The sequence below is a fragment of the Diadema antillarum genome, unplaced genomic scaffold, assembly GCF_040938485.1.
Source record: "Diadema antillarum isolate AM-2024a unplaced genomic scaffold, OU_Dant_1.0 seq00000175_RagTag, whole genome shotgun sequence".
NCBI lineage: Eukaryota > Metazoa > Echinodermata > Echinoidea > Diadematoida > Diadematidae > Diadema > Diadema antillarum.
This window is the reverse complement of record NW_027271243.1, coordinates 166,068-238,156: the sequence shown is the minus strand read 5'-3', so window position 1 is coordinate 238,156 and position 72,089 is coordinate 166,068. Positions and strand designations below refer to the sequence as shown.

General features: G+C 38.7%; 1 protein-coding gene across 1 annotated transcript; it reads right to left on the bottom strand.

The window, feature by feature from the left end:
• Positions 1–40,226: 40,226 nt before the first annotated feature.
• Positions 40,227–71,038, bottom strand: LOC139728349 (uncharacterized). Its single transcript, XM_071639294.1, has 19 exons — positions 70,830–71,038; positions 66,815–66,974; positions 65,415–65,548; positions 64,337–64,532; positions 63,523–63,635; positions 62,280–62,310; positions 61,799–61,835; positions 60,460–60,633; positions 58,995–59,101; positions 58,385–58,475; positions 56,720–57,011; positions 55,764–55,811; positions 50,368–50,660; positions 49,117–49,249; positions 48,437–48,485; positions 46,795–46,969; positions 45,340–45,567; positions 44,062–44,144; positions 40,227–43,556 (listed from the first exon to the last, which is right to left on the bottom strand). The coding sequence occupies exons 2-19, from the start codon at positions 66,944–66,946 to the stop codon at positions 40,629–40,631; spliced, it is 5,244 nt and encodes a 1,747-aa protein (XP_071495395.1). The 5' UTR covers positions 66,947–66,974; positions 70,830–71,038; the 3' UTR covers positions 40,227–40,628.
• Positions 71,039–72,089: the final 1,051 nt, after the last annotated feature.

Below are 72,089 nucleotides of genomic sequence, written 5' to 3'. Positions count from 1 at the left end.
TCAGAATCTCGGCTTGAATGCAAATTAAGTTTTTGCCGCCCAAGGCAGAGAGTTGTGGCCAGGGCATGAATATTCATCAGAGACTGTTCTGATTACACAAGTAGGATCTTACAGTAGCTACTTGTGACATTAAAACAGAGGATATCAGATTTGTTAGACACTATAAAATAAAAATGTAGTAAGGTTTGCAGTGTTTCAGCACTGCAAACGGTTTTGATATAATCTATTCCAGCGATGGAGTTATTTTCTTGCAAAGAAACTTCTGTAGGATGTGAGAAATAGGATGTGAGGCAACCGCATAAAGAATTATAAACATATATTCTCTGCGTTTTGCGACTTTCATCTTCAGATATACCATTATATTTCGTAAGAGTATACATGTATCTTATATATATATATATATATATATATATATATATATATATATATATATATATATATACACCCACACACAATATTGTCTTCTGAGAAAGAAATGCGAGCTTCTTAATGGTTTGGAGCTATAGGAAAATAATGAAGAACAAGGGTCATCGCCTTGTCAATGCGAATAGGAGTTATCGGAATGATACCCGCAAACGTCAAGTAAATATTTGATGAATGCTTCGCGCTCTCTCGCCAGTCTCTCGTTACCGTGATCATCCAGGGACCGGATGTGCCCCCGCAGCATTTTTGCTCCGGCGACCAGGAGGCTAAGCCGGATGGGAAGGCGAGATGACGTAGAAAGTCTCATTTTGACGTCACAATGAATTGTCGAGAAACCCAGCAACCGTTGCTTGCCCTTCTGAGCTTGTTTATCCCGCTCTCCCTCCTTCTCTTTCATTCCGTTTCTTTCTCTCTCTCTCTCTCTCTCTCTCTCTCTCTCTATGTCTCCCTATCTCTTTTTCCCTTTCTATATAATATGTCTGTCGCTCGCTATCTCTCTCCCTCTCTTTCTATCTATCTACTTATCTCTCTCTCTTTCTATCTATCTACTTATCTCTCTCTCTCTTTCTATCTATCTACTTATCTTTCTCTCTCTTTCTATCTATCTAATTCTCTCTCTCTCTCTCTCTCTCTGTTCTCAATCATGTACATGGCACCGCACAGTGCGCTCATCAATATCGATGATATGCAATTAGAGATACAATAAAAATCGTTTCCCGCGGTATACAATATAATGGCTGATGACGCCAGAAGCGTAATTATATGACTTATCCATACGCCGTCGAAAGGCCATGTTCGGTTGTGTAACCCTGGCCTAGGACTTTTGATGGGTGTCTACTTTCATTGACTGTCATGAACAGATAATCGATTTCTTCTTAACTCAAGAGAGAGAGAGAGATAAAGAGTCGTGGTAGACAGACAGTAAATGAGGAAGAGACTTTAAGAGAGGACAAAGAGATAAAATGGTTCATTGCTGGTAATCAACCCAAGAGGAGTAATGTGTAAACGAGGTACATTAGGGTGTTAACACTCTCCGTGCCACATTAATTTTTTGTCCGTAGGTATGTACGTAAAATTGGTGTTTATTTGACTCATTGGCGCAGAAAGAGTTAAGAGTGGGGGAGGGGGGAGGGGGGAGGGGGGGGGGGGGGGCTAAAGAAAGGGGGTCGTGAGAGGAGGCCACGGGAAATGTAGTAACATTACCACGATGCCTTGGGATATGAATGTTGGGAGACGGAGGAAATCAAATGTGAAACGGACACTGTTGCCAAGCCCTTCGACGAAAATAAAGTCGATTGAATTACTACTGAACGTCATCCCGTATATATACACACGAGATGTTGACAGAGAGAGAGAGAGAGAGAGAGAGAGAGAGAGAGAGAGATGGGATGAAAGGGAGAGAAGATGCAATGCGTAGATATGCTAGGAATATCAAAAGATAAATTAGAAAGACTTAGGTAAAGACCTACACTGGAAAACAGTAAAATCAAACCGCCAATTCAAAATGTGCACGACTCATCAATATTGCATTAATGTTTACTACTCGTACTGGGGTGTTTGAGATATACAAACTGGAGAGTAAAATAGATGGAAGAGAGAGAGAGAAAGGATCGAAGAGAGGGAGAGAGAAGAAGGGGGCAATAGAGATCAGAATGATTACCTTCAATGTTGGGGTAGTGATGTTGACAATCAAGTTTTTAAGAGTTTGCCAGGAACAGCTCCAAGATTATGCTTGGCCCGGAAAAAAAAAGACAGTTAGTAGTTCTTGATTATCAATGAAAAGTTCTTCTGGCCAGAAATCGGAGTAATATTACTTGGTTTATGAATTAAATCCAATTTCTTTGACGATTTTATGACGATGATAAAATGAATTTAGTCATTCCATGACATTTCAACACACTGTTCTAGTTTCGCAACTCATAAAAATTACCTGTGCACGATAAACTCTGCCCTTGTAATCCTGTTACAGATAGAGACAACAACCATGTGGCACATTTGCTTTCGCTGACTTCAACCCGCAGTGTACACCAAGGTGGCTGTAACCAAGCGAAACATGTAGCCATAATATCACAAACCCTTACTTTGTTTTGGTAGCCAATCGTCGTATCCACTGAATTAAAGGCATTATTTACCATTTGCAAATAAAACAAAAACCCAGCTTAGTGCTTCAAAATATGTCCCAAACGTGACTCAGGGATAGAAACAACCAGCTTACAAATGTTAATCAATGTAATCAATGTTGAGTGTTGTGCAATATACAAAATCTGAACAATAGTTATAATATAATTGTTTTTAGACTAAAACCGTCTACAGTTATGGTTTAGTGAGAAAATCTCCTTACATTTTAGGCTTTATTGCAAAACCTTTACATGGAAGGATGTATTTGTGATACAACTGACCTAGTTATGCATCGAAGGTGATAACAGAAACATTATTTTTTTCTATCACTGCTCCCAATGGTACACAGCACCTTTAATAATTTCTTTTACCGATTTGCCGACATGTCTCGACACTCAAATATAACTGACAAGATTTTATTCACTTTTTTTTGATAAGAAATAATATATCCAATCCAAAAAGTACTTAGTGTATCACTCTGGACCTCTCTTCATTTTAAAGATGTATTGCTGCCCCAGAGTGGACTGGCTAAAGATTTAAGTTAAGTGCTTGACCACATAAAGGCTTATCGCACTTATGTATATGACTGTATTGAGAGATATTCAAGATACCTGACCTGCAATATTCAGCATTCATGCCATCTAGACAAGAACTCGTACACAATTTAAAGATTGGCTTCGATTCGGTGCCTGACCACATTAATGTTTAACGCACTTATGTATCTATGTTGACAAATATTCTTCATACCTGACGACCACTTCGTACAATATTCAATATCCATGACATCAAGACAAGTGCTCATACACAACTCAAAAAACTGCATTCCTTGTTTCGTAAATCGAACTACGTTAACTTATTTGTCTAAAGATGTGTTTGTACACCTTTACACTTTGTACTGAGGGGATATTTTATGTCGAGATGGGCTGATTTCAAGATAAATTATGGAAAAGTAGCAAAGATTAGATCGTTCTACGAGACGTTCGTATTAGATCATAATTATGTAAGTGAAACGAGAACACGGATCTCTTCATGTATTTGTCATTCAAGTTAATGAACGGGAGTTAGAAGATCAGTATGGTCATCATTAGTGGTTGTATGAATATTGCATACATACCTTTGTGCCATCGTTGCACATTATTTTGCACACACAAACACAGACGCACACACACACACACACACACACACAATGATAGCACAGATAGCACTGTATTTTAGGTACGATTTAAACCTACCTCTATATTATTCATAATATACTAAGTTGAATTATTAACAGAAAAATACCAGAAGTCAAATTAAACTGTATAAACTGAATTAAAGAACAAGCCCAAGATACGTCACCTTTTATTCGCACACAGTTTCTAAAGACCTTGTGCAACACTAAATGTCAAATTAGATTGACAATCCACTGCATAATGAAGCAGTAAGAGTGGGGAAATAGATCATTCGGCCTCTCGTGTGGTGCTTTGATCGAAAGAAAAAAATGCTTAGTTTTAGGCAAGACATGTGACAGTATAAATGTCAAGAAGGAGAATTCCTTCAGTCAATTACTGGTATGTATACTTCCTCAATTGTCATAAAATCATTTTTCATTGGGTTCATGTATTGACGTCATCTCTTACCTTACCAAAGCCACAAGTCTATTTACTATTGTTTCTTTCAATTCGTACCTGTCACCAAAGTGAAGGTAGAGTGATTGGCATTATTCATTGAGGAGGTATATAGGACCAACGCAATTTTGAGTCTTTTGCCATCTCAGTCGAGATGATATGTGTCCTTTCAATCATGTTAATTAAACTGGCAGCTCACTGGAGTGTACTTCAGATAGGAATATGGCTATTTCAGCGTGATGAATTGCTATCAGCTGCCGTTAATTTCGGCGCAGCATAAGCGCTCCTCAATTCAATTTCGCTCACCGAGCAAAGATGTTTATTTACAAAGGTTTGCGGATCTGTCATGGTGAGAATCATTTCACTTCCAACACCGCCTTTCGCTGGGTCTGCGTGACGTCACACCATGAGGGGTATAGACATGAAATAGTAACAGGCGAACCTGTCAGTGCGGGTTGCGTCACTAAACGCGCCACGCGCCTGTGTAACGATGATCGACTTACTATTGCGATCGATACCGTTTTGGGAGCTCTAATTCAATAAGTCGGAGTAGACGATAGCTTTTGTCAACATCTTGCAATGACGACGGTTTACGTATTTGGAATGAAGAGTGAAGCATTGAGGCAACTGGGATCCCTAATTTAATTAACTCCCGTCACAGGAATATATTTTCACTTTACTTCTTGTTTTTGTTTTTTTCTTTGTGTACGTGGCGGGGGGGGGGGCGAGGTTCGACTTGGATGTTCTCGCAACAAATTGAGATCCACTTCAATTGCAGCGCTTTTTTTGAAATCGTAAACTTCTTTGCCTTATTTATATAAACTTGCTTCTATCGGCATGGAAGCGATGTCAAAAGAACTTTTTAGCGACATCATCAAACCCACATTTTCTGGGTGCTCATGTGTGCATGTGGGGGGGGGGGGTGTTGAGAAAGAGATATTTACGCACTTGTGCATTCTAACCTAGCTATTGTTCCTACTCCAAATTAATCAATATTCTACCGCAATTTTTTTGCATGGATCACGGTATTTTGAAGCATTTCAGTTACTCTAAACTTTCACTAAAATCAAACCCCTTAAAAGCTTTTAACAAGGTCTATCACTATGAAATTGAATGATGACATATTTACTTTAGTTATCATTGTTCCTTCATACATTAATTATGGATAAGCAGACAATGACGTCACCATGAAAGCAGTAGCTGCTAGATATCATTATCTGAAAAAGCAAATACGAAAAAAGAAAATGCATATCACTCTCAAATCAGCCATTCTACATATTGCATGTAATTAATACTGACATGGAAATCACACTATTACCAACAATGGGACGATAAGAAGACCTCACACACTTACCCCTTTAAAGAGGAAATCCAGTCCAAATGTAAGTTAGTCTGATGAAAAAGAGTAAAATTTTACGAGTTCAGCGGTAAAAATTTGACTGAAATTGGATGAAAAATAAGGAAGTTATGACATTTTGAGGTTTTGCTAATTTGTGCCAACAGTTCTTGTACAGTGGATATGAATATGCATATGAGTGAGCTAACCATGCAATACCCTCACAATGTTTTCCATTGATCGTGTACAAAAAATGACGAAAATTCAAGGTTTTTGTCGTTGAAGTCTGAAACATGACGTTATTCCTGGTTGTATAACGTCAGAATTGTGATCAGTTAGATATACGAGGATTTGAGCCTCGGGCATAATTGCGTTTGTATGAAAAACTGGAAATTCCACAATTTTATGTACAAACTATTATCATGATTATGGTAAGTTGTGAGGGAATGACATGCTCACTTGCAATTTGCGTATTGACTGTTCAGGAACTGTTTCCCCCCAAAAAATAGCGAAACTTCAAAATGTCATAACTTCCTTATTTTTCATCCAATTTCAATCAAATTTATGCCGCTGAACTCGTAATATTTTACTCTTTCTTATCAGACTAACTTGTATTTGGACTGGATTTCCCCTTCAAATAGAAAGTATCTATTTATTCAACGTTCATGTTAGTCATTTCCACCAAAGGATAACATACGATATACGAAAAAAAAAATCCTGAAAAATATATCTAAGAAGTAATGGCCAACAATCATGTCTTTACTATACATCTCAGAGAATGATGTAGTCAAGAAGGATACAGGCCTTTCGTATTTTAATTTCACGCGCAGGGATGATATTAACAGATCAATGGAAAGCAACACTGAAACATTACAGAAGACGATGACCATTACATGAAAGAGTATTCAAGAAGCAAGACAAATTTCCTTTATTCTTAATTCTTAAAGTTATCGGGTGAAGAGATGAGGCTCAAATCTGATTATTTGTAAAACATGAAAGACTGGTAGTACATACAGGATATTCTATAAAAGAAGAATTTTTATTCTACCTCGCATCTTGAAATAGTTCATTCATACTATAGTTATCACTAGGCCTATAGAGATTTCTATTTTGCCTGCATGACGTTGTATATACTTCTAGAGTTGTTATTGAAGCTATTACCGAGAAATAGAGGTACGTTATATATTGACGAAAGCATGGTTGTGCCATCGACATACTCATTAACAGCATAATACTTAGCAGATTTGTATTCTGTAACAAATAAAAAGATATAGATACGTAAGGGACTTTGAATTGGTAAAAATTCTAATCGCACGCTGCTGACGGATATGCGTACGATACAGATTGTGTTTCGAACAATATTATATGATTATAATTTATACAATTACCTTCAAGAACTTCCTTCAACATTACCGTTGTTTGGCGAGTAGGCTTAATTGTTTGGGTTATGATTAGGGCATCAGATTTCAAAGAACACGATGATACAATTAAGTCCGCTCGCTATGGCCACTGACTTAATCTAAAGCCCTTCGCACACTATATGACTTTCGGTCACACGACTGACTTTTCATCCAAAATAATCACAACAGTCTCGAAATGAACACGCTTGTTTATTTCAGATCCAAAGTCGGTCAGTCGTGCGACCTACAGTCGTATAGTATGCGGTGGCTTTAAGTTGCTAGATTCATGGGACTATTAACACAAACAAAATCTCACGGGACTACACAGCAACTGCAGTTACATGCAGCCAAGAAGCCAAACCAACGGGTCATCAAATATAATTCAGAAATATAGAGTGCTTGGATCTACTGGTGTAGTTAAACACTTCATCCGTCATCAATATCTAGAACTGGGTTGAGCATTCCAAAGCAATCCAAATGGGTGAAATTATATACAAAAAAAAAACACCAACATTCAAATCATACACAGTAGGGATTGCCTTTCCGTATTTCACCATAGTCCCACGCACTCATAGAGATGCTGTCATTCTTAATGAGAGCATCTTTGAGCATGGTTTATGCGTGTGGATGTTATATGGTCAATCACTTTGTCAAAACTGTGGATCGATGAATGGATAGGCGTTATCATTAAGAATCTACTATTAAACTGTAACTATATTGACCATTATAATGTGTGACCTTGTAAATGGGTCAACCCAGCCAATCTTGAGTTTTTCATGTTTTTCTAACAGAGTAAGACTTCTTCTTCATTATGACAAAGTTTGGGATCATAAAAAAAATAGAAATGTTTTAGTCGTTTTTTGCAAACACTCTTTGAAAGAATCGTTGATTAGGTGTGTCTTATATGAGTCCCCTTTTCATTTCTTAAAAACCCTGTCAATACTGTTCACTTTCAAGTCTAATAACTTTAGAAAGGATAATGCTAATGCTTTGAAAGTTGGCATTTATCACCTACTGAATGTGTTAATAAAGCATGCTTAATTTCAGCTGAAGCTGATGATCCCTTTACTGTTGTTGCTCCGGTAGTTTACTATATGTTTTTGTTCCGTTCATCTCACAGCTAGCACGGCTTGGTAAAAGCTTAAAGACCCTGTACTTGACAGCATGTTCAGAGCCTCTTTTCTCAGTTCACACTTTCCAGAGTGTGTGCTTTCTTTCAAATATTAGGTTAGGTTAGGTTAGGTAAGTCCATTTGCATCGAGTTATACATCATATTAAAGCTTATAATCTTCTCTTTCAGTATCTGTTCTTAACTTAAAATCCATGTCTGGCGACTTTTTGTTGGTTTTGTAATGCAGCTTCATATATAATGTTTTACTTTTACATCATCATTCATGCAATTGTGGCTCCATTTAAATACCGTCCAATCTTGGATCCATGCGATTTGCTCCATTTGCTAGCACGCCGAGAACCCCGCGGCACACTACGTACGTATAAAACGCTTGCTTTTGCAGTGTGCATGCGTGCAATCAAGATTGACGGACAACGTTTCTCAATTCATAGAACATGAAATGATAACGACCTATTTTTACGTGTTTACAGTTAATTAATTTTTTTTTTTCGTGCAATGGACAGAATATTTCATAAGGTGGCAAATGAAATTATTGATTATATTCAACTCGGCTGGGCTGAGTTGAATGGATCATTTTTCATATTTCGTCTCATGAAATAGTCTGTCCATATTGCACTCATAATGAATTGTCATTATTTTTAATATGCCAGCCCGCCACATTAGCAATTAGTAGTAGTAGTAGTAGTAGTAGTAGTAGAAGTAATAGTAGTCATGGCCGTCGCCACGTTTTTTAAAGTGGGGGGGGGGGGGCAACTTCCGGGTTTCATGAGCTAACACCCCCCCCCCCCCCCCCCCGCCGGCCCTAGTAGTAGTAGTAGTAGTAGTAGTAGTAGTAGTAGTAGTAGTAGTAGTAGTAGTAGTAGTAGTAGTATAGAAGTAACAATAGTAGTATCAGGGAGGTCCACATCCCTGGTAGTATAGTAGTAGTACATAATTATGTAGTAGCATAGTAGTAGTTGTAGATGTGTCATTGGCGAATGTAAACGACTTCCGTGTAAAATTGTTGAAGGAAAAAGCGGCATCGAGCCTGTGAGAACTCATGTGCACCCATCTGAATAACACGCACTTGGCATTTGAATTGCTCTAGAAAGAAAAAAAAAACAACAACAAACATAGAATGTGTGCGCGCCATCCGGAGAAAAGCGCCGTCGGGATACCAAATACCCAGCCGCCTTCTCAAGAGCCCCTCGAAACATATCGGTTTCGGTTTGTAAAAATAGCAGGGACTAAAAGAGACGGAGTATATAGGAGTTTTAGGTCATCATTCTCTCAGTCTAGCTGGTGTATGATAAGCTCTTTGGAGCTTCACTTTTATCAGTTTGGTTTTCTTTTTCCCCTGATTGAGCATTTGCCAAGAATATTGTGACATGTTCCTTGCTCCATGCTTGATGACGTTCATACCATCAAAGGAAGTATTCGATCGTCCAGGTAATCGTCACCTGATAACGCGCCCTTCACCTCTGTAGCTATGCATTTGTTAATATCTATCCATCTACTGCTCTATTATTTCTAGATCCTTTCCATGGATCTGTCCCTTTCGCCAAATTCTTTCACTTTTGATTTTTGTCAAATACCATAATGATTATTTCATTGTCGTTTTCCCATTCTTCCCAATCAATAGGCTTTCACGGTATACTCCTTTTTTTTTGTATTTATAAGGCCCCTCATTCCACTTATCTACAAATTTTATTTAAAACGACATAAAAGCTGAGGGGCTTAGGAACTAGATTCCTTATATAGGACTATTGTTAAGAAACTATCAATGTTCTCGTCAGAGTATAGACTTCGGTGCTATTCATATAGGAACGCAACAAAGCGTGGCGTTCACCATTCCAGCCTGCAACAATGTCATGCATGCCATCCACCTTCCTTCTGCACACTCCTCTGTCTTTAGTGTATATTCCTCCGTCGCTGAGAGAGTCATCCACTGGCCGGGGCGATGCCGATCTATTGGTGGGATACCACCCGACCAAAGTCAATATTAGTGATATTTGAGCCCAGCAGTGTCCGGGTGAGCGCTGCCAGAGTGGTTCGGGTTACGCTCTCAGACGGAGTCATCTCGGACCATGGGCGACGGAGAATTGGGTAGGGTGGTTTTTTTTTCTGTATTCTTGTTGTGTTTTTTATTTTTTTTCTTTAAGATTTTTTTTTTTAAAATTATGACCACTTTGCGACATCCAACGAAAGGAGTCACAACCGTGGACGCCCATCTTGTAAAGACAAATTTGCTATTGCGAACGCCCTGCTCCTTTTCACAAATACAGATTTTGAAGTCGGAAAGGCGTTAACCTTCATGTGCTTTTTAAAAGAGTCCGCATCATGACGTTTCTTTGTAGATTGTGCCCGCGAAAAAAATTTATTTCTAAATTGATTGAAATCAATAAAAAATAATATGATTCATGGTGTATTGATGACAGTTTTTTGTCTGTGTGTGTGTGTGTTTTATTTCTAGGGGATGCAGATGAAACCTGCAGAATTATCCTGTGATACTTAATAAGAAATAAATGAATTGTTATGAATATGTATATATGTTAATTAGTGCATCGTGGTCGGTCCACGTTGAGCAGAGGAGGTTTCGAGGCTTTTTCGGACTGACGCTCGATCGAGGGGAGGAACAAAGTTCAGTTGAACAAGAAAGTTTTGTGGTGATCCGTTTGGTGTCACTGATGATATGTGTGACGTGTTGGTGAGTTGCCACCATCCTTTCCTCTCCTCTATAACAATTAGGTGCTTGTCCGGGAACTGAACGCGGGACCTCTCGCACCCCAAGGGAGAATCATTACACTAATGAACATGAATAAATAAAATACATAAATAAAAAGATTGCAAACAAACAGGAGTTTGTCGCTAAAGTCACGATAACGTAAAGGAAAGAGAAAGATGGAATGCATAACCGGAACAGGGATCTCATCGTTATAATTTTGTATACTGATTTGTTGAATTATCTCTGCATTCCAAATTTTACAAAGAACTTTTGTAAAGAAATATATATACTTTATTCAATTGTTCTTGCCTTTTTTTCCCCTAAATTTCCAATCCATTGAGGCTTTTATATCAATCCTACCGTCTAACTTACTCGTCACCTTCGGAACAAACAGTCGGGAAATGTTTTCCCTGATTGGTTCCCTAATTAACATTGATTACCCTTCTCCCTCGAGACACGTTCTCCGATAACAACCCCCTGGTATCTCAAACAATCTTTTCCGTCTGCGGGACGTGACATCGACACACGTAGCTCATAGCTGCAAACCTCCAGGGCGGGGCAAACGTCATTGATCAACTTCTCCAAAATAGACCTCCTCAATGGTTTCCTTTATCTGCAATGGCTCGGAGGTCCGGCGTATCACATCTCTGTGTGTGCTGGCGCGAGTGCATGATTGGGTTTTGTATGTTACTATATATGTGACTGTATGTGCGCGTCCCGTGTTACTTATTTTGGCTTGATATTTCATGCCACTTTAGACCCCCCCCCCCCCCCCCGCCAACAGCCTCTACTTCATCAGAGAGAACTCCAAACATCAACCTTACCCTTCCTTTTTTATCTTTCCGACCCTCTTTCCATCCATCCCTCTCTCTCAATCTCTCTTTCTCTCTTTCAGTCGAGTTGAGTTCCTACCTCAGACAGCATGCGTCAATATTTCTGTAATACTAGCCGAAATTAGCTCGCACCGAGCGCGCTCCACGGATTGCGTGACACGCTTAACAGAAGGTCTTTTGACGGTGTGGCATCAACTAAGTGAATTTGTACCTTAACCTGAGCGCCCAATTAACACGTGTCGGACATCGACAGAGCCACGGTTTGATTTTCTCAAAATACCTTTACTTATAAGAGTAGCTCGTGTTTGTTTGAATATTTGCTGTAGTTAGATTTGTAAGTGTGGGCGTGTTGACCTTACCCACTCCCATAGAACTATATTTTCAGAAAGCACATTCGTGCAACATTGGAAACTAAAACGTTGCACTACGAACTTTATCATGCCAAATGTAATCATGGTGTAATAGGCTATTCATTTTCCCTATATTTACTGTATACTATCAAGTATTATCATTCGTAAAGATGTGAGAAGTCATGGTCAATAAGCATTATTTTCTTCCAAACTTTTAGCCCTCCATTGACTGTTTTATTGTCTCAGTGTTTACATAATACAAATAATAATATTCAACCAAAATCTCGGTTTTTTTTTCTTAACATTTCTCTCGTTAACATTAACAAAAACAAAGGTTGGAGTGACTGCCACTTTGAACTGAATTTGTTGAGAGTACTTGATACAGAATAAAAAATCTCATCTGCCTAACATTCAATAATTTTTTTCTTCATTAAGTTAAACCTAGGGACTTTATTCTTTAACTTTTGTACAAACAATTGTTGCTAAATAATCAGAATCGCAACACAGTTTAGAATGTCGTTTCTCTTTTCTTTAGAACCAAAATTGATATTTTTTTCAGACTAAACTTTATATGTGCTCTAGAACCTTCATTTATCCATTTTTCAGTAAGCATTATTCAAGACAGAAATAAAAGAGAACCAATGAAAATAACACTCCTCTTCACACAAGAAGAAAATTGCTTAGGTGGTCACATAAAAATTGATGCAAGTATGCATGAAAATAAACATACACACGCACATGCACACACACATACATGTATATATATACATATAATATTATATATGATACATTAATGACGAAGACAGAGAGAGAGAGAGAGAAGGTGGGGAGAGATGATCTGATTATTTCGTTAATGAAATCTGCAGTCTTCTATGGTGTTTGTTTGTTTGTTGTTGGGTTTTTTTTTTGGAGAAATTATGTCACATTTCGATGACATTATACTCCTATAGTTCATTCATGGCGTTTCGCTTATCTTATACTGTCAGGGGTTAATCACTTGTCATGTCTTTCAGAAGTCGGAGTCCAAACCCATGTCAGCGGTGGAGTTTTTCTAGCCAGTGATCTCTCAGATGACTTATACTCGAACATGATTAACGCTTATTAAGGATTTCTCTCACGTCTTCATTATATGAGCTCCGCTGCAGCAAACTCCCTAATCTATTTTCATCATGGTTTATCTTTTGTGTCAGTAGCTCTCCTAAAAACCAGCATATTTGCTGTGGAAATTCCTGTGTGTTTGAATGAGAGAAACAGGTTGCTATTCAAAGGGGGACGTTCATAATCCACAATGGGCCTCCATTCATCTCATACTCCCCTTTACCATGTTTATACCTTTTCGATCTCAATGTCTGTGGATATACCTGCTCACACAATCATCATTTTGCCGATTCTCGAAAGTCTAACAGATGTTAAAGGGGATGGCTAGTAACTGATCAGTGGGAATCAGTGGGAATGCTGGGGGATGATTGTTCCAATCCTTGTGGGATTCATTTGAGAGTACATTATATTTCTATTGTTGTGTGGAAATTATTTGCTTCAGAATGGTCTCATATTCACGTAATGTCCAGTTTAATGCTTCCAGGTTAGCATGCCTGTACAAGGACGGGGCATTAAACTGCACATTACTTGAATATGAGACCGTTCTGAGGCAAATAATTTTCACACAATAATAGATATATAATGTACTCTTAAATGAATCCCACAAGAATTGGAACAATCATCCCCCAGCATTCCCACTGATTCCCACTGATCAGTTACTAGCCATCCCCTTTAAGACTTTTCCTGATTTGTCACTGTTAATTGATTCAGCCTACAAGACTGTTGGATTCATAAACTTTCCTTAACCCTTTCTATGCCAATGAGTCAAATGTACTCACGCACAAACCTATGAAAGGGTAACTATTGTGGGGTGCTGTTCGTTATTCCCAAGGTTCGCTATTCCGGAGGTTCGTTATTCCGAAGGTTCGTTAATCCGAAACACACAAATTCCCTATACGTAGAGGTTCGTTAATCCGAAAATGGAAAATGAAAAAGGGTTCGTTAATCCGAACATTTCTGGCGTTATTCCGAAGGTTCGTTATTCCGGAGATTCGTTAATCCGAAAGTGAAATTCGGAATAGCAAACCTTCGGAATAACGAATCTTCGGACTAAAGAGCCTTCGGAATAACGAACCTTCGGAATAACGAGCTGTAACCCTATTGTGTCAAGGAGAGGGTTAAAGGGTAATTTTCCTCAAATGTACGTGTGGATTTAGATTATGCAGGAATGTTAGTATTACACACTCATCACTTGGAGTTTGAGGAAAATCGGACGATCTCTTTTTCCAGCGATGAAGGCACAGTGATCTACAAAAATTTGAAACTTTATTATTCAGTGGTTAAATGGATTTCTGATTTTCCCCCAAACGTCACTGATTCGTACTACTAAAATTTAGGCGCTCACTGAAAACATAAATACTGCTATATAGTTTAAACCTCCCTTTAAGCTGTAATAAGTTACATGTTAGCAGGGTTTGCTTCTTTTTTGATCATGGTTAATGTCAAGTTTCTTATCGTATGATAAACGTCTTATCTTCTTTTTTAAAAATCACTCTCGCCATCTTCTTATCTTGTTGGCCATAGAGATACATGGGGAGGCCGGGCAACCCGTAAGGGTAATGGTTTTAATTTGGGGAGAGTTACCTTATGCCAAGCTTCTGACTCTTTCATATCGGCATTCAACTTACTGATCTACAATCTAAAGTGTAAACAAACAAGCATATGTTTATGATACATGATATGCACATAGTGTATGTACTTACATTACGCGCAGAATATGAGATGTGTTGATTAATTCTTATTTCGAGGGGCAATATGCAATACCAATGGCATCGTTGAAAGATGATTTTGTTCGTTCGTTTGTGTGTCTGTTTGTTTGTTTGCTTGTTTGTTTTGCTTGAAAAATCATGGGTAACTGTTTGTTGTAGTTACTTTTTTTTCAGCAAGAATGGTTTTCCACTCGTGATGAAATAAGCTACACGCACCATGTTTCCTAATGTGCTTTTGCACTCTGGACCAGTGTCTAAAAAAAAAATTAAAAAAAAAAAATACGTGATGCTGCATACTACATGGTTGTCAAATCATGCAGGTTACACATTTATTCATTTAAGCTATGTCATGAAGGTAGGCGAGTTGCACAGCTTAGATTGAGAGTTGTTTTAGATCAACCTTGTTAATTGCTATCTCTACACGCGCACTACGTCCGTTTGTAGTTATTACACTAATCAAAGTGTTTATCGGCTTAAAAGAAATACATTATGATTAAATAGGTCAGTGCGACGTGCGCGTTGATACAATACAGAAGAGTATTATCGGCGCCACAGCGTATCCTGTGACTGCCCTGCGATCGGTGGGGTGATGTCACTATTGTTTATGCATTGTGTTCGTGACGATCAAACGCGATCAAAAAAAAAAAAGGCCATCAAGCCCAGATAACATGCTATAAATCACTCCCATGAGGTTCGTGTGATCCATTTCGTAACGATTTCATATAACATATCTATTTTTAATGAAACTCCCTGTGGCGTTGCTTTTATAACAAGGTCGCAGACTTTGTAATGGCTTTATAATCGGTCAGATTTCATTAAAGTGGAGAGATTACACCAGTCTGAAAATGGGAACTGGGCATTCTATTGGATGCATTGCAAGGGAGGAAGTGGGCAGCTCAATATGTCTCAACTGTATAAAGTTTCTGCAGTGTTTGTTATTTTCAGTCTAAAAGTCTTCATGAGTTTTTACAGAGAGAGGTTAGAATTTGTATGCTCCCTCATGGGAAAGCAACTGTTATACTTTGGTGTCGCGAATCGCCCATGTGACTGCATTATTAACTTGTATATAAACATGGTTAAGGTTTTTCTTTTTGAAATAATATGCTATTCATGTGTTGAAAATGCAAGACAAGACCCACTCCATTTAATAAATTGCCTTCCGAATGAGGAACAGACGTTGTTTTTTGTCGAAACGAAAGTAGTACAAAAAACAAAACGAAAACATAGTTGCCAAAATTATGTATGAATTTGAATATGACATAATGTTATACGGTATGAGATAATTATGTTAAAACAAATTCAGGCTTCATGTGTGTGTGTGTGTGTGTGTGTGTGTGTGTATGTGTGTGTGTGTGTGTGTGTTTGTGTGTACGAGTAAGTGTTACCAAATTGTGTGCTTTGCTTTTATCTCCTTCCTTTTGATTGCTACTTTGTTTATAGGTGTATAAACTAAACATTCATGACCAGATTGCATGGAACCGTAATCATGATAATCAAAATCTTCTAACATAATTTATTAGACAATAAGTCAGTATTCACCAATAGTGCGACTGATAGAGCAACATAGTGCAAAAGTGGATATTTTCGCGCGACTATAGTCCAATTTTTCGTTCTAGGCCGAGTAAGAAGAGTTTCACGTGTTTTTAATTCAGCGGAATCAAGACATCAACTAATGGAACAATGGGCTAGCAAAAATATTTGCGTGCTTTTATTTTCGCGCTAATTTCTCGTTGTGCGAAATGCGCGAAAATTTCCACTTTTACAGTAATCATGTCACCATCAAGACTGTATTCCCTATCATCGAGCTAGTTTACCAACACATACACACCCCATTCTAGTATTTCACTTACTGATATAACATTTATGTTCATCTATGCTGCTCATGTTTCTCTTCGCTTATCTTTGTTTGAAATTGGTATTCAACTTTTGATCTGTATACACAGTATGTACCTCCGGAATTTTCTGCTTATCAGCCAAATGACCGGTCTTCGTCTTGATCAAGTGACAGTCAATAATCGGGTTGCTAGAGCCTTTTGTCAAGGCCCTCTCGCTGTATGATGGCTATAACTGGCGAGCAAAGCGAGCCCAGCCGAGCTGATAACCGGAGGGCCAAACCCCAAAAAGTCGCTTACTTAACGAGTGAGTTGCACTCTCTCTACAAACTAAGTAGACCATGCTTATTTTCAAGTTTTTATTGTAACAAACAACATTCCACTGGTCTACCTCAAAAAATTTGTTGCGAAAGCCTCCAAATCCAAGATGGCGTCCAAGATGGCCGCCATATTTACTGAATTTGTTATTTGAAAGATAGAATTTGATTGAAAGATCAGATTTCAACAAATGTGATGTCATATGAAAGAGAATAAAATTTTCTACAAGTTGATACCATTTTTGTGGGTTATTGTGATAAGTGGATTGAGATTTTAAGGAAAAAACACTCATTTTTTGATATTTTTCTGAAAAAAGGAAAATCATAAAAATGCTTGATTGAGCATAAGTCAGAGAAAGACTGAAGGATTATCTTAAAACGTTTCAAAAATTCTGTTTGACATATAATTAATATTTGGAGAAAATTAAGGGTCAGTACCGTTTTTGGTTCAGGAGTTATAATGTCTCAAACTTGAAAACTCACTATGTAAAAATGGCCACTTTAGTTGTGACAATACCTTGTTGGTCGTAAAAGGAGCCTGCGCGCGCCAAGACTACTACACGCACCACTGACACTGGCGCTTGTAGCAGTGCCAGTGGTGCGTGTAGTAGTCTTGGCAAACGCAGACATTTTCTTTGACAAACAAGGGTTTGTGCCTGCAAACTAACTTTTCATACCAAGTGGTAGCTCAGGTGACGCTGATTGCTATTATTTCAAAGTAGATTGTTCTGAAGCAGATGAGATGAAGCAAAAATATCTTTCAAATAGATGTAGAAGCTTGAAACAACCTTGCTATAGAAAGTTTAAAACAAAATCTGGATCAATCACTCAAAAAATTCAAGATTGCAGGCCATCAAAGCTGACATAGTGTATTGCGCCAAAGTAAATGTATCATTTCGATTTTGATACAATTTTGTCTGTTTTGCTGTCTATTTATATGGTTTTTATATATTCTGAACATTTTAATGCTATTTCAAACCATCTTAGGTTTTTACGGAGACATTTTTTTTTCAGAATGCACCATGAATATTTCTCTAAAAAGTTGAAAAAAATCAAATTAAAAGTGTTTATGAAAACCATGCAGAAATCAACATCTTTCCCATAATTATTATAATCAATATTTGGAGAAAATTAGAGGTCAGTATTGTATTTGGTTCAGGAGTTATAATGTCTCAAACTTGAAATCCCATTTTACATAATATGCATTTACACGCATCTGTTCCCAAAGACGTCACAGAGGGTCAAATCCAAGATCGTGCTTACTTTTCGAGTTCCACTCTCTCTATAAACAAGACCATACATAATATTAAGCATTTTTTTTTGGGGGGGGGAATCCATATTTTTATATTGTTTTGAAAAAAGGAAGAAATGTGAAAATGCATGATTTAGTATTTATCAAAAAAGAACTAAAGAATTATTTTGAAACCTGCGATTGAGATTGAGATTTACTGAGATTGAGACATAATTCATATTTCTGGAATTACAGGCAATATCATACACTATTGACAAGTTAACGTCTAAAACTTGAAAAAATTACATCTATGCATTATAAATTTTGCATACAATGTGTTTACATGGTCACATGTAATACTGTAACGGTCTAGTGACTTGCAAGTACCTGCAAACTAACTTTTCATGCCAAGTGGTAGGTGACGCTGATCGCTATTACTGTAGCATTTCATCATAGTAGATTGTTCTGAGGCAGATAAAATTGAACAGAATGTATTTTCCAAAAAGAGATAGGAGCTGGGAATTTGGCACAAATGTTGCCAATGTGTAATATTTAGCGATAAAAATAGTATCCACACAAAATTCAAGATGGCGGTAATTAATCGAGGTTGTCGTTCAAGGCATTATTTACCATAAGTGCACGTAAAACAAAAACCCACCTTTACTTAATTCCTCAAACTAGTTCTAAACTGTGAGTTAGGGATAGAACAACTAATGTACAAACTGAAATCAGTATAATTAATGCTAAATATTGTTAGATATACTAAATAGATCTGATAAGAATGTTTTTTTATATACTAAATTGTCAACAGTTATGGCTATGGTTTCTTGAAAAGCAATGGTGATATCTCCGTATGTTTTAGGCTTTATTATAATGTTTTTACATGGCAGAATGTTTTGTAATACAACTAACTTGCACATACAAATCGAATGTGATATCTCTCCCAATGGTAGAATACCTTTAGTGTGTTGCGTCAAAGTTAAATCTCAACCTATAACTTATAATTTGATATATTGCTGTCTATTACATGTTCCTATACATCCGAACGATATTGTGCTAGTGTAAACCATATTGAGGGTCTTTCTTTTTTTTTTTGGGGGGGGGGGGGGTGGAGCTCATTCCAGTGCTAGGGTAAGGTCCAATCTTTGATAAAAAAGAAATGCTTCTGTATCAATGCTTTTTTACTTGTATGTTACTCTGCTGTTGTAGAAACGCCTGAATGATGATGGTATATGTGTAATAATGTCTGATCCGTAGATGTTCTTGAAAGCCCTTCTGATCCGAACCCCCCCCCCCCCAAAAAAAAAAAAAAAAAAAAATCCGACATGGCGGCAATTTCTCAACTTTGTTGTGCGAAATGTGTTGTGCGAAATTACTTTTCAGTATATTGTTCGAATAAAATTGTCCAAATTGATTATTCGTGCTGTATATTCACATTTACAAATAAGCATGCTGAAACTGTATTTTCTGTTACCAGATTTTTCTTACATTGTTTTTAGGCTGATTTCATGTGGGTTATAGTGTCACAATTGATCTCAGCTTATGTCATTGGTAGATGCTTTCCCATATTAGATATCAGGATCACTCGAGAGTGAAAATGTTCATTTTCATTCATTTTAGAGTGACCTCGGGGATCACTCGAAGAGTGACAAGTGATCCCTAAGGCAGGGCTCGACACTAACGGTGGTCTGGTGGCCCGGGGCCACCAAAAACGCACGTCGGGCCACCAAAATGTCAGAAATGAAGAACATAGGTGGCCTGATCGGGCCACCAAAAAAGATCAGGTATTTGCCTTTGGGCCACCAAAAATAAAAGTTAGTGTGGAACCCTGGCTATTAAGGTCACTCTAAAATGAGTGAAAATGAACATTTTCACTCAAAAGTCACTCCAATTTCACTCTAAATTCACCGTTTTCTTTTTATTCACTCCTCACATCAAAAGCAAAAACTTCCACTCGATTTGGGTTTTTTTTTTTCTTTTTCGGAGAGTAGAATATCACTGGTTCTAAAAATGTGTCCATAAAAACCTAAGACGGTTAAAGATAGCACAACAGACAAAATTGTATCAAAAACGAAATAATACATTTACTTTGGCGCAATTTTATACACTATGTCAGCTTTGATGGCCTGCAATCTTGAATTTTTTGAGTGATTGATCCAGATTTTGTTTTAAACTTTCTATAGCAAGGTTGTTTCAAGCTTCTACCTCTATTTGAAAGATATTTTTGCTTCATCTCATCTGCTTCAGAACAATCTACTTTGAAATAATAGCAATCAGCGTCACCTCAGCTACCATTTGGTATGAAAAGTTAGTTTGCAGGCACAAACCCTTGTTTGTCAAAAAAAATGTCTGCGTTTGCCAAGACTACTACACGCACCACTGGCACTGCTACAAGCGCCAGTGTCAGTGGTGCGTGTAGTAGTCTTGGCGCGCGCAGGCTCTTTTTATGACCAACAAGGTATTGTCACAACTAAAGTGGCCATTTTTACATAGTGAGTTTTCAAGTTTGAGACATTATAACTCCTGAACCAAAAACGGTACTGACCCCTAATTTTCTCCAAATATTAATTATATGTCAAACAAAATTCTTGAAACGTTTCAAGATAATCCTTTAGTCTTTCTCTGATTTATGCTGAATCAAGCATTTTCATGATTTTCCTTTTTTCAGAAAAATATCAAAAAATGAGTGTTTTTTCCATAAAATCTCAATCCACTTATCACAATAACCCACAAAAATGGTATCAACTTGTAGAAAATTTTATTCTCTTTCATATGACATCACATTTGTTGAAATCTGATCTTTCAATCAAATTCTATCTTTCAAATAACAAATTCAGTAAATATGGCGGCCATCTTGGACGCCATCTTGGATTTGGAGGCTTTCGCAACAAATTTTTTGAGGTAGACCAGTGGAATGTTGTTTGTTACAATAAAAACTTGAAAATAAGCATGGTCTACTTAGTTTGTAGAGAGAGTGCAACTCGACCTCTGCTTTTAGCTTTTGGCCCCCCGGTTATGAGCTCGCGTCGTTCGCCCCATTCGCTCACCACCATACAGCGAGAGGGCCTTGACAAAAGCCTGGCGGGTTACAGACTTTCGGAAATTTATAACGCCCTCCCCCCCCCCCCCCCCCCCCCCACCCCCTTTCTCTGGTGAGAGAAGGTTGGTAGGCTGTAGCGTTGACGGCAGTACATTTCTGAAGTATAAATAGTTTGTATTGAGCTCAAAAGTTTAACACCAATTTCTAATGGTACCATTACAGACTGATCTTATACTCTAATGAGGATCTTTGTTTCTTTGTTTTTTTTTCTGCATTTGTAGTGCAAGGTGAAAGAGTACTCGCAGTGCTCGGGCGGAAGGGGACGCAGACGGCGATGGGTCTGTGAGTGTCCCAAGGAATTCAGGTGCGACTACTCGCCCGACGATGGGGCCTTCCTCTGCTTGCCCCATGAGTCAACAAGGTACACAAGACGCATCATTTGGTCGAGAGGCGTTTAATGAGGGTACGACCGCTTTGTACGGGAATGCCTACACACAAAACGTATGCCTAGGACTGACAGAAAGATACATAGCAATTACATTTTTTTCTGCTATTATTGTTATTGTTCTGAAAATTAATAGTGTTCCAGTTCACATTATCAATGGTAATATGACTATCATTTTACTGTTACTCTTTTCACCATTACCATCATCGGAACTTGTACTAACATGCACATAGTAGCATCAGGGCTTTCAGTGACATTATCTTATAGCATTATTTGGTTGGGTGACACTGGAAAGTCGCTGTTAGTCAGTGAATATGTTACCGATGACAACGAGATTCGAATTATGGTGCTGTTATATCGGTGTTTTGGACAAGAGCATAGATTCCACTGCTCAATCTCAGTAAAAGAATCTTTTAAGGAGATTGCTTATCATATTAAAGTATCTGCCTGACATGCCTGAAGTTTTCTACTACAATATTCGATGTACGAATCTTGTCTCCTCAAATTCAAAAGTGTCATTCCACTCACTATTTCGACCTTTAGGTATTGCATCCATCGTTGAATGGAACGTGCGTTGCTTTATTTTAACATGGAATATAGAAAATCTTAAGTATTCAGTTTCTATCATGTCTATTGATGTTTTATAAACTCATTAAAAAAACACCTGAAGCCTTTGTACATTACTGAACAAAAAAGTGTGAATATGATTAAGTATATAAGAGTATGGGAGCATAGATTGTAGAGTGCAGTTAATACTACTCGCTACGTATCTATAAGGTAATGGTGTATGTAGCAATATGACATTGTATTGATTATAAAATCAATAGAAACTATTTTTCAAATGTATCTTCCAACGCGGATTGTGTGTAACTCACCTACCTAGATATCCAATGCAATCTAAGGCTTCGAAATAGATGAATTTGTAGAATTATATAAACGATCTCTTTTATACCCTGCTGGATAGAACACAATGTCCCTATAGTGTGATCACATTGTGTTTAAATAGTCGACTATGTGAAAACACTTGAATTTAACAGTGTGAAGATATTTCACACTGTGGTATGATTTTCGCGGGTCATTCACATAGTAATGATCTGTTTCACACTGTAAATTGATGAAGCACAATGTGATCACACTGTTAAAACACTCGAATCAGCGTGAAGAGATTTCACACAGTGTTCACACTGTGTTCACACGTACTGTGTTTCACACTGTGTTTCACACTGTGGAACACTGTGTCCTTTCCAGCGGGGAATGAAATAAATCTTGCAAATATAGCGCTATCAGATGCGATTACAACCGTACGACCTTCTGACCAGCATCATTTGAGTAAGAATCGACGTAATGTGTTTCGAAGTGGGATTTCTCAAATTATTTTTCTTTCGGTTTTGCTGCCTCCTCCTACGACTATTGGTCTGCCCTTTTAGTATTTCTATGATAATAATAATAATAATAAGAAGAAAATATGAAAATAATGATAATAGTAATGATGATAATAATAATAATAATAATAATGTTAATCATAATAATGATGATTAAATAATAATAATGATGATGATAATAATAGTAATGATAATCATATTACTATAATGAAATAGTGGTTGACTGACTACAACATAACGGAGACTTATTAAAACAACCGAAACGACAATGTTCGAAATCCATCCTTGCTATTTACAATCAGAAAAATTCATTGAGAATGCGCAAACCAATTACTGGCAATTAAAACTTTTTTTTATTTATTTATTTTTTAATTCAGGTGGTAATATTTTCCCGCTTTGTCGCTTCGCCCAGAGTTTATCAAACTGTCGTTTCTAATACGTTGCCGGTCAAATACGTGAGGTATGATTTTTAATGCGAGCATCAGGATGCAATGGTCTGCAGGAAGAATGTTATAATCGGAACTATTTATTTACACACTTGGGTACAAATTACTTTACAAAATACGTGTCTGTTCAAATACTTCCTATCTATAGTTAGGAGCACATTTCATTGTGGGTATATCAACAGTTATACCGATTGGCTCCCTGCTCTGATGAATAACATCCAAGGAAAATACATTTTTGATTAACAGTAGCAGATTCAACGTCTCTTATCTTTAGTACTGGAGTTGGAAAAGTGTACCACTGAAACATTGAAAAAAAAAATCCTTTTGGGAGGCGGAGTGCCCCACAACGATAGGGAGCCAGGGGGCAAAGCCGTAGTGATGTAACGAGCGAGTGCATATAAGGTTTATTATTAAAAGAAAAACGAAAATGTAGAGACGTTTGTTACACATACACTTACGCAAAGGATACAAGGGGACACCGAATTGTCGGGACTGGGAAACGGGTGCAATTCGTTTTAGTCATCTATCTCGTTCGGGTCATCCAACTCAAAATCTAATATCGTATGTAAATCTGCCTCGCTTCCACATCAAACTCGATTAGGCGTGGAGTTTCTTCTTCTTCTTCTTCTTCTTCTTCTTCTTCTTCTTCTTCTTCTTCTTCTTTTTCTTCTCCTTCCTCTTTTTCTTCTTCGTCTTCTTCCTCGCAACTTACCTGTGAGAAGACTCCACATTCTGCATTGGACTTTAATGAAGATAGACACGGATTGAATATATCTCTTGTGCAGACTTTAGTTCTCCCTGTCCCATGAAACATACAAGCTTAAGATAAAATCAAAAAGAAAAGAAAGAGCAAGCCCCATTAAAGTTAGAGTAATGTCACATATTTTATTGTTCCATACCTAGAATACATGCAATATCACCATTGTGATTATCATAACTGCTATCATTATTACTCTTATTATTGTCAAGAATTTATTTTCATGTTTGCTTTAAAAAAATGTCATCTTAAATAGGTGTAGTAATTGTACAAGGAGGTATGTTTTACATTAATTCTAATGTGTCGCTTAGGATAATTTAAGCTTTGCAAACTTAATTCTCTTTCCCTTTATTATTCCTTATTTAGGAGGTGTACACCCAACTTTAATGCTGTTTCAATGAAAATTCATTGGTGAAGATGCAATGTCTTTATCTTTCGAAACGATTGTTACTAATTCACTTTGCAAAATATTCTGCCTATTTTCTATGTATCTGTAAATTTGATTTGCTTCAGCGTTGGGTTATCCTGCCTTGTTTATTTTTGCATTCATTACCATGATTTAGAGTGCATGCAGCATGAATGATTTTATGTATTTACATCTGTCTTTTATCTTTCAGCGACTATGATTCGGTTATCAACCGGATTGTTTAAACACCCACCTACTTTCGGATGGCGGATATCCATTTTCTTTTTCATCCTTTCGCGATAATTTCAAGTGATATCTATAGACTGTAACGTGCACTCTAATTTTTCCCTCCCTTATGCGTTTTGACATCCAGGGGACACAAACCACAAACAGAATCGCAAGGTTAGCTCGGAATGTTTAATGCTATAGCATAAAAACTCACAAATACACAAAGTTTTCTATGGATGTAAGAGTCCGAAGTTGTACTTTTTCTTCTCCTAGCCCCTCGAAATTGAAATAAATCATTAATTCTCATCATCGACAACAATAACAAATTAATGTCAAGAGTGCTTACATCTAGATTTTGGGGGTTGGGGAAGAGGAGAAGAAGGAAAAAATAGAACAAATTTAGAGTAAACTTGGATTATTCGGTTTGTGTAAATAGTTGATGGAGTCGTATCATGTTACACTGTCTATATGATATTTATACTTATTTAAGAATATATATGAGGAGGCTGCGTATTTGGTTTTAAATGTTACTGTACTTTCGACTGCTCTGCTCAATAACTATTGACAACAAAGCCTCTATATTTAAGTTAAGATGTGGTATTGAAGTGCTAACTTTGATTTCTTCAAATTTTGCCTGATATTTTGGTGTATTTGTATGGTATGATTATGTTGCATAATAATATATGTCATTGTTTAAAGCATTTATGTTATGGACACATTCCTTAGATCTGATACTAAAATAAATGAGCATTAGGGGGTCGCTGTTGGTTTTACATAGTAAGTATCAAAATACGGGACGCCATCTGGAGTTTGAAACACCGTTATGCAAAAAAAAAGAAAATACCAACAACAACAAAACAATAATACTGTTTCAATATGAAGTTCTGCAATGGCGCAAAAGTTGCGTACACATTCCATCTACGGTTTTAAAGATATCGTCAGAAAACAATTAAGTAATTCTTGTCATCTCAAATGTTTCCTATATTCAAGTTTGATAGAAGTATCTTTCTGGAAAATAATTCCATGTAACTTTGATTTCCAGACTGCCCTTCAAAATGGCTTGGGTAGGCAAAGTTGATACAGATAGTGCGTGTATAAAAGACAAAACCGTTATGGGGCATGTACGTGTAAAACAAAACAACCCATATTGTTACGGTAAGCTGTTTCGTCACGATCATATTCTACTGGGTATTGCCCTTTGCATTTGGTTCGGTATTCAAACCATCCAAACAGCAGTTGCATGTGTTAAAGCAAGTCACTTCTACCTGAATATCCGTTCAAAAACTGTTGACATATCAAATACACTTGATTCACGTATGTTTTCAATCACATCCTGCGTGCCAAGAAACTGTCCAAAGATCCTCTTCACAGTCATGTCAGTTTGCATAAGCAACTTCAAATGAAAACAACAAAGGTAATTACCATGATTTGGGAATGTGATAATATTTGTTTACTATTTCAGTGTGTATATGAATTCCTAAGTGCGGTATAGTTACATTGCTGCTGGTTAATTGCGCATTGACATTGTTGTACAAAAAAACATTCATATACAACATTCCACTTCGAAAAATAGTGATTTGAACTGTTTGTCCTTATTAATGCACTTTTATATAGAGCATCGCACATAAACTGCTTGGTAGTGCACAATAAATTTTTAGGAGAATGGATCTTTTATTTCACTCTCTTTTCATAATATTCAATATTTGTTTATTCATATAATAAAAATTATTCAATATTTGTTTATTTTACCATTTTATCATCTCACGTGTCGCTGCAATAAGCTCGAGTCTTTGATAGTATATTGAAAGACTTTGATTACGTCACTGCTATCCACCCTCAAGTAGAATGCACAGTTTTGGGTCTTTAATCTTTACCTAAGTAGGATTTCTCTGTCGTCAATCTGATGGATAAACTAATTTCTGTAGTTTCTACCTTTACCTACGTTTAAAAACTTTAAAAAAAAAACAACGAATAGAGTTGTGGATTTTGTTGTGTAAACCAGACTGCGTAGTATTTGTGGTTTCATTGTTTGGTCTCTTGCTTCTTATTTGGAAAAATAAATGTGATTTCAAAAAAAAAAAAAAAAAGAATGCGTAACGACTTCTGTTTGTCAAATTATGCTGTCATGACCAGCAGTTTAATGTGAACTCCCTTCCATGTTCAAAATGATTTGAGTGCGAACGTGACAACACTAGATTTTTCGTTTCAGTCAGAAAGCGAAGTAAAACAAGTTTTGGTGCATCTATTCTTCACAACTCTTCAAGAGGTTGGCACATGCAAATACCGTAAAGTCATCCCTTATGAATTATTGTCGATGCCAATGTTTCGCTGAAAGGTGTGAAAAGTTTCGAATTCCCTTAACTTTCTTATTTCAGTGCCAATTGAATAAAACGTCCAGGGTTGTAATGTGGTCTTTCATTGCCAAGGTTAGCCTCTAGCATTTTTTTTTCGAGAGGGCCCTCGATCTTTATGCCCTTTTTGGTAGGTTTTCAGTAATACACCCGAGTGTTCTGTTAGGTTGATTTCTTGTAATTGCAATTGAACATGGAGTGCAGTTTCACTTATATTTTCATTTGTTCCTATAGCTTGCATGACGATTGTACTGCGGTTACGCTATTGGATCTCTCACTTCTCACAGGAGTGCAGGCCCCGGCCTATGCACGATACAGATGGAACAACAAAGAAAAAAAAAATCGATGTGTTCGTATGCAGAAACGTGTCTATCATGAAAAGTCTTCAGTGTCAACGAACCCACAGCGTATATTTATGTTTCTCGATCGTGTATCGTTGAATGATGCTGCGAATTGATGGGGTTGATTGAATCATCTGAACGGTACTTGCTTAGAGCCAACTTCTGCATGTGCTCTTGAATATGAAATTGTGCGGAGCATGTCCTACTTTTATCTGTAACGTTCCTTTACTTCTATAGAAGTCATGAAATATATATATATATATATATATATATATGTATATATTATATGTATATATATATATATAATCATATAAACATAATCATATTTTTCTAAATAAAAAAACAACAAGTATACATTTTGTCAATTGAGATCAAGTAATTTGAATCAGAACTTTAACGGTATATGCACTGCAACACTAAATTCAACTCATAATAAATTCATGTAAAAAAAGGAATTTCGTAATCAGTCGCTATAGGACAGGGTATCATAAGTTGTGGATTGTCAACAATTATATACAATATATATATATATATATATATATATATATATATATATATATATATATATATATATATATATTGGTCACTACATATAAAGGTACATTTTTGAAGTTAGGGTCAAAAGAAGCAAAAATTTTCTTATTATTCTCTTTATTTTTCTTGACCTTTAATCGCAAATATTTCCATTTGGCAAATATGGACTTATCGGTTTTTGCGAACGAACTCTTCATATATATCAAAGACGGATAGTAAGATGTAAACAGCTGCAAAAGTGTGTATGCGTTTTCCGGGTACAATGGTTCTTGCACGCTCTCTGTCGCACTGCATTGATCTATTGAACATACAAAGAGAGAATAATTGAACGCTGTCACTACCTTAACATTACGAAGTTTGACACGCATTGCTACATCAAAGTTCATCCCAAAGAGGTTGCGGAGGGACGGGTAAGGGAGACTGGTTTCCTAGCTCTTGAAATAAATCCTCATTTAAAGATTAGGAGACACTCTGTTGACAAGGTGGTAAGAAAAGTTCGTCTCCGGTTTTGTATTACCTCTCCAATCCCCTCGGACCGCCACGTTGAGAGGATGCTTGTTCTATACAATTTGTACTTCCTAAAGTGAAACGGTCCCGCACTACTGAATGAATATTTCATCTTTCGCACATACCGAGTAATGTCATCATAGCCAGTGGGTAGAATAACAAAAATGAATGTGTACGAGCTAATGCAAACTGAGTTAGAAGAGCATATCATCGCTATCCACAGCACTTGAAATCAGTAAGTTCGGCGTTACAAAAAAGGAACGTTAAAGTCATAATCAGCTTAAAATTCAACCCGACCAAAAAAGAACATTGTTGCGATGAAGCATAAAACCATTTTCCAACAGACAAAACGAAAACAATGCATTTCGATCTCTTTCGACGTATGCGTCGTGGATTTAAGGTCATAGAGCTCATACGCATCTCTTTTTGTATGCAAAAGGAAGAAAAATGAAGACCAGTTTGATAGTGACGACTTTATTAGGTATGAAAGGATAATAACCATTCAGAAGAAAATTGTTGCTATGAATTCAATAAAGCATAAAACCACTGTCCATTAGACCAAAACAGTGCATTCCAATCTCTGTCGCAATATGCAATATCTCTTTAAGGCCTTCGAATATCATTAAAAAAAAATAAATCTCTTCTAAGATGCCTAATATTCAAATAGAAAGAAAATTGAGACCAATCAGGTAACGATGACTTTATTACGTAGGCGAGGCAAATATCCACCTCACGTCAACGACTTCGATTGTCTCTTGGATGAACGGCGACCTTTCGATGAAAGGGGGACCAATATTTTGACAGTTCACGATCATCTGATCCGCATCCATGGACAGCAATGCACCATTAGCTGCGTAATTAATGAACCTACTTAGCCCTGTTCATCGGCACAATACACACATTCTCCTCGGTTTCCACTGGAGCGTGCATGCTCATCATTAAATACCGGGGGCTTCGACAAAAGTTATTCTCCTATCCAGTTGCTTTTGCTAGGCATCTAGGCAGTTGTTGGAATTTAAAAGACAAAAAAATGAGGATGGATAATTATGGCATTTTGATACGAGGCCCATCTTGTCATGAAAATTCAGGGAATAGGGTTCAAAGGCTTCGTGCAACGGGTTTTCCACAACCACAGGAAGTAATTTTGGGTTTTTTTATAAATAATATCTTGTCAGGGATGATCTTGTTTGGAGTTTGGAGTGCCTTATGGATTGTGAAGGCAGTTTGGCATTAATTTTCAGCTCTGTTTTCAAAATCCCTTATTGTGAACACTAATGGCTGTTATCATTAATGATATCTCGACGGTTCCGTTTACGTGCTAAATATAGTAAGAGGACCGACTACGTTAGATGCATCCCCTTATACTCGGGCATTTATGTAATTTCAAGGTACAGCAAAAAAAAAAAAAAAAAAATGCTCAAATCATCTGAAGAACAAACCCTGTATTCTTCACCATTATTAATCATTTTTACCCGTGGGTTATCAAAGAGCATGTACCTGATTACCACGAACTACCGGGGAAGAATAATCCAGGAAAACAAAGCAAAACACACAAACAAATAAAAATTTAAAAAAAAATCTCGTCTGCACAAAAAAAAAAGAAAACGAAGGGGGAAATCAAATGGCCTGATTGGAATCATAACCGCATACCATTTTTTTTTTAATTGTTCAGTGAGGAACGCAAGCTACCCAGAGTATTCTACAAAATTACATACAATGCATGTCACACATAATGAAGATTTACTTCTTTATGTATTCATTTCAACATCATACCAATTCCTCCACCTATATCTTTGTACACACACACACACACACACACACACACACACACACACACATAAATATAAATATATATATAAATAAATAAATATATATACATATATTGTATATATTGTATATATATATATATATATATATATATATATATATATATGCAGGACTCGACATTAAAGGTGGCCCGAGGAAACTAGAAATTGATGTCAAGACATTAAATCTATCTTTTTGGTCCCCCGAATGGGAAACTTACATTGAAAATTATTTTGGGTCACTACATACCTTTTTGGGCCACCAAAATGTAAGATTAAACATTGTCAAGCCCTGATACACAGTCTTCGCACAAGAATAAGCCATTCGTCCCAATACACCTCTTAAATGAAAATTCTCGTTCCCTGAATCAATACGACGTTGAACTTCAACAGAATATATAGATATATATATATATATATATATATATATATATATATATATACCTCAAAAATCAATATAAGGACAGTTGTACTTTGAGTATTGCACGTCGCATGCAGCTGTTGTCCAATATCATGTCTATGCATAGAAAGGAAGAAAGACAGTGGCTATTAACTAGAGCCAGGGGTCAATTTTAGGTACACCTAGCGAAGAGCTTCAAATTTGAATGTGTCTGACCAATCGCATGGCGGTGTTGCCCATGTGTGTGTGGTGATACGCTGTACGAAATCATGCGAGACCATCTTGATCTATTTATTTTGTACGATGACTCCGATATGCGATGCGGCGCCGGGCTCTCTGCGCACTTGAGGGAAAAAAAAAAATCCGCACAGTTCACCAAAATAGGTGTGGCATCTTGAATGCTTTGTTTTCACAGAGTTATTGGATTTTTTTGGCCGTCGCAACTCTTGGGTCCTTGTACATTATTCTTCAAGGTATTGTTTGTAGGTTAAGGGGCGTATGTTTCTCGCAAGTCTCATATCTGCGTGAGCATCAGGCGGACTGTCTACGATATTGGATGATATTGCCATTTAACATTACGCAAACACCATCGTTTTTGTTTTGTCGGGTGTTTTTTTTTTTGCAACTCAGCTCTCTCTGGTGTATTTTCACACGTAAAATGTTGATCAAAACTAGGTAGTGCTGCAATCACAAATGATGACGCTTTTTCAGCAGATGGAATTTTTATGCCTTCAAAGTGGAATTGCTACCAACTGAAATCCTTATCTTAAATCACATTAAAGTGAAATTCCATCCTGATATAGCGTTGGTAGACATGAAAACAGTAAAATCAGAAATGTAGAGCAGTAAAAATTTGTGAAAGAATTGTACACACAAAAACTTTATCAATAGTTAAGTTTAGAGAGCAAACGAAGAGCTGTTCAACGTCTACGTCACACAGAGTTGCCAATTTTTCTTACTCTGTAAAATTTATCAGTTGATAACTTGTGCGTTTGATTTTTTTTTTTTACTCAAAACTTCCACTGATCAACTTTTTTTTAACCCTTTCTGGTTTTTTTTAAGTTCATACAAATCAACGTGCCATCAGAATGGACTTTTCATTTAAGAGTGGCACGATAGCGTACGAAATAATGCGTTCCCAGAATGGCCACGAAATTATTCATAACTTATGTTTGAAGGACAAGTACACCTTCATGGACATGTGAATTGAGTGAATGCAGCAATATCATTAGAATACATCAGTGAAAGTTTGAGGAAAACCGTAGAATATGTTCAAAAGTTATGAGTTTTTGTAGTTTCTGCTCATAACAGTCACTGCTGGATGAGAAAACTACAACAACTTGTGATGTCACATGTGTAGAACAATATAAGAAATATAATATAGAAAATTCAACATATTTTCACTTTTCTCGCATAATAACAGAACACTTGACTTGTCTCTATCAGAAGGCAGGGAGAATAATATTAACGTTAACATACGTCAGTGACAAGTTGAGGGAATAGGGCTATGCACTTTTTTTCAAAAAAATTTAATTTTGTGAAATTCTCTTTGTGTAACCCTTACATCGTTCTACGAATATAACATCATACACTGTAGTAGTCTTCTGATCCAGCAATGACTGAGCAGATACTTTAAAAATTCATAAGTTTTAACGGATTGTCCTCTTTTCCTCAAACTTTCACTGATGCGTTCTACTGATAATATTGCTGTATTCACCAAATCCACATGTACATGCAGGTGGACTTGTTGTTTGTATTAAGTCTGCTTGCTGGTCCTTCTTTTTTACCAAATAAATAATGAAATTGATAAAAACTATATGATATGACAATACGAATTGCATTTAAAATGATGATAATAACCACATGATGACAACAATGATAAACACTGACGCATGAAGGCTACTGCATCTAGTCTTTTGAATGACTCGCGCCTCGTTGTAGGGATCTGTGTTAATTGTTACGTGGAAATGCCTCCTCTCGTGCGACAAGGCCATGGGATGTAAATCACCCCTGCCGGAACTATATTCATGCGCGTCATGCTTTCTGAGGCACGTTCACCGACGATACCGCGCTTTCCGCGTCCACACTCATTCCTGGATTTCTCAAGACGTGCATTAGTCATTGCAAAAAATAGTCCTGCGGCAGTGATATAACTGACACGCAAACTCTAAGTCTTTTTATCCGTTCTGACAAGAAAGAAAACAGCGTTCTTCTAGGAAGAAGGTTACTTCAGTATCCACAAAGCAACTGGAGAAAGCACCGACTGAGTGAAGATTTTTAAAGAAATTAATAACGCTTCAAAAAGTGCACGTTAAGTTCATCAGCCACTTTCAAAGCCAGACGATAGGTGGTGAACGCGAGATACAACCGTCTTAGTCACATGGCTGTGACGTCACTGTGAGAGTACTTTATACTCACACAACCACAAAGAAGAGTTTATGATGTCATATCATATCGAATGAAAGAGCTTTTTCACAGTTAGAGGTTCTTGACACGACCAAAAATATATCATTGTTGTATACGCAATTTAGGACAAAGGATATTGTATCGCGTAAAGACAGATATAAGACTATTACATACTACTTCGACTTCATTGTCTTCTTGTACACAGTGTTCACACAACAGAATGATGTTAAAATACTTGGAAAGACACGTCGATTGTGCGACGACTATTTTCCGTATTAGGCCTATATCGGAGGCATGGAAAACGACTCGGGGACATCACGTTCCATTTGCAATCTCATCATTATATCAATTCGCGATGAAATTGTCAGTGTTCTGTTGCTTTTATGTTACTTCGTAAGCTAAAAGCGATATTCTCTCCTGGGATAACTTATCTGGTAAAGAAAAATAGATAAAAATAAAAGAACAAAACAGAAAAAAAATGTCATATGTGGCACCAAGCTGATACAGTCCTCTGAGTCGCCGTGTTTTTTTTTTTTTTAGTTTGTTTGTATATTTGTTTGTTTGTTTGTTTTTGCATGAAAAGATTCATAAAAGATTCAAACTGATTGCCGAATAAGTTGGGGCTATAATAAAGCTGATGAACTTGTTTACCTTGGGCCGTTATCGCCATTTCTGTGGTATTCAGTGGGACACACATCATAATTATGCTATTGAAATTTGATGTGAAATTTGCGGACGTGAATAAAACCTGATAAAGAATCGATCATGTCGATTAAAACAATATAGAAAACATTAATTGACATAACAATGACCGTGATGACAGAAAATAACAATAATTCCACTGCTAACAGTAATTCTTATGACAAACCAAATGATAATATTGTCGATAAGATCTTGTACAGAAAATGTACAGAACATGTACAGAAAAAAAGTGATACAATCTACATAGGAAGGAATACGTAGCCTACACAATACAATGAAACAAAAATGTGAGAAAAAACAAACAAAAGAATTCCACGATGCTCTATTTGACCGAATCGAATGCAAAAGCAGTAAATAGTAGAGAGAAATTATTTTTGTCTGTGGCATAGAGCGCTTTGAGAACCTATTTTTGTGTTATTAATTGTTATGAGTTTTGTATATGTATTAGGCTATGTGTATACAAAAGCATTGATACCAAAGTGGATTTAGCGCCATCTTAATTGTCTTGAAAGTCCATCTTTATACAGAGTAAAATAAAGCCTTTCCAGCGGTATCTCACTTCTGATATAACAAAATATAATCTTGAAGTTTTGATTAAAGATATTCCATATTTGCTTATTATTTTGTTTGATTTTTAACAGCTTCAGTGGCAAAAATCTCATCTTAAAAAGGTTAGAGTTAACTCGTTTTACTATAAAACCCTTTATATATATTTGAGTGTAAGTGTTCAGTCAGCAAAGCCTGTTGTGTTATTCTAAAGGTAGATCGCTCATTACATACAACGGCAACCTCATTACCACCGTCTCACTTCAGAAAATGCCTTGAAAACCCATCCGACAATGCCTTGAGGAACACATCTGCCTTTACTCAGCATACTACGCTCTCCAAGTGCTGATGATATACAGAATATAGAGCAAACAAGATACAGCTTAATACCAACAACAACGATAGCAGTCAGCTGAAAGCTGTACGCCCGCGTCTGGGGAAGTAGAGCTGGGTCTCACGCTTTGCGAAGTGGCAACTTTAGGGCAGCTTTCTCCACCTGGCGCGCACAGGACGTCGGAGGAGCCACCATGCATATCAAAGAACGCATCAGGGCAAGCCGGGAGATGGAGAGAGTCGGAAGTCGATGAAAGGCAGTGGCGTGACCATGCTATCTTCGTTGCCCTACTATCTACCTCTTCCTTGCATATCTCTCCATCTCAATCTCTCTCTCTCTCTCTCTCTCTCTCTCTCTCTCTCTTTCTCTTTATCTATCTATCTATCTATCTTTCTTTCTTTCTTTCTTTCTATCTCTATCTATCTATCTATCTATCTCTATCTATCTATCTACCTATCTATCCATAGTCTATCTATCTATCTGTCTATATCTATCTATCTATCTATCTATCTATCTATCTATCTATCTATCTATCTCTATCTATCTATCTACCTATCTATCTCTATCTATCTATCTATCTACCTATCTATTTGTATCTCTTTATCTCTCTATGTGACTCTTTCTCTCCTTATGTATGTAAACATGTAATTATGATGGTATCATGCACACATTCATAAATACATACGGTATGGTGAATGAACGTACACTTAAAGAGGTGGTATAGTTTTGGTTGAGATGGAATTAAGGTTTTAACATTTTTGTGAGATAACAAAAAACCGCTTATGTGAAAAAGAGCACGATACAAATGTAAGAGGTATTCAAAGTTTATTTGATGAAAATCGTTTTTGAAATGGCTGAAATATCTAAAAAACAAACAGACAAACAAAGAGGTTATAATAAAAGGTGAGACCCACCTTTTATAAGGGTCACTTTGTTGTACGCTGGCCCAAAAGCTTATCTAGAAAGACCATTGCCATCCTATAAGAATATAAACTGGGTATCCTGGGCATGAATGGTTTTGCAAGAAAGGAAATGCGCTCTTTTTTTCTGTTTTTATTTCCTTAACGAGATATGCTAAACATGGTAAACCGAAGTTTAATGACATTAGAAAAGAGAATTGCGAAATGAAATGCTGTAACAAGTGTCCGAATCTTGGCGAAATTTATTTAGATATCAGCAGAAAAAATTAGTGAATTAAGGAATAAAGAACGGTGATTCGAATAAAATGATATGATCTTCAAAGAACGTATGTATCACGCTTTGGAATCTGAGTATTCATTGACCAAATTAATATGTTGAAAAACGAATTGAGTTCATCAGCGAAAAAATTTGATTGTTAATTTGAAGGAAATTTTATGAATAGTAAAGAACCTACACCTATCAAGCTTTGATATCTATTTTACTTGTTCATTTTCCTGAATATTTCGCAAAAGTACCAAAGCAGCGTGAGAAGAAAATGCATTTCAGGGATGTTCTTAAAACATCATGTTCCACCGGGATGGTCTCCTTATTGGTTACATCGCGACATTTTGCGGGGATGCCAGTCTTGTTCACCTCATTGCTGCTGTGTCCTGAGGGCTGTAAAGGCATGTTTGTTTGTTGGTTGGTTGGTTGGTTCTTATAGGGGGAACAGTATCTTTACTCTTCACGCTAGACTTGTGAAGTACATGTAAAACAATTTGAGAAAATATTATTTTCCATGAAATCGGCCGCATTTTGGGCAAAAATAAAAGAATACAAAATACTACAAAAGTTACAGTTGGCATCTCCAATTTTGTATTTCTTGGAATTAGGTCAGTTCGTTCATTTTGTCTGTTCCATTTAATGCTCAATGTTTTTTTTTTTTTTCCTTTTCCTCATTCGAGAACTCTGCTATTCCTTCATGTTGTTGTCATACACAACAAAGTCACCATGCCAGTCAATCACCGTAATTAATGGTGCATTTTTTTTTTTTCATTTCTAGTATTTAAAAAAAAAAAAAAATCTGAGGGGTTGCGGAATTGCAATGAGGACAGGATGTGGTCTGTAGAGGAACCGAATGATATAAAATTAACGAAGGGCCACAGTAGAGAGTATCACAATCAAATCAGATGAGCAGAGCGTTGATGGACGCAAGCTAATGATGAGTGAGGTCGTTTGTTTATCTTAGCCTGGCATTATTTGTATCCATATCGCGGGGAAGCGGAAATTTACGGCGTTAATTTCAGCGAAGGTATGACGCCTTTTGCACACGGCACAACGCGAGTGACTCGAGTATGATATTATATTTTGGGGTAAGTTAACAATGATCTATAGGCCTACTGCACGACGTCCCCATAATGGCTTTACTGAATAGATTTCCAGTACAAGGGGGGGGGGGGGGAAGGAACGAAACGAAGGTAGGCCTATTATAATGATTATAATATTGTATTCGGGGAGGGGGGGGGGGGTATCTCGCCCTGCTCGCCATTACAGTACATGTATGTATTATGAATTCCGCTATCCTTCCTACCTGGGGAATTACGGAACTTTCGCTGCACGACGGGCAGACCGAGAGGACAGCAATCAGCTGTGACAGTCCCCGCACTCGGACTCCCGTCCCCATTTCTAAGCAATTTCGCTTTTCTGTGAGGACGGAGCCGTAGTGAGAAGATTGCTGATCGGCTGGCTGCTCAATCGTGCCCAACATCGTGACAGGACGCTGTTTTGGCCGAGAACCGTTCTCGTATTCCCAAGGACGGGAGGGTTTTTTCTTTTTCTTTTTCTTTTTTGACTTAAGCGTGGGCAGAGGCAAATTTTTGCACAGGGCAGGCTCAACTTCCGGCCGCGTCGTGCTTGCAAAAGTTCCCTATTATTTCGATTATTTGTACACTGTATTGTTTGTTTGAAAAGTCATCACCAAGTCTTGCTTCTGTGTCATTACGTGACCATTATCTGGCATCCGCAGATGATGTTATATTAATAGACCCTCTGATGTCGGTCTAAATGTCAGCAAATAAACTACTGTATTCATCAATCAAGTGTTCAAGTAGGCGTATCTGGCAAACATCCAAACATACAACACTGCATTCATCTTTCGTCTGTCCCTTCTGCGTTTTACTTGTGGAAAGGTATGAATGATTCTCAGAAATCGGAAGATTACTCTTTGAGGGAATGGAAGAAAGCGTGGTAAATCTCATTCTCCCCCCCCCCCCCCCCTCTCTCTCTCTCTCTCTCTCCCATCCTCTCCATGCCCATGTTTATGATAAATCTTGTCTTATACTTTTCTACATCCATATTCATTAAAAAGTGTCCGATTTTGCGATTTAAGAGGCAAATTCTTATTGCACAAATGTAGTGTACTTCGATACATGTATAGAACTTTACTGATCTTATGCAACTACAAACGTCTTAAATACTACATCAAGATTAAGAGCATATTCATTCATATCATATATTCTGATTATGTATTTCTGAAATGAGTAAGTTTTAAAAACTTTGTACATATCACAACACTTCATTCTCAATATTTACAATGTGTTTTTTTTTTTTTTTTTGCATAATTCTTGTGAAGTACATTGTAGTTCAGTCCATTTTGAATTAGTGGACACATTGAATACAAAATATCTTGTTTCTGCCCCCCCCCTTCCCCAAAAAAGAATCAGCGTGAATGCTTTACATTGTAGAATGTATATAATTTTATATATAAATTACATATGAACAAATATTATATATAACGGTTAGGCCTACGAGATATAATAAAGAGAGAGATTCACAACACATGTCACTCATTCATATACATTACATGAATATGAAATTTCATGACATTTTACACTGATTTTTTTTTTCTCTCATTCTTTGCCGCCACCTTGTTAACTCTCCACACAAAACAACTTCTCTCAGTTTTTTCGTTTTTAAAGTGAAGTAGTGGAAACGAAAGGCACACGAAGAGAGGCAGAGAAGAGGGAGGGTTGAAGGAAACTGGCTGTGAAATCTTTAGTGGTGCCCCAATGGTCTTGTAGACCTTGGAAGAGGTTCATCTAATTGGTAGAACTCTAATAAAAGTGAATTTCATTAGTCCACAATCTAAAATCTATTTACCTTGTGTGAGCTTTCGCCTACTGTTTTCTAAAGGCTTCTTCAGACTGGCGTTGACTCGCCGTAAATGGGGTATCGGCAGTCTTTAATACAGTCTGAGAGAATGGGAATGTATGCTGAAGATAGTTTGTATTGCCCCACATCACAAGTCATCATGTGTTCACGCCCCCGCTGGATGTGGATAGCTTCTCGGATAGCCGATACCCCATCTACGGCGAGTCAACGCCAGTCTGAAGAAGCCTGCAGAAAACAGTAGGCGGAAGTTCGTACATGTACAAGGTAAATAGATTTTAGATTGTAGACTAATGAAATTTGCTTTTATTAGGTCTTGTAGACCACAGGATATACAATGTATGTAAGATGTCAGAAGAATGGAAATGAAACTGAATGAGATAAAAATGATAACTTCAATTGAGACAGTGTTTACAAAATACATAGGTAGCTTTTTTTATTATGACACAAGGTACATGTACACGTATGTACATGTATATGGCTGATACAATCATAAGCGTATAGTACACTGTACTCTAAATGTACATGCCGTTATGCTATAAACACACTGCTGCTATGTACGATATTCACAATCTAAATACAGCGTATTTTCTGCTCACATCCGCAAAAATGAAATCAAGGCTTTGAATACCGAATATCACACAAGCAAGAGTACAGTACAATTTACATACATGTCACATAATATTCTTAACTCAGCAACTACCCTCCTTCCTTAGGTGCTGACTTTATTTGTGTGTTCTCATGTGTTTTCTTTCTGACCATGTGTTTAGTTGTTTTTGTTTTGAAAGGCGGTGACATCATCAATCAAACATTTGTGTTGAATTTCACAACATACCACATTCTCTAGGTTCTAACAACACTGTTGAAATAGCGATCACTCCGACATTTTTATTGACAGGTCTAGTGCAGAGTCAGTCATTTCCGCATCCATGGAAAAATTCTTTGAAAAGAGAGGTGTCAGGAAGTTACAGAACGGAAAAGAGAAGTTTTAGTTGATGACATGCCTTCGTGAGGCGATAGACAATAAAAATCTAATAACACTGAAATCTGCTTTTTCCCACATACCCACTCCCTTTCAACTAATTCAAATAAAACTATTATGATTATCTTCAAGACACCAACGTCCACTTTGGAATCAGTGTTTTCCCATTTGCACACAGTGTACTACCAATAAGAAGTACAAGACTGGTAAAGAGACTACTCAGAGAATCTCTGCAGCATCTCTCTCATATTCATGTAGGCTTGTCAATGACTTTCTGGCTGAAACCAATGAACTCATTCTGAAATGTAATTGCAGTTTGAAATTCCTACCACAATACATTTATGTATTATTTGACTTTTGGCAAATATGAAACCATCATCAATATGAATGATGTCGGCCTTGATAACAATAAAGACACATTAATGAACGTTAATGCATTATGAAAGGTTCGGCTGCGATATCTGATACAAAATGCCATGTGGACTTCCATAGAGCCACACATGTTCAATTACAAGATATTAAATTGGCATGCACATACACATAGAAGGCATTTCCCTTCAGAGCAAAAGTATTTTGCTGAAAACACTAAAATTTACATACATATCAATTTGCCATTGAAATATGTAATTAGATAAATATTTTATATTACCACATAATCGCCCAAATACCACCTCAATGAAATTGAAATATCCATAGAACTCTAAGATGCTTTTGTGTGTGAACAGCAGCAAGGCACCTGTATGGTGCTGAAGATTCTAATTGTGAGCAAGTGCTGTATTGTTCCAGGTGAGAAGCAGATGTACATGAGTAAAAACAGAAAAACACACAACAAACAAGACAAAACAATCCCAACACAACCTAGGTGTCTTTCTTGGTGGACTTGTCCTTCCCTTTGGTCTTTCCTCTCGTGATTCTGGCCTCAATGGGTGGGATTATCCGCTCAAAAGTTGAAACAGGAATGCCGGACTCTGAGACAGGGGCAGGTGATACAGGGGTCGTGGGAGCTGTCACTGTCGGAGTGGGAGGATCCGAGGGAGGGGCAAGGGGAGTAGAGGAGACGGTTGTGGAAGCTGGCGGAGGGGCAGCTGTGGTCAGCACGGTGGTAGTCTCAGTCATAGGGGGCACGAAGGTGGGCGGGGTCTGCACCTTCCCTGCCTGGGATCGAGGAGGAGTCTTGGGAGCTGATGACCTCTGCGGAGGTGGTCGGACAAATCTTGGTGGAGGATGCGGAGGCGGAGGCGGCGGTGTGGGCGGAGGAGGAGCTGCAGAGGTTGGGAAAGGCGGGAGAGATATAGCAGCCATGGGGTTCTGTTTAAGATTCGCTATTATACTAGCTATTGATGATGCCGACAAGGGTGTGGTCTTGGCATCAGTGGTGAGGGTCATAGGAGGTCTGGACAGAGCAGGGGATTGCGTTGACTGGGCAACTGGTGGTAGAGGCCCACCCGTTGTTCCCATGTGAGATGCCACAAACACTGAGGCAGGGATGGGTGCAGCAATACTCTGGGGAGGTACTGTGTGCTTGGTCACTGATGTGCCAGAACCCGTTTGAGAAGATCCGGGTAGCTGCTCTATAATCGAAGGGACGGTGTTACCCAGCGCTAATGATGAGATGCCTTTGTGCTGAGTGGCAGGAGGTGTGGCGCTCCTGGACTGTGCTGCGGCAAGAGCACTCCGTATAGTTGCTGTCACGATGTTCGGAGGGAGTGCCGGTGATCCTCCCCTTGCAGGAGCAGCAGTTGTCAACGTGGTGCGCGTCGGTGATTGTGAGACGGCAGTAAGTTGTATTTGCACAGGCTGGAGCCGATGGCTCAAGGGCTGGGAGGTGGCTGCAGCTGCCACTACAGAAGCTTCGGTGGATGCAGAACTCTTGGCCATTGTGACTCCTGACCTTGGCAGCTCATTGGGTACACCCGACATGGGCAACGACATGATGTTGGAGCCTGGTGGCATTTGGAAAATGACCCCCTTTCCATCTGTCAAGCTCGATAGAGGGATTTGGCCTCCAGGGAGAAAGGGACTCGTTAAGAATGGCAGAGCTCCCTTTTGTATACCAGCCAGTCCTCCTGGACGTGCCCCAGGTAACAACACTGACAGTGGCACTGAGGTAAAGTCTTTCAATTCGTTAGCTGCTGCTGCCTTTTTTGCCTGAGCCAGCGCGGCCGCGGCTTGTCCTTGTGTGAACGCTCGCTTTGACCCACTCTTCTTTGAAGGCTTGCTCCTCCCTGAGCCATCATGTTCATCGACTCCAGCTTGAGAAGTCAGCACTTTAATATCGCCTGCCTGCATTTTACTCAGCTCTTCCGCTGCTGTTCCACCGTAGCCTACCTGCTGCTTCGCAACTCCGACCGGCATTGCCTTTATTGTAAGGGACTGGGATGCTTGGCTGGTGGAAGCCACAGAAGAAGCTGGCGACGATGCAGATCTTGGTCGGTCTATTCCCAGAGCGACTGGTTGCACTACAATTTGACCGCCCTTCGTGACAGTTGTTAAGCCAATTGTCTGATGGCCGAAGGTGTGCTGCATACTCGGAACAGGTGATTTAGTGCCACTGACGGTAGGAGCTGAGGCCGGCCTGCCCTTCTGCGCTTGAGAGTTTGTCAACAGATTTACCATGGAGAAGACAGATGACTTCCTGTTATCTTTCATCTTGGCATTACTCTGCTTGCCAGGTGGCAGAGTTCCTGGGGTGTCCATCTTTGAGACAGTGACAGACGCATTGGACAGGGACATTCCGACACTTGCCAAAATGCTCTTCACTGTCTGACCCTTGAGGGCACCATGGGGCAGAGTAATGGTAGAGTGTCCCCTCGACTGTTGCCTGCCACTCTGCAGTGCTGCCTCTGCTCTCTTGAGAGCTAGAGCTTCGCTGACTGTTGTGAGCTTGGTAGCACCAATCGTCAATGGACTTGGAGTAGCCGTGGCACCTTTACGTGGTTGCTTTGCCACGCCTTGGCTAACTGTCACTGCACTCGGGGTAACGGCAATGGTAGCTCCACTTTTGGCAGCCTCTGACAGTCCACCAAAAGAAGCAGCTAGGTCTCCAATCTGTGGAGAGTTAACTCTCTTTCGTCCGCCACTACCACTCCTCGCTCTCTTTTTCTTTGCACCCGATGGAGTAATCATGACTACCTTTCCATCAGGGAGTGTACAGGGAACTGACATACTTTTCATCAGGGTGCTGCGGAGCACCTCGGAATTGGAATCCTTGCTGGCTCCGAGGACTTTAGACACGACATCACCGGAGCCTCCCATTGGTCCTTGTGAAGTTCCACTTAATGAATGTGGAGGTAAAGCTGTGTGGAGCAGGCCACCCTCACCGATACCTGGGGAGCTCTTGGCAGCTAATAGCTGTGCCTTGATAAAGCTGTCGCTGCTGGCACTAGACACCGATGCAGGAGCCTGGTGCAAACCTCGGAGAGCAGACTGCAAAGAGCCCATCTTCTGAGGGCTGATAAGGAACGGGGCCTGGCTGAAAACAGTTCCTGGCAGCACCTTTCCTCCGCTAACCGTAGACGCTAACGAGATGCTCGCACCTTGTGGATCACTCTTCCCGCCAGAAGTGACAAAGCTCCCAACCCCACTGTCTCCTCCAGTGAGGAAGCCGCCCACTGGATTCGTCTTCATGAATGCTGGACTCTTCCGACTCTGCTTTGGGCTGGCCGCTCTGCCGGGAGATGCCTTTGGACTGACCACCTCTATGCTGAGGCTCTCGCTGCTTGTGTCGCTCAGAGCAGAACCAGGTCTGGATGTCGGGAAACTGATGGGAGAGTCCCTCATACCAGTCTGGAAGTAAATGAGCAAATAAATCCTCAAGAAACAACTTTCTATTACAAGTAGGACAAAAATTAAGTTACTATTCAGTATTCAGACCTGTCTTCAAATGTATGAACAAATATACAATTAAACTTCTCTCAACAACTTAAAAAAAAACGTACAAATGCTGCCTGATTAATAATTACAAAGACTTTTCATCATATCATCTGCTGGTATGGTCAAGCAACAAGTGGCTCCAAAAGGTCTTTGGTGAATACATTTTCTGCGTCAGCATTCAGTATCATTATTACAGGTACTATAATCATGACATTCTTTATTCTCTTTTCCATGGTCACTCTATAAAGTCCACGCACAGTGGATCACAAAAAGCTAAACAGTGACTGCTAAACAGTTCACTTCTGGAGTTGACACTCATTATTTCCTTTTTACCAACTCCATACTACTAATAAACTTCTTGAATGACAACAGAGCAGGGTCAGTGTTATCACGAAGCTACAAGGTTCGACCATCTTACCACCATCTTGGGAAGGAGTTTTGTCTGCCGTGCGATGGACTTCCTTGCCTTCACTTCAGCTGCCTGCTCCTGGTGCAACCGTTCTAGAGGTCAGACAGAGCAAATAAAAGAACAGTCAACCTTGCTTAAGTCGAATAATCACTGTAGTCGAAGGTCTTTTCAAGTCCTCTTCCCTTTACGTTCTATTGATTTTTATCCCTCACAAGTTGAATTTTCTCTAAGTCGAAACAATTTTTTCAGTCCAAATAGATTCGACTTAGGCAAGAGGTTGACTGTACTGCTGCATAATCACTCAGTTTTGTCATGTCAATCAGTCAAAGATGAATTCATACTGAAACCACAAAAGAAAGGAATATGCACATGTACAGGTAGTAACTATCTTGCTCGCTGTGTCTTTTGCACACCACCGTTTAAAAAAAAAAAATGTGTACTTCGAAGATTTGTGATTTCATATCCTTCATACCCAAAAACTTGTTTTTAGTATAAACAGTAGTGTTCACCATGTATTATAACACCTGCAATGTATATGATTTTCATTTGTTCATGGTTAGTGCCTTTTACACAAAAAGAACTCTGCACTTCAGCTTTACTACTGTTTGGAATTCCTTAAAGTGAGATTTGTTGATGTTCAAACTTAAGGTTATTCAAATCATCTTTCAAAAATACTCTCTTGCTTAAATACTGATTGTCTAATGTTTTCACCATCTCCTGGAGTCGTGTGTGTGATATGTGTTCTGTATTATTGCACATGTATTAATGTAATTTGTTGATTGTGCCTACTGTATACAATTCTAATGTCTAGAGGACATTTTTCCCCCAAGGCCTCTGAGCCCGTTTTGCAAAGTTCTCTGTTTATTTAACATCAACTTTAAACAAAGCCATAATTTCAGATTGGAAGAAAGAGAGGATTCAATGTATTGCATGCATTGCATTTGTTGTATATAATTTTTATTAGAAATGGAAATGAATAAACAAAATGAAAGAAAAAAGTTGTTTGCATTTTTAATGTTACAACTAATACTACTATGTACTTCTTTATTTCACAAAAGCGAGATTTTCTACAGCAACAAGATTGTGATTTGTGTTTCATTTGAAAGATACACAAGAGTATGTTCACGGCTGCACATCTACAGGTGAGGCATCCTTGGCATGTGCTCCACTGCAATATGGACATCATGACATAAAACTTCTTCCATTTGCAGACTCAAAAATACAGGCACTGCCATGACGTTCTATCACTGCTTGCCTAATTTGCTATTAAAACGCATCCTGTCTTACCGAACTCTTCCTTCGTTCGGTCACGGTGGAGGTAGATCCACAGTTTTCTGTTGACGTCGTACTTGATGCATGGGTCCTTCTCGTAGTGAAGTCGATCGAGGGCGCCACTCACAACGTTGTTGATTTGTCCGTCGCTGGACTCGGCGAGGTACTGCGAGTCTTTCAGGAGTTCGCAGACCGCTGCCCGGGTTCCTTCTCCATTCGGTAATCGGGCAACTGCATCTCGTACTGGTGTACAAATATTCAACAAACACAGTGATACCTAAGCAAATAACACTGAATTCCAATTCTAACAGAAATATTTGTATGGAGATGGCTAAACATGTCCACACACTGTAGAATGAAAAAGATTTGCCATTACCTGAAGTCACACTTCACACACAGAACAACACAAAGCCAAACGCAGAAGTGTACAATTTGAGAAAGTTGCATATTGTATAACACACTTTCATACGTGGTTTACTCTTTGTGTGATAAACAAGTATTGCTAAAAGGGACTGTACAATACAGGTTGAGGTGAGGATTCAGCATGCAACATTTGCGAGATATTTAGAAACCACTCTATGAAATGTTAAGGGCTATTTTGGTAGCTCGAAAGACTGGGGGGGGGGCCTAAAGGGCCCCCCCTTAAGATTTCGGCCGTGGATCGCGCGATCGCCGCGAAAATTTGCACAATGGTAGTGTGCAATGTAATCTACAAGATAGTATATTCAAATTTTCCAAAATAGTCTTCTTTTATTTTATTTTGATTAATTCTGCTAATTTATGCGAGAAATCAGACTCTTTGATCTAAATCAGTAAATAAAGCTCCAAAAGTGCTCATTTTTGGTCTAATTATTCTTTGTGGCATTCTTAGCAAATGCACTTGAAAAAAAATTCGGTATCAAAATTAATTTCTTATTTATTTTATTGTTTCATGAATTTCTTATGTATTTCTTTGTTTTTTTGACCTTTTGTTTTTGTTGTTTTTTTATACAAAATTTGTGGCAGACACTTTTTGAAGCATAATACTCCTAAAACAAATTGATTTTAGCCATTGAGAGTAAAAATAAGCATATTTATATGAACCATGTGAGGAGCATACAATTCTAAGGGGAATCACAAGTTTACATGGCCTGTCAATTACATTGGGATCAGTTTTTTAATATCTCAGCCATTTCAAGGTCAATTTTCATCATGTACACACTTAATCTTCTTGAAAATATATGCTCTTTCATATTTCACAGTCCAGAGGTTTCTCATTATCTCACCAAAAATGTTATAAACATGAATCCTTACCTTAACCAGTACTGTACAGTCCCTTTCAACAACAGGAGAGTTCATTAACCAAGACCCTCCTGTAAAAGTGCTCTCTTACAAACAGGAATAATTACAATGGCTGCTGCCCTCCTGATGTTTCAAATACTGAGCAAATGCCTTCCTACACTGCAAAGGGTGACGTCATAATATACCTACCAAGAGACAGGATGGTGACGTAGGGCGGTCTGTCCGAAACGAGGAGGGCATGCTCCCGGGCCTTGTTCTGGGTGGTCTCCTTGCCGAACACGCCCTTGACCGGCCCAACGATGGCGCTGTAACCTGGCATTCGATAGACGAAGGCCTTATGAGGCTGGCTGTACCTCTCCCTTTCCTTTAAGAAGTAGCAGAGAAACAAATTTTAAGAGGGAAAAAATGAACAAGAAGATGTACATGACCATGAGAATTCCACACTTCCATGTGAAGAAAGAGTACATTACTCTTTGCAGGGCTGCTGTTTTTGCCACAAATAAACAAACAATATACAAATATACCTTAACAGAAGGACAGAAAATTATACATTGAAGGGAAAAAAAATCAAAAAGTAACGATTAAGGTGTGAGTTATTATGTGTGTAGAAATTGCAAATAATTAAAGTGTGAGTTATTAGTGTGTTATTTAAAGTGAAAACTAAGTTTCGGTAAGTGCTTGAGAACCCGTCTAGCACCATTTCATTTTTGCTTGCAATATATCGAAAGAGTCCACTAAGAAACTTACCTGGCTGACGCGGTTTGCCGGAAAGATGAGTCGGTTTGGAGTATTTTGAGAAAAATAATAATAGTAGGAAAACCTACTTTTATTCCAGAAGGCTCCAGACTAACTTGGTCTCGGGAAAAATTCGACCCTACTTCAGACAATTCACACGCAGTAAGTGATCGCCACATTCTACTGGCCACTGCATAATACCAAATGAGGCCTAACTGAATGGACAGGAAAGTGCAAGCTAACGTAATCCTGTACAAAGCAAAACAAAAATGACAGCGCGCGGTCCTCAATTGCTGAAACGCGCGGTCTTTGGAGTTTTTGTTGTTGTTTATCAAGCGCCTTTGATTGTTTTAGAGGTGCTTGATAGGCGCACACTAATTTTGCATGCGCGCAAAAGAGGTTTTTGATGCGCGCGTTGTAACTACTCGAACCATTACTGCGAGTAGCCAGAACACGAAGCGCTAGTTTATACAGGCCGCTCCCATAAGACAACATTGTACAATCAGAGGGACAACCATTACAACTCATCCCGCCGTCAAATCGAAGCTGAGTTACCCCCGAGTCCGAGTTTAGCCTGGCCCCGTTCGGGTAAGTACTGAGAATGAATCTTTTTTGGTTAATATTTCGCATTTTCGTCGTTACCCATCGAATATCTTGTAATAACATCGCTATCCTGCACATTTCCTAAGCATACGTTCACATTTGGGAGCGAAATTTGACAACTTTTGCAGGCGTACCAGTGCTTTGTTTGGGCTTTAAGTAGTAACTGTTTCCATCAACTTTATAGGACTGGAAATCAATCCTTACATGAAAAACAAAAGAAAGATAGTAAGAAGACAAGAATGGTACGACAAAACTTAAGGTCTGTCACAATAAGCAGTCTTCAGAAAGGGCCAAAAAACACATGCATTCGTGTGCTGTCATCAACATTGCTCTTTATTTATCAGGATATGACAACTGATAATATAGCTAAGTAGGGGATAACCACATGCATGTAACTAAAGTTGACACTGTTCTACAACTTGTAGCAACACACATGTCCGTTGGAGAAACAGAACTAGGTAAGAGATGTACATGTGCAATCATTGCTTCTCACCTGTTCAGCGAAGCTTGTCTTGATATTCACTGCAGCAGACTTACTTGAGCTGATAATAAAGATGAATAATGACATAGCCTGGTAAATTTCACATTATGCATTATGTCAGGCCATAAAGGCATCCTACTACACTGGCAAAGGACTTCCTCCATTATATGCTGCACATGATCTAGTTTTGATGTTGTTGATGTTGTTGTTGTTGTCTGTCACAGTTACTATAGAATGTATACACATTACAGTAGTACATGTGTTGTCAAAGTTTTTACCAAGCTTGATAAAGTCTGATAGAAGACAAAAATCGGATCATTGGCCATCTGGGCCCTGTTTTATCAAAAGATAAAATCAATTTTAAATTTCCTTACCACACAGACAGCCATAGACTTACAGTTGAAATCAACTATATAATCAATTTTAACTCTTCATAAAACAGGGTCCTGGACTGACAAGTTAACATACTAGTAAGTGGGCAAAATAATGCTCAACACAAGATTTCAGATTTCTTTAACAATCTTTAACAGACCAAAACGTTGTTGTTGTTGTCATTACTGGGCAGGACATACATGTATAACATAAAAGACATCACTGTTTACATCCAGTCATCTTAACGGTAAATCAAGGTCTGAGTTCCAGCCAAGTACATACAACATTATCTGGTTCGAAGAGCAAGTGAACTCTCTTACTCTAAAGATGTGGTAGTGGTGCTGGTGCTACTTTCTTTGGGCTGCGGTGGTACGGCCCTCATGCCGGGCAAGGTGTCAAGCCACTGCTTAAAGAGGGTCACCAGCTCTTCTTCCGAGTCAGGAGGTAGCTCGCCTTGAGGGAGAATAATAAAGAAAAATGACGGCTATAAACCTGGATGTGCTTTGATGGGAGGGACACTCCATCTTTAATATTTGCCTTAGAATGTGGGTCATCTACTAGGCAATGTACATATCATTATTGATGGTTTTAATGGTTTTAATTCCTAGATGCCCTGTGATGAATCGTTCATTTCTTCTTCTTCTTTGAGGTCCATCTTCCACACCTGAATCTTGTGTTACAAATGTCACTTCTTGTAGCTTCATCTAAACCTACACCGAACTGGAAGATATTCATGGATTAGCTTCAAGACAGAAATGCTTACAAAGTGTAATACATCTGTTAAATTGCTTACAAAGTGACGGTGAAAATGTCCATGTTATATTTCCCAGACCATTTTCCGAAATAGGATATGGAGTTCACTGCTTTTGCAGATAAGGGATCACTGAGTATGGTGCAATTCCTAAGTGATTCACTTTGCTAGTCATCACACTAAAGGAAACTTACACCTGAGTTACACCGAGAAATGATATGCTATTGTTTCTGCCATATCATTGTAGTCACAGCTAACACAGGATATTTTCAATCATAACTTCACAAATATTTCTTGTTATACCACAAGTGAGGTATCACTGAGGTTTTATTACCACATGCTCTATTTGATGATGGACTACATGTACATAGAAATGTTTAAAAATGACAATTAGCCCATTTTGTGATGAAGCTCTTTATGTACAGCTATGGAAGTATCAAAGTGCAATATGTTGGATCATTACTGAAGCACAAAGCATTTTACCCATTTAGGACCACACTCTCAAAAATAGCACTGACATAACATTGTATGTCCCAAAAAGAATTACAACAGCACCCTCCACAATGGCAACTTAAAAAATAGTGAATCAATCCAAACACAATTTCAGGGTATGAAACTATAACTGATTGCCCACATCTTACAGAAAACCCCATTCAATTTGCTTCAGTGGTCAAAGGGAAATAAGGATTTTTGTAGAGCATGTCAGGAATCCCTTCCCTCCAAGTTCTGTCCATTGTGTTTTTTGGGACATACTGTACACAATCAGGTCGCAAGTATCATTAGAGTTAAAATCAGGCAAGTATAGGAGGTCACTTCTCACTTCGCCACTGCCACATGTGCCTCTCCTCATCGTAGCGGACGCGGGGGATGACCTCGGGCACGACGCTGATCTCGCCATTGAGGAACTTCATGGCGCCGTCGACCACCTTGGCCCAGCTCGGCTGTAAGACGGCCCAGTTGCTCAGCATGCTGACCGGGGAGCGCTGCCAGTTCGCCAGGCTCTCGCGCAGCTTGGCGAGCGTCAGCCGGTGGTTGGGCGCGGCGCTGAAGATATCTCGCACAAGGCTGAAGAACGAGGGGTGGACCCGGAGTGGGGGTTTGATGTCACTGGACCTTGAACAAACACACGTAAGATAAATGATCCTTTATAATGTAACAAACAGTAGGACTCTGGTGGACAGTTGTCCTGGTAGACCAGGAGTATCGGAGAAGGCTAACAAAGCTATCACCTTGACAGACATTTCAACTCTTCAGAAAGCACTTCAATTTTTTCAGATAATCAACATTGTTTTAGATGACTGTCGTATATAACACAAAATGAAGCCGTTTTCCAGTTGAAACCACTGCCCCCGCTACACACTACCCTAGACATTTTTCTATTCTCTTGGTAAAGGTAAAGGCAATTTCTGTCATACACAGAGATTTTTCCCATCAGCTGTCTCCTTTCTCTTGCAAATGTATCTCTATGATGAGAAGATGATACATGTACATTGAATTCTTTTACTTGTCCTCCTATCGCTAAAACCAACCTGCTGCAGACCCAATAAACATTATACACACGAGTTTGAGCGTTAGAGCATCTGTCCACCAAAAAAAAAATGCACTATTTTGCAAAACCTCAACCCTCCCCTTCAAAACAACAAACAAACAAAACAACCCACAATGAGGTGACAAGTGACATTAGAGCTACTAGTACAAATATACAGAAAATTCAAAATTATCATCCACACCCCCCCCCCCCCCCCCACACACACACACACACACAAAGAATGATAAACAAACACAAGAAATAAATTTTCATTCTATTTCATGTTGAGTGTATCAAAACTTCCCTAGTCTTCCAATGACAGGATTTTTCTGCCAGGTATCTTTCATATAAATTGCTATGAATCATAGAACAGTATCACTTCATGACCATCATCTTGACTGTCAATAGTTTTACAATATCAATTAAGACGAAAAAAAATCCCAAGGTCATTATAAGATGAGTCAATATTAATCATGCATTCACAGCTGATTTGATTTATTCCAAGTTTTGCCCCCACTTTTGTTCGATACACAGCCTATAAACACAACTGCGTGACAATGAGTAACAATGATATAATATATCTGCCCACAGGATGTCCTATTATATTTGAGCTCCTGGAAGCAACTAGTGGCCACCAGCTCCCTGCAGAGTGACGGCTGTCAACTTCGTGAATATTGCTGCATCTATTACATTAAAACCATCTACCAGAGGAGGTATGCCAGCATTCTGGGTGAGCACCCACTTAGCTAGGGCTTGCTGAGGAGGGGACAGGGGAGGTAGAAAAGAGTTAGTGCAGGGAGCTACTTTTAAAAGTTAAAGGACAAGTCCACCTTTATGTACATTTGGATTGAGTGAAGGCAACACTATTAGTAGAACACATCAGTGAAACTTTGGGGAAAATCGGACAATCCGTTCAAAAGTTATGAGTTTTTTAAGCATCTGCGTAGTCACTGCTGGATGAGAAGACTACCACAGTGTATGATGTCGCATGCCTACAACCATATGAGGAAAATAAAAAGAGAATTTCACAAAACTTTACTTTTTGAATAAAGTGCACTTTTCTTTGACTTGTTACTGACGTATGTTAATGGTATATTATTCCCCCTGCTTTCTGAAAGAGAGAAGTCAAGGGTTTTTTTATTATGCCAGAAAAGTGAAAATGTGTTGAATTTTCTTTATTCTTTCTTTATATCGTTGTACACATGTGACATCACAAACTATACTGGTCTTCTCGTCCAGTCGTGACTGAGCAGAAACTTCAGAAATTCATAACTTATGAACGGAATGTCCAACTTTCCTCAAACTTTCACTGATGTGTTTTACTAATATTGCTGCATCTACAAAACCCACATGTCTAAGAGGGTGAATTTGTCCTTTAAAAACCTCGCAAGCTCGCCGCAAAAAAAAAAAACCCCTGCTGAACACACTAGCTAGCAAGGATGACGAAGGAAAGCAATGATATGTGTTTAGTATGGAGTAAACAGCAAAGTAGAGAGAGATGACCATGTTATCTTCATGATATTCAAAAGAAGTGCCGCGCATAGTAGTTTAAATGACTTAATGTAAAATGCTTCCAGACCAACATGCTAAATATCTGAGAAGGAGCACTGTTTAAGATTCCACAAACACACACAAACATGTTAGTCACAACAACACTGCCAGCATCATTATCATCATCACTGACGATGATTAAAAATGACAATAATGGTAAGCCTTTCATGTAATATTAATGAAAATTGATCCCTACACGATACAAGAGGAGAGATCTCTAACCAACACAATACGCCCAAGCTTGAAATTTGGACTATGGTTCAGAATAAAATCAAAGGCAAAAGAAAAATGAAAAAACAAAAAACAAATGTAAGTCTGAAAATCATCTGAATTCAAAGCAAATAGCACAGTTTAATATAGAAATAGCATAGCTATAGTTATAGAAGAAAAAATAAGCTGCTTCACTTCAGTATTAACATGCTTATTTTGTGACAAATGGCGAGGCAACAGTTAATAAAAAAAGAGCATGTCAGAGCATAATGAATAATGCTACTAAAAGGAAAACAGTTTCAATGTCAATTTGTGAAGTAAAAGATATCAACTGTATCTGGCAATGGGAGGATTGAAAGAGGGAGGGGACATGTACGTGTACACATAGAAAGTTTTTGCTGCAGGATAGTTGTAAAGGTAGAAATTGTCAGGAAAGGTAGTTAATAGGAAGAATTGTTTGGGTGATGGGTTGCTAGCTTTACATACATATACAGTACTTCCATTTTTCCAAATGAAATGTGTGTTTTCAGTCTTTACCTTGTAATTTTAAAAAGTGCAGAAAACCGACATACTAAGATGTTTTGTTTTTCTTTCTTTTTTTGTTACGATGTGCAGCAATACCAAATTGATTGGTGTTTCTCTGTATTGTTTGAAGAGAAGTGAATGCAAATTATAGTATGGGGGGGGGGGGGGGAGAGACAAGCAACTGCAAGGCAAGTTTTAAGGCAAATGTTATAGTTACTACCATTCCACAGTGGATGTTGAAGACATCCATAAAGGTTAAATGACTGCTGAAGTGATAAAAGCAAATATGTACACTACTTGGGCATTACCAAAATTCTCAAGGGATTGCTGATACAAGTGCTTCACAATTAGTACTAAGCTAAACCAAGGCAAAATTGCAGACCCAAACTGCAAAAGTAACTTATGAAACAATTTTAAATGCAAGTGCAAATCAAATGCAAGATGGACTGCTAAAATGATTAATAAACCAAATAATGTCTCAAAGACTATGGAAAATGTTACACAAAATGTTAAACAATGTTATGAACTAACACTTGCTAAACCAAGTGCTATTCTGCTAAACCATACCATAAAGCAAGAAATTTTTGTGGCATTAAATTTTTGCGAATTGAAGTCGACGGCCTCTTTCGCGGCATGAAATCTTTGTGAATGGCAACTGGCATTCAATGCATACAGCATAGACAAGAACTTTCATGTGCATTTAAATTTCAGGAATCTTCACTATCGCGATATTCGCAAAATTAAAATGCAAGTGAAAATGTCTGGTTTTACAGTATACTCAGTCTGTAAATTGCTTGAACCAGACACTACACTGGTGACTACAGGCAAAGGAAAACAATATGTGACATGTTAGTGAGACGCAAACCCAAATGCTGCAGCAAATGTCACAACTAAAGCTGAACTGATTCTTAAACGATATGCCAAATGGCAGCAAAATATTGAGAGCAAGAAAAAGTAAATAAAACACAAAGATAAACCAAATACCACAGCAAATAAATACTAAGTAGTAAACCAAATGCTAAACTAAACTACAAACATGCCAAATCAAACGGAACCAGAATAAGAGGGGAAAAAAGGAAAGTGAAAAGAGAGAAAGCAACCTATCAAGTCCCACAATCATCTTTTATTCATGTTTATGAGTTGCATAAAATAGAGTTAAAATTTAACTCGTGTTCATTTATATATTGTTTATATAATTGTTTTTAGTTGCAAGAATTTCTTGTGTCTTTTCCTTGCTAGAGTCATCACAGATTCAATTTGGAAATCTCTCTTATAAAGACTAAAGTTTGTGTTTCTCTGTAATATTTTGCAAATCTTTGTTTAATACTTTCTGATTTTGTGAGGAACAAATGAATTCAACAAATTCCATCTTTTTTCTTTCTGAAATATGAGGCGTGTTGTGAAATTCAGAGTAGCCAATTTACTGATGGGCAAGATGATGATGATCTGCGGCAAAATTTCCTACAATTTGGGGTTGCCAATTTGATAATATGTGACCGTGCATCACAAAACCAACAAAAAGTCACACCACTTGATTTTACATAAGGACTCACAAAGGGTGAAACGGGTCAACCTAGTCAATCTTGAGTTTTCCATATTCTGCAAGAGCTGTTCTTCTTATACATTATCCTTAAGTTTGGGATCATGATCATGGAAGTGTTTTTAGCAGTTTTTCTAGAACTCTTTTTTTTTTCTAGAATGGTGTGATTAGGTATGTCAAACAGGCCCTTTTTCATTCCTAAAAAAATCCTTTTAATACACACTCTTCACTCTCAACTCTATTAACTTTTGAAAGGATAATGCTACTGCTTTGAAAGTTGAAAGTTGGTAAAAATCATGAATAGAGTGTGCTCATAGAACCTGCTCAATTTCAGCTTAGTCTGATAATCCCTTCATTGTCGTTGTTCAGGTGGTTTACATCGTTTTTTGGGGGGGGTTTTCGTTTTTTTTTCTGTCCCAGACATTGCACATCTAGCACAGCGTGGTAAATATTTATTAAAAGCGCTTGAATAGACCCTACACTTCAAAGCTCTTTCCTCAGTTCACACTTTTCCAGAGTGTGTGCTTTCTTTTCAATATTTAGATAGGTTAGGAGAGTCCATTTGAATTAAGTTATACATCATTCAAAGCTTAAAGTCTGCTCTTTCAGAATCTTCCCCTAACTAAAAATGCATGTCCGCTAACTTTTTGTTACTTTTGTGATGCATGGTCACATATGATAATGATGTGCGGCAAAAATTCCCTACATGGACTTGATAGGTTGTTGATGTAACTGCCAAAGTGAACATAAAAAAATGAGAGGGAAATTGCAGAAGGCTTACAGAGACCATGTGGAGGAAACTGAGGAGGCGGGTGAGGGTGGGGCAGATGAGGGGAGGAGGTAATCATGGGCTGCGTTATACCTGGAGTCTGGAGAGCTAGGGGCGTCACTGAGGGTCCCACAAAAGCCCCTAGGCATACATCAGGGAGGGAACAAAACAGGACAATCACAAATCAAAAAAAAAAAAAAAAAATGGAGGATGCTGCCAATAATTCTTTTTTGTTTTATTATTTTTCTTCTTCTTTTTTTCAAAGCAGAGGGCTGTCCGTGTATGAGTGAAAACAAAGATTAATACCAGAAAAACAACAAGGTGATATGCACATGGTGGGGTGCAGTTACAACTGTATGTGCTCATGGGTGTTTCTTGGCAGCAAAAAAAAAAAAATCTTAAAAAGAAAGACGATAACCAAATAATCATCACATGCATGAGATTGTGAAAATAGCATGACTTTTTTTAATGTCATGGAGCACATCACAAATAAACAAAAATATATAATGTGATTATTATTTCTCACTATATACATGAAAATGATATGCAACAAGCACATGCATATGGCGTAAAATAATGGGTTGCCTGGAGCTGACGTGTGTGGTGCATTTTTTAATCCTGATGAACACAAGAACATGCCAAGTTGAATTCTTCCTGTGAAAGATATCCACCTGTTACGCTACGGAAAACCATCATAGGTGGCTACAAAATGCTAGGCCTATGCCTCACCGTCACATAGTAACTACGACATGAATACACCATTAGTCATAAAAGAGTGGGACAGACAGACCTATTAAGGCAGCCTTGCATTGTGGAGGTCCTTGTTGATATTCTAAATTAAATACAGGAGGAGGTACGATTTTGTATGAAGTCTTGGTGTGGTTGAGAGAGTCAACAAACTATGAATGGAGAAATGACTGTCTGTTAAACTTGTGGACAAACAGTGATTCACAAAAATCGAAACCTCACAGAAAATATAACAGCTTTTACAGAAGGCTAACAATGATGCCCAGGCAACACGCTATTTGAGATCTAGCAGCTGGACTTACATTGACCCCGCTGAGGCTGGTGAGCAGGTGGCAGGCGAGATGGAGAGATCGTCCCTGGTGGACAGGCGAGACTCCGGGGTGCTAAGGACATCCACCGGCGAGACTCCCTCAAGGGAACCGGTGGAGATGGGCGTGGTCGGTTTGGGCGGGGCCACCACCACTGCCGTAGCTGCCGCCGTTGCAGCGGCTGCAGCCAGCATCTTCTTCTTCTTCCTCTTCTTCTTGTCGCGCTCTTTGTCTTTTCGTTTCTTGGCCTGCTTCGGGGGACTCTCCTCCGATGCCGGGGGTACACCTGTTGCAAAGCAAGAAATTCCCTTAGTCCCTACGGCTTCCCAGGGGCGGATCCAGGAATTCCGTAAAGGGGAGGTGCCTTTACAACATTAAAGGGGGGCGCATGTGCCCCCCCCCCAATTTTTTTCTTTTTATTTCTTTTGTTTTAACAAAAAGAGGGGGCATGCGCCACTGGCTTCCTGCCTCCTTCCACCGACCAAATTCTTTGCTGTTGTCAGGCACTCATTGGCTGAGTGCATGAGCAGGCTGTATTTCGAAACATACTGCCTAGTATTGTGCCATGTACCACCTCCATGGTATGGCAATGCATAATGAAGTTTACACAGTACATGACCCATCCACTTTATTTCAGCATTGACATAAAACAATACCATGTGCAGTGGGCTTTATGTTACTAATCCCGCTTACATAAAGCCTAAGGCATGTATTTTTTATTTCAGTTTGGTGGGCTAGAGGATAGAGAGATACATTCAGCAGGTAGGGCCTTCTTGATGTGCTCTACACTCCCTAAAAAAGTCTTTTCCTTCTCATGCTTGGCAGGCAGGAAAGATGTGAAGAGTTTGTTCGCAAAAACCGATAAGTCCATATTAGCTAAATACAGATATTTGCGATTAAAGGTCAAGAAAAATAAAGGGAATTAGTAAGAAAATTTTTGCTTCTTTTGACCATAACTTCAAAAATATACCTTTATATACGATTGACCAATATATCATTTGAAAGGTAGTATTTTGTAATTTATGACAGAGATCGTACTTCAAAATCTTCAAAACTGGACTTATCGGTTTTTGCAAACAAACTCTTCATGTGTTTATACATCAATCTCTCTGTGATCCGGACGGATCGCCCTTCAACACCAACGTCTCTCAAGCTTGACTTGCTCAGTTTAACCATTGCTGCACTTTGTTTCCCAACTGGTACCTCATGTACGACATGAGTTTCAATGCCCCGAACGTATTAAATGATATCTGCCTGTGTGCATGAGCAGGATCTGACATGAATTCTTGAGGCGAGAATTAGGAAATTAAATTGTCAGTTAATAGGGATTACCCAATCCCCTACACCCTATTGTGTCTCCGTGGCCTTCTTGCTTAGACTGAGACATTGAAATACCAGAGTGGGTGTTCTGACTTTATAAGTATGTATGTACAAGTATGTATGTATGTATGTATGTATGTAAGTATGTATGTATGTATGTATTCTGTATGTATGTATGTATGTATGTATGTATGTATGTATGTATGTATAGTTCAAGTTTGGATGGAGGTATTGCAGAATGCTGATGAAAAATATTGGCTAATTGCTTAGGTACAAGGTTAAGCTGAGTGCGTAGATACATGGGGGGGGGGGGGGGGTTGAATGATGTACATGGCTTACCTGGCGGACACAGTTTCTGCAGCGGCTTTGGAAACGCCCGTGTGACAATGTCCATCAGGGTGATGTTCTTGGTGTTGAGGTCCGGGTGTTTCTGCAAAAACGAAGAAAGTAGTGTGTGCAAACTTCACAACCTTCCGACAACATACAAATTCTAACTGAAACATCACTTCTTTACAATGGTCACGCAAAATAGTGCAAGGGAATTTTCTTATACGATGTGTACCTCAATCACAGCATTCAGAATCATAGAATTGTAAGAGGTCTCCAGATTCAGCTTTTTAAATTAGTCCCCGCTGATCAAACATGCCCCTCGTAAAAATCTATAATTCTACTTTCAATGTTCCATTTTTAAAGGCGACTTCCAATCTTACAAGATCAATTAGAATGTTGAGTATCATGGCTAGGGGTATTTGGGGTTTTCTTTGAACAAGTGAAGCTTCAGAATTCCACAACTTTCCAATTTACGGTTCAATTTCACTGAAACCCTTACCATGTTGGGTACCTAATTTTACTGAATTCATTAAAATGTGGTGTGGAATAGCACTTAAAAACCTATAGTTTAAGACGGTTGCTGTTGTTGCCACGGAAACATGGGAAATAAATCATCTACCTGGAGATGCTCATCCTCCATTCTGTCCTGGTAGTCCTCCAGCATCTTGATGTACTGCTGCTGGTTGATTCTGATTGGCTGGGCGGGGGTGGCTGGTGACCCCGCCCCTTTGACTAGGTGCATGAGTGGAAGGGGAAGAGAGAGAGAGAGAGGGGGGGGGGGGGGGGAGAGGACACTCAGAAATAACTTCACTGTTTGCTTTAACAGTAGGTAAGTTTTCCACATATTCCAGATACAACTTGATGTGGCAGTAGATGTGACTAAAAAATCTTGTCTGAATAAGACATTGACAACCAAAGCCAAAGTGCCATATGAAGAAAGTCTGGCCAACTGCTATGTAAAATAGGGTGCTATGTCGTTACTCGGTGTATATTACGCGTCAGAGGGTTGGCATGTACGTTCTGACGTCACAATCAAAGCCAGCTAAGTAGAGCGTAGTTAATAATAGGCACTGCGTATGCCCTCTCTTTGGTACAGTACCATCATGGCTCCATCTGTGTCATGATGTCAGCTATTGACCAATCGCAGGCTTCAAACTCATACGTAAGCACAAAAACAAGTTGGCCAGACTACTGTATCTTTACATATGACACTGCAAAAACAAGAGTAAACAGCGCCCCCTCTAGACTCTTTTGCAATGCAGAATGATGAACTGTTTAACTGTCATTGATTGTCAGCTTAGTATTGAACCACAATCTCGGCATCTTGATAATAGACGGAAACATAGTATGCTTTTTTATGCAGGGACTCCTGGCATACATGTGAAGAGTTTGATCAAGAAGCAGATTAAGTGCCATTTAATACATTTCAATGACACCTCACTTGTTACATTTAATACAAGGATTATTCTTGAAGTTATGATGAAGAATATTCCTTATTTTGATATTAGTTTCTTTGGTTTTTGGCCGGTTCAATCGCAAATATCTACAATGGACAAGAACTGAATCAAGTTTTTATGATGAAACTCTTCTTATATTCAACTTGTGAAAAACATCACTTAATAGTACTGGATATATTCAAATTTGAATGCCTAATACACAGAAGGTAATGTGTCAATCTAAAACTTTTCCATGACACTCAGCAAATGCCAGCTTCTCCATAGCACCACATAGCTGCTGCTGCTCAAGCAGGGTGCTATAAACCTGCTCACACATTTACACTGGGCAAATAAAATGAATAGGTACTGGTACTTGGCAGGAACAATATATTTCCTGAAAGAAAGATATTATTCAGAGGGGTGAAGGCTCAGCAGTAGAGGACAGGTTCGAGTCCCACTGGTTCCTTTTTTCCGACATGTTTGTTGATTTACAGATCAGCAGTTGCGATCTTAACAAATTTTCATTTGTAGAGGGAAACAAACTGAAGAAACTCAAACCTGAATATATTTCCTGTTCAATGAGAGAGAGAACGAGGAAAACCATTTGCAATGCCATGCTGTTGTTTCCTACATGTTTAAAGTTTGTACCTGTCTCAGTTATTGCCCCTTCCCCGATGGAAGCTGGTTTGGGGTCAAAGGTCGAGTGTGTGTGGGTTTCCTCCTGGGCGTCCAGCTCCACCGGCCAGTAGTCAGTCCACTTTGGCTCAAGCATGGCATCAATCTGCTGAATGTCCATGTGGCCCTTCTGATGACCATTCATTTCTGTGAAATGTATTTAGCGAAACAAACATTTTTCATAATACATCACTAACAAACTATACATAAAACCATATATTCTTCATATCATTCACTTGTGCGGTGATGAAAATACTACATACAGTACACTATCATAAATAGTATCCATACTATGGTATACAATACCCTGAAAAGTCTATCTGCTGTTCATTCAGAAATCACTGCGAGAATAATCCCAATGAATGATTGTATCACTAATTAGCAAGGATTAGCATGATCACTTTAAGAGGGACATAGCAGGTAATCAAACCAAGCACCAGGTACGACTGGGACAAGGATGTTCAACAGGTGAAAGTGAAATGTCTCATAGATATAACATAGGACTCTAAATAATGTGCATTATCAATAGTATTCATTGTAAATATTGTCTTCCAAATATGGCGCTGAAAACTCTACAAACTAAATGTATTTATCATATGTATGACTTTTCTGTGTGTTTCCCGGATTATTTTCCTAATGACTAAGGTGAGCAATATTAACTTACCATGAAAAAAAAAAAAAAAAAAAAACCTTCCTCTGAAGAACATGCAGATATTGAAATGTACCATAAAAGTGAATGTTTCGTGAAAACATCAACTGGTATGGCAATACAGTAATATGCAAACCAAAACAAATACAGGATGAATATTAAACAATCAACCAGCTGCACAGTTCTAAATATTTGTCTACAAATCTCTACAAAATTTAATTGATCTGCGTATGTATTTTATCACTGTCATTACAACAAAAAAGAGTATTAAAGCGAGAGAGAGAAAAAAATATATAAAGGGGTCGGTGCAATATAGTGCTAACCCACACTTTTGTCAAAATCGAGTTACATGCATTTTCATAATCCTTATTCTTCACTCTAACCTCCGTGAAAATATCATATTTTAATTCAACCAATAAGATGGTAAAAAATGCATGCATTCCTGTTTTATTAATGTACAATGTATGGACTGTTCGAACATTCAACAGCGATTATCTCAAAATGACTATTGTGTGGGTTAACACTATATTGCACCGACCCCTTCATATATATAAATAGATATCTCCCTCACATGAGTGTCATTAAAGTCCCTCCATCCCAAGGAATTACACCTGCCGACATTATCCATCTTACAAACAAATTATATGCTACAGCAATACCAACCTGGAGCAAATTCATCCTCATCAGATGATTCTGACAGCTGCAGATTGTGGGGTAAGGAGGGAAAAGACATCAGTGAGACTAAATGGCAATTCCATTCTGATATCATATTATTTTTTATGTTAACAGAAAAATTGAAGTACATATCAGCGAAAATTTGAGAAAAAAGAAAATCGCACACACATACACACAAAAAAAAGTTATGAATTGTAAAAATTTGTAGAGTAAGACAAATTAGCAATTTTGTCTGATATAGGTGTTGAGTGACTGTCCATTTGGTATGTACATAAAATTTCCTACATTTTCTTTTTATATTCTGACAAATAATATTTTCCGACATGTTCTTGGAATATAATAAGAGTAATACCCTTTAATACTGTAAGTCCTCCTCAGCGGATGAGTTATGTCTGTGCCCAATACTTGAGAAAAATGAAAATTACATAAATCAATGCTAAATTTAGAAACAACATCTGTCCACTCTTACCGTTTCATCCTCCTTAGAAGAAGCCAGCATCCTGTATCATGACAAAATGAGAGCATTCAACATGAAATCTTGGAATAACATCATATAAATACAGTCGAACCTGTCTTAGTAACCACCTGTCTATAGCGGCCACCTGCCACATATGGCCACTAACATGATTCCCTCCAAGAGAAAAAGCATGTTAAAGAACCTGTCTACAGTGGCCACCTGTCTGAAACGGCAACTTTTTTTGGTTTCCTTTGGGTGGCTGCCTTAGACAGGCTTTACTGCAGATGAATGATAAAAGAAAGTAACAAAAAAAGAAAAATATGCGAGAGAAAAAAATTGCATCAAAATATAAACAACATGGAAGTAGAAATTCTCTTCAGCACAACCACTTTCATCTAATTCTGATCCATAATCTATCTAAAGATACCATTTGAAAGCGCAACAGAGTACATCCTTGACTAACGTCGAAACAACTTGAAATGGAGGTGATGTCGTCAGCCTACAAGCACATGGTGCAGGTTACAACCTCCAGCTTGTCAGGCTAAGAATTTGCATTCCCCGAGTGTACCAGACATTTGCCCTTTGCAAAAACATGTCTTCTTCACCTTAAATCATTGAAATACAATGTGGGGTTAAAAGAGTTAATAATTTTTAAAGAATTTTAGACTTAAATTCAGGCCAAATGAAAGCGACTCATGACAAGTAAGGCTTCTAAGGAAACACAAGAGGTCGTACCACAAAGCTAAAATATTACCCGGCAATTCTGAAGGCACAGTGAGCATTTCTGCTAGTCAGATTTGAAAAACAAAGATCGAGTTTTAATATACAAGAAGGCACGGCTAAATCTATACAATCACTTTCATGGAAAAATTAAAGAAGATGAATTCTTAATGTACTCGTCCCATGACTTCATATCAATGTTTTTAAAAGGCAATCATTAAGCCTAAATATTATTTTGCATAAAACTTTGGGTAAATGATCATTTTTCTTCTAGCAAAAGTAGGACACATGCATAATGTAGAACTAGTATTCATTCAAACAAAACTAAAAAACAAAAACAAAAACAAAAACTAACAGACAACTTTTGAAAAATATAGCTTGCTTTCCAAAATTTTTTTTTTTTCTGGCTTATAGTTTGAAAAAAAAAAATCATACTATCACTTTATTGTAAACATAAAGAAAAAAAAAAGAGGAAAGAATATAAAGCATCCTGATCAATTGATTTGTGGTGCATGTTTATGATTAACCATCTTACTTTTTATACTTCTTATTCACAACCCCATCAACTGCCTTGTCGTTTCGGTACAGTCTCCGCTTGACCGGGATCGGAGCTGATGGTGATGTGAACATCACTGCTTCCAGCAGTTCCTGGAAAAGATAATCAGATGTTGATGGTTCTTTACAATCACTGCATAAAAATTCCTTGTTTCTGTTCAAACTTCAAAGAATGATCAATTTAGCACTCATGGAACATGACAAGAATTCATGTACATAGTAATCTGGATAAATGATAAGTGCTACAAACAGAATTCTGTTAAAATATCCTTTTCAGATAGTCATGACAAGTAGCAGTTACATGATTAGAACAATTAAAACTGTAAAAGCATTTTTGTGTCATGTTAATCAAACTGACATGTTCTAGTATGCATAACAACTTTGTTTTTGGTTGGTGATTTTTTCTTCTTTTTTTTCACAGAAAGTCATATTTTTGATGAGGAATAAAAAAAACCTTGATATCTTTGAGCACTCTAGTGAAATATGCAATTTTTTGTTTATTTGCTTGTTTTTTGTTGTTGTTTTTTTAAAGCAAAATTGGCAGAGCTTATGACAACTTCAGCTTGAATTCTTCCCCCTATCTCTCATATGTATGCATTATATGTATCATTTTTCTCTTTCTGTCTCTCGGAACTGAGCCAATTCATGCCTTCACTCATCTAGAATATTGCCTAAGCTACACATTATGTGGTCTGAATTCAGTTTGTTTCTAAGTGCTTTCGTCTATTTGTTTGTTGGTTGTTGAGATCTTTTTTTAGGGGGATGGAGGGTGCATTGTTTATCTATTCCATTACCTGTCTGGATATCAGGACCTCCTTCAGCAGGCGGTGCAGCCGCCTCTGCTGGGTGAACCGATAGTCCTGGTACGTGGCCTTCCGGTGGGCCTGCTCCAGCTCGGCAATTTCTGGATTCATGAAGCCCGCCCTCAATCTCTCCTGGAATGTCGCCAAGGGGTTGCCGAACTTGAAGTTATCCCCATCAAAGAGCATCCTACGTCAAGAAGGTGGAGGTTTGTCAAAACAAAAAGAACAAAGCACGACATAAGTGACTGCCAGGCTGGACCAACATACATATATACAACTGTACAATTGTACGTCATTTGCGTTGAGCAACTCAATATTTATAAGTTTGTCTTACCTGGAAGAGAAATCTCTTCCTGCTGTCAAAATTTGGTGGCTTAAAACACTGGGATTTTCATTGATACTTTGCACAGCATGCCTGCGTGACCCTAATCTTTACAGCCCCTTTTCTCCCTTTTCTATGAAACTGCACCTCCTGTTGCTCTCTCTCATTAGAGGCACTTTTACATGTTTAACTTGTCAAATTGGACCATCCAAAACTGTATATCATTTTAAAGCTTAGAGCTTACTCTTTGAAACCATGTTGAAGAGTGGAAATTCATTGTGGCCTACTTCTTGTGGGTTGTGAGCCAAGCTGTCACATCTGGTTGGCACTACATAAAAATGTGCCACTTGAAGGACTAGAACTCTCGAATGAGGGTCATTGTTACTCGTTTTCTATTGCCTTGTGATGTGTGTTAAACAAATAACATGGTCTTCACTAAAGAGAACATCCAGTTAAGGTAACAAAAATACATCATGCACCTACAATTTGTAGCATGAAGTCTGAAAACGAAACTGATGAAAAATTAATATCACAAAGTGATGAAACTGTCCTTGGTTATTCACAAGATGACATATGACAGGCAGTCAAATTATAGAGATAAAAACACACACTAAAAGATAATGAATACGGTGCTGACAGCATCTGTTGACGGGGACAGATCTGCACAGTATTTCATGAAGGTGTTAATGTCAAAATGACATTGCTGAATGGAATGATATCATCACAAAGATCAATTTCATAATTTACCTTAGTGTCTCTTTCTTTTCTTCTTCATCACTGTCAGGGAAAGACGGCATGAGTCCAAGCAGCTTTTCCTTCTCTTCATCACTCAGTGACGAGTCCCACACTTTCTGGCTTAGGACATCCTTGAAAATCAGTGGCTGTCGAAGGGAAGTACAAATGAACCAAATCTTGAAGGAAATGGGTTCATAACATGCATACAACATTCATTTCAGCAAGTCTAATTTTTGACTAGTCAGGACTTCACAGCAATTTCAAGAGTGGTTAAATTCTTGATCATGGAGTGCAGTACTGAATGGAGCTTGCACGTCACATTCATGTCCAGATCAGAGTCAATATTTTTGCTAAAAAAATTAAAACCTCCCAAAATATTTGGTGGATAGAGTACACTACATTGTACATTGTAGATTCTTGAAGCCACATTTGAATGTTCAAGATACACTGTACACTTTGTACACTGAGGTTTGTGATTTCTGTACTCCCTGAACAACATGACTTAGTAACATCCCCCATCCATAGAGATTTTTTCTCATCAGTCACTCGTCGGAAGCACAGATTGTTGCTTGCGGCTACCCACAGAAATGTATCGGATTGCAGTCTAACGAGTCCGATTTGTGTTGGTTGACTATCAGGTCGGTGTTAAACATGCCAGGCATGATCCAATGAGGGAAGATCGTCCAATGACGATCATGCCTGACGTGTCTGACACGTCTGATTCACTTTGCGTGGGCGATGGGAAGCAACAAACTTTACTTTCCACGAGTGACCGATGGGAAAAAATCACTGTGGAATGGGGGTATAACACTAAACATACAAGTGTATGCAGGAGGAATCAATATCAGTGCTGCCGATTATAATTAAAGAATCAAAATCAAGAAGATTCCACACAGCAAATCATGAAAATACTTGTGTGTTGCAAATGTACATGCATGCATCCCAATGGGCAAAAATAATTCTTGAATCAGAGAGATTCTTTATATGCTCTAAATGCAACATCAAGTAAAAAATTAAAGCATTTGACTACAAGTTTGTAGTCATTACCACCATGCTTGTACACAAGAAGTTTGCAAATACATGTAAGATATCTGCATCACAGACATCATTATCATCATCACCATTAGGGTTATCAATAGTCTGGGGCCCAACTTCATGAAAACTCTAACTTAAGATAGCAACTCTTGCTGGAATGGTAATTGTCATGGTAACGACAAGAATCCAGCTTCCTCATCGGCTGATGCTACTGTATTGAAAGTTGCCATTCCAGCAAGAGTTGCTATCCTTTAAAGAGATCATCTTTTATGAAAGGGGGCCCTGACCTAATGTACATATCAAATATGTTTATCATTTCTCTCAAGCACAGGGGAATAGTAGAGCATGTTTAATAAGGCAAAGAGCTTGGCGCTCACATCTTCAATGAGATCCACTGGCAGCCAGACTTTAGCTTTCCCAAATATGCAGGGTTCAAAGGTCAAGTCCACCGAGTTGCGTCCATCACTACCAGACTGCTTTCTGGCAGTCTTCTCCTTTGGCTCAACCATCCTGGAGCAGTCTCTCTATTTTTCTCACCTGGAATGAACAGAAAAAATTTGGTCTTGAGAATTCACACGCGTTCACAGTTAGTGAGTTACATTGTAACTAGACCTCCACTTCAGTTCTAGAGCTACAGCTGTATTTTGTGCACACACACACACGCACAAGCTCGTGTTTCCCATACAAATGTACATGCAGATACAGTGTACCGTACCATGGTACAAAAGACAGTACCGTACAAGCTGAAATTTTCGCGGTGGTTTTATTTTCGTGAATTTCGCGAATCGCCTTTGAACCGCAAAAATAACGCGCGAATAATTAAGTTCAGTTAGACCCTCGCAACCGCGAAATTTACAACACGCGAAAATGTCCTCCAAGTAGCAATTCGCGAAAATATCTGTACGTGAAAATTTAAGCTCGTACAGTACTTCTCCTCTTCAACATTTGTAGAAAAATGTGATAGACTGTACATTGTACAATGAAGTTGGTACAAATATTGTAGTTCACTACACGCGTATAAGTACTACAGGCTGTATACACCTGCTGGGGCACTCCTAGTGTACACAGTTATACTGTAGGAGAGCCCCGAGTCAACACAGCGCTATCTCTGTACGATGAAAGAGAAACACAAATTTTCACCCCTCTATAAGTTACGTAATTCATCAGCAAAAGGCAAGTACTTTTATACTATACATGTACAATTGTACATATACGTTTCCTGTCTAATTCTTACCGGCCATGCTAATTTCCAGACTGATCCCATGGTCTTGAAAAAACGTTTTTCTACGAGTCCATCTCCATTCTCCCCGTTCCTCCCGTACTTTTTCGAAAGAACCTTTGCAAGGCACACTGCACATAGGCGATATGAATATGCATGAAAGGCGCAATGTTTTTTGCCTTTGGACAAGGCCCTTTCGCTCTCAAGCTGTCGCACTCAGCTGTGATCGCTTCTTCACTTGCCCAGAAAGCAACATAATACAGCAAGAGGGCCTTGTCAACAGCGAGGCCTTGTGAAAAGGCTACATTGCACTCTGGTGATCATGGTTACCACATGTGCACAGATTTCAAATCCATCGAACGGAGCAGTGGTCATTCTCACAGATTCCTCTTGACCAGATCATCGATTTTGACAGAAAGGGACTATTGGAGGAACCAAACATTCCCAGGTAAGTGTTGTCAACAGCTTTGGAATACATGCTCAAATTGAAGCAACTTTTAGTACTGTACTTCTTCGCATTTGGGCTGGTTGCAGTTACTTATACATGCTATCTATACATTGTGTATACAGTAGGCGCAGGGCCTAGGCCTACATGTACACAGACAATTTGGTGATCGCTGATTTTTTGGTATAATTACATTGTGTGTAGGGCCTGTTTATGATCCAAGGCCAAGGGCTAGAAGCCTTACTCTAGGGAAATAGCGTTCTAGGGCCTGAGCCCGAACGCGAAGCGTTGTAGGATTGTAGGATTGTAGGATTTTGGATCTGGAAGGCGTAGCATCGCGGCCTAATTTCACCTTAAATACAAAAAAAATGCATCAATTTGAATACTTCCCTATGTAGTCCAATTATTGACAACAGGATACGGGAAACGTAATAGTCCGCTAATAGTCCATTTCTGTCCAAATCGATGACTTAAAATGATTCGGTGAGAAAGGATCTGCGAGAACGACAACTACTCTGAAAGACGGATTTGAAACTTCTACGCTTGCACGAGTCGGTAGCAGTGTAGCCTTTTTGACCAGCCACTCTTACTGCGCGACATTGTGTGGCGTCCAATCGCTCTCTGCTGGTGTGGGCGCCTTTCACTCAAACCCTTTCGCTCGCCACTACACAGCGCGCAGCGAAAGGGCCTCGTTCAAAGGCTAAAATCATCGCGACTCTCATGCATATTCATATCGTCAATGCGCAAAGTGCCACACAAAGGTTGCATCGAAAGCCAAAGAATGAACAGGAGGTATGGAGACAAACGTCTTTTCAAGACCACATGGGATCAGTGAGGAAATTAACAAGTGAACGTATCGCTTACATAGACCATATCGTAGTATTAAAGGTAAGAAACGTATCTGTTTGCTGGTAAAATACGAAACTTATAGAGGCGCAAAAATTTGTGTTTCTTTCTCACCATACAGAGATAGAGAAGTTAGAACTCTTTTGACTCAGGGCGTTCCAACAGTTTAACTGTGTTAAGGAGCGCCCAGGGGTTAGAGGGCCTACCCAGTCGAGTCACAAACCACGGCACGGTCACGGATACGCACGGCCACAGAGCCACAGGCACGGTGCTTTTGATGCTGTCGGTGATTTTCGTAAATTAAAATCAAACTAATTTAGTAGACAGTTAGACGTCTATTCACACACATGATTCAGTTGTATGTGGATCGTGGACCCCAGTCATCAGTCAGTGTGTACTCTGCAACGCTGACTCCACTACCCCATTGTCGTGTACAAGATAACGTTTCAAGAGAAAGGATCCGGTTCTTTTCAGGGCTTGGGTTGGTTTTGAACACCGTACATTTTACACACCCGCAGACTTCTTGCACAATGCACCATGTTCACGATGTTCTTCAAGATTCATCATGTCAATATCTAGACAGAAAGATTCGTCTGTCCGGAGGACTCTTTTATATTTTGCCATTAACGCTGTCCTCCGTAGACAGACGGAAGGTACCAGTACCCATTGCTGTGTGGATGTTCTTAACCACTGTCTCTATGGAAAATTGGGTGAGGTACCTCACCCTTCTCGATTGCGTCTAATTCACGGCCCTAGGTCGGCAAATTTAAGCTTGAATAGTTAAATCAACTATTCAAGAATAGACTACACTCACCAGATTAATAAATAATCCAACATTTCGGTAGAATTTTCAACGCAAAACACACATCAACCAGCCCGTCGCGTTGTCACGTTCAAACTGCAGAAACATACAGTATGAATCTATTAGCCAATCACATGCGAGGTAGTTTCTACAATTGTACATGTTTTTTTTACTACAACACATACCTCGCATGTGATTGGTTTACAGATTTAAAATGGCGACCTACGGCTAGCGAACGGCGATGTTGCGATATGGATAAAATTTCTGCATTATAACCGAGTTACTGTGAGTATTTCGATTGCACAATGTGAGAAATTAACCCCAAATATTGCTGCATAATGTGTCACGTCATGTCAAACTTGTGAATGTTTGAATGTAAAAAAGCTGTCTGAAATTTGGTTTATCGTAACTTTTGATCTGTGCGCGTTGCTCCACACAGGAGCTGGGATCATTGACTTCGGTCTGTATACGGAGGGGATCCGTGAAGCCAGACGCAGTCTCCGCGGAACATTCCCCGACGGACAGATACAGACCGATCTTTCGGTCAAGTCAATATCCCACTTCCAGTGTACTATACACTGACTGTAACCCCGGCCAAATATCTCGGCAGACACAGTCACCTTCTGAAGTACGATATGAAGTTCCTGTAAGGCTGTAGCAACCATTGATGCTTACAAATAATACTCTTTCTACCCCCACACAATCAGGATCTGGAACCACCTACAAGTGTGTACCTCTTCTTGCAGTCACAGCACCATCATTAACGTTACATCAATTGCTGCTTTCCAGGAGGCCGCCGGCCGCCCTAGCGTTACCTGTCATCGGAGGGATGCAGCCTCCTGTTGTGGGCTCCAGGCTACTCTAAACCCAGCCCTGGATTTTACTTGCACAGTCACCCTTTTTATGTACATATAACTTTATCACTGTCACCTACTCTTCTTATTCTTACACTGTCACCTACTGTCGCGAACCCATCCCAGTTTAGCTTTATGCTACGTATATGGACAAGCCGCCATCGGAATTATATCTTCAAGGTTCAAGGTACATACTACATGAAACAACATGTATGGGACTACTCACGAACGATCGTCAGGACGCCGCTTCCCCAAGCACACAGCAAGTTACAGTTTGCATAGTCCACTTTGACGCATGCCGCTCGAAGTAGAGGGTCTCTGAAACTGCAGCCGCTGAGCAATAACATGGGTATGAACTGATTAGTCGATATCAGTGTTTTTATCCATGATTTCAATAAATTTTCTGTAATTTCCCCACAAACAGATCACAACAGAGCGCCGTTTGCGCGCGCGTTAGTTCTGTGGTTGAACTGTTTGCCGTTGAACGATTCAGGACGTAACGGACGTACATGTACTGCACTGGCACGTACGCGCGCACCCGCAGCTGATAGTTACTAGTAGGTAAATTACTAGCAGCAGCAAGCGCAAGCCAGAGCTCTTCAGAGATGGAGAACAGTGCAACTGACTGTGATTATTCAATCAGCTGTCAGTTTTCTATGGATGGACAAAATAATTCCACAGGTGCATTTAGGCAAGTGCCTTTGATGTTCGATGCTTGAAGCCGCCCTCTTTCTGAGCAATCTGAAGATTCATTTTTAACGCTAACATAATATCGGGTATATGCTGCTCGTTTACTATATATCAAATGCAATGAAATTTCACCTAATGATAAGCATATAAAACAAAAGTCCATTCGTTCGAAAATATGAGCTAATATGTGCAAAAGTGCAAATCTGAGCTGTTTTTTGTGAAAGTGTTTGAAATTTTACTTTCATGGAAAGCCGGTTTTATCACTTTTCTCCTTATTTCCGCCAAATGAAACTAATATGGTATCATCTTCAAGTATAGTTCTTTATAAATTGATATGTCAGATTAGCGTACAGGCACGTACAGTCGAGTAATTTTGATATCTATTTCAGCAATATTTGAGCAATTTCTATTCGCGCACCCCCGTGCCTTTACCATTGTCTACCGCCCATCGTTTGTAAGTAGGGATAGCGAAAAGTAATTACCATCATAAAAACATATCTTCCATTGAGAGTGACGAGTCATGATGCAATGCCACATGAATCAATTGTCTTCCTATCTGTGAGACAGCTCCAGTTTGACACATACTTCAAATATTTTTGAGTGGCGGCTTCGAGCATGGGATCGAAGCGAATAGGACTGTTGTGACTCCATTTCTCGAACCTCCTTGGTACTACATGTAGTAATTACTTCACGAAACATTCACATACAAGTGGGACCTTACAGAGCTTGTCCCCAAATATATCAGAGTACTATGATGCAGATGAGTGAAAATGATCCAATTTGCAGAATGAAGGGC

Excerpts from the sequence above, each read along its gene's own strand:
- LOC139728349 (XM_071639294.1), bottom strand. The coding sequence starts at position 66,946 with ATGGTTGAGCCAAAGGAGAAGACTGCCAGAAAGCAGTCTGGTAGTGAT. Across the intron at positions 64,533-65,414 it reads GAAAAGAAAGAGACACTAAG|GATGCTCTTTGATGGGGATA; the intron begins GTAAATTATGAA and ends TTCTTGACGTAG. Across the intron at positions 58,476-58,994 it reads TGGAGGATGAGCATCTCCAG|AAACACCCGGACCTCAACAC; the intron begins GTAGATGATTTA and ends TCGTTTTTGCAG.